This window comes from Primulina tabacum, chromosome 16, assembly GCF_025594145.1.
Source record: "Primulina tabacum isolate GXHZ01 chromosome 16, ASM2559414v2, whole genome shotgun sequence".
Taxonomy (NCBI): Eukaryota; Viridiplantae; Streptophyta; class Magnoliopsida; order Lamiales; family Gesneriaceae; genus Primulina; species Primulina tabacum.
The window spans coordinates 30706911-30778490 of record NC_134565.1 but is presented as its reverse complement, the minus strand read 5'-3'; the positions used below and the strand labels follow the sequence as shown (position 1 = coordinate 30778490).

Here is a 71580-nt window from a genome sequence, read left to right as displayed (position 1 = left end):
TAAGTTACATGAATGTGACACGAATGACGGATTATCGGAAAGACGGGCATCCATCTATATATAGGAAACGAAACATGTCGGATGAAGCAAGAAAGTCATTGTTGAGTTCTCAGGATTGCAGCCACTGGTGCCTCCCTGGGGTTCCAGACGCATGGAATGAAATCCTGTACGCCCAACTTCTGCTGAAATTAAATCACTAGAATCGGTAAATATTTAGACATGACTGTCCATACAGCGTATAGAAATTTTTTCTATTTTCGTTTTCTTCTTAAGAAAAATACATACAACATGTGTACTAACGCGTTAGCCCGGAGTTTACTCACTGCATATGAAAAAGTAACAGCCGTAGGATCCATCGTCATAAAAACCGTTTACTTGATATAAGACAGATTTATCAGTAATGATTGGGAGAAAAGAACTTCAGGAAATTAGGCGATGTTTCAAGCTGATGTTCATGTTCCTACAGGCTACAGCTTGATCTAATCTCCCTCCCCAATTGAATTTTACTCATAGGCTGCACTCAGATTACTTATGGACAGGTTAACAATAGACACCCCTTCCTTGTTCTGGAACTTCCAAAAATAATTGTTGTCAGAGGTACGTAAATCCACTAGGAAAAGTTTTACCCTCTATTCTTCCCAACAAATATGTTCCTCCCTGCTTATGCAAAGAATGTTCAAATCAAGTAAGCCCCGATTTACAAGGTGGTCTCTTTATGATTTTGATTTTTTGTGCTGCAAAATATTAATATTATTATTTGTAAATTTAGCAATTTTTCTGACTGAGGCAGATGTGGTGTTGGAGCCGATGTCACGTTAATGTATACAATGTCATATCACTCGTCTCGATAAAAAAATGACTAAATTGTCAAGATATAATAAACTCAATTTAGCAATATGATTGATCAAAATGGAAAATAAACAAACATATATATAAAGAAATAGAATTTTCCCTACCAAAGAAAAGTTTATTTTTGTAAAAAATAAATTATGTAATTAGGAACCCATGATTCACTTTTTAAATAGGTCTCTACATGCAGACACCGTTTTATTTTTAAAAAGGAAAAAGAAAACAGCATTATTTTTAAAATGTTCTCTTAAAAAAAAACCTACTTTGTCTGATAGCGTCTCTAACTACCTAGTACCTTGTACACCATTCTTATTTTTTCTTTAACGTCAACTTGTAAACTTCTCTTTGTGTATTTATCTAAAGAGCATGTTTTTTTATGAGACGGTCTCACGAATCTTTATCTATGAGACATGTCAATCCTATCGATATTCATAATAAAAAGTAATACTCTTATCATAAAAAATAATATTTTTCATGGATGACCCAAATAAGATATCCATCTCACAAAATACGACCCGTGAGACCGTCTCATACAAGTTTTGCCTTATCCAACAACATACGTTGTCATTTCTAAAATTGGTATCTTAGACGAAATGCAACTGAAATGATTTACAACATGTTAAAATTGTTCATCAAGACATTTTTTTGTTCCCAGGGAATATATAATTGAGAAAAGTGTCGATTTTTATTAAACTCAAAAAATTGTATATCAAAGATTGATTAACGATAGATCTTTAAATAGAAAAATAAAATATAACATACCAAGACCAGTGAAATGCCCCAAGTAAAATCTGACAAACATTTTGAGCATGAGCAGTAGCCCAACAAAAAAAAGCCCAGGAGAATAGCGGTTGGCCTAAGGAAAAGCACGATGCACCATTACACGACGTGAAAATCGTGGGGAGATCGTGGAATGTGGTTGAAACTCCCCCGTGGAGGGTGACAAAAGCAGAAGGAATAATCAGAAAAGCCCCCGACAACTCAAGACCAAAAGCTACAGCAAATTTTCTGCAAAATTTCTCTTATTTGCTCTGTTGTTTATTGCCATTTCCAGCAAACGCTTCTATAGATTTTAGCGATGTCCATCCAATTCTCATGTGAAAGCTTTGTTCGAATTTATAACGACATAATAAATATGATGTTGCTTATGAATTCCTCCTTTAATTTCATTATATTCCTCATTTCACGTTCTTATTTTTGGAGCTATTTCGAGGGAATTAGAATAAACGATCGAATCGAGATTCGCAACGCCTGATTAGAAGTCAGATTATTTCACAAATTCGGCACGAACACGTGCCTGGCACGCCCGCAATTTTCGTGATAAACAATTTGGCACGCCCGGTGGGACCAAATGCCTCCAAAGCGTACTGAGAAGAATGAGGGAATTCCTCCAACACAGGGGAAAGGTCATCGCTCACATGAAGAAGAAACTGATGCAGATGGAAGAACTGTTGAAAGACTTGTTCACCAGTTTGAAGAGGAGACTATGAAAGAAGGAGTTGTCGTTTCTGGTGGTGATGGACCTTCAACAAACTTCATGTTGACTATGGAAAAGAATATCCGCAGTGATCTTAGAGAAATGACCCAAGCTCTCGCTACTGTGATGATGGAATTTGTGGCAGAGGTGAAGGAATGGAGGAAGTCTGCAAAAGGAGAGGTTGTTACATCAGAAAATGATAAACTTCAAGAAGCATACCTTAAACTATTTAAAGATCAAGGCCAAGAATCGGGGATTCCTCAAGCAGGTGAAAATCGCCGCTTCGGAGAAGCACTGATTCCTGAATCTGCTAGGGCAGGAAGGTACACTCCTCCGCACAAAAGGGATGAGGAATTGGGGTTTAAATTCCAAAATTGCAGTAACAGTAAACAAATGGCTGGTAATATGTTCTCTGTGACGTCTCCTAACTTACATCCAGGGATGTATGGTGATGGGGGAATGCGTGGATATTCAGTGCCAGGTTCGGGGAATAAAATCCGGGGGGCAATCTATCTTCCGCACCAGGTACGACAAACTCCAGTGTTGGATTTTGAGACGGTACGTGATGTTATCCAAGAGTTGTATGGCCCAGGAATGAGGCCAATCAACCGACCAGAATTTTATAAACCGTATCCTGATGTTGTGGATCGTGACAACCCTTATCCAAGAGGATACCACATTTCAGACTTCACGTTATACTTCGGGGAAGATGGTCAATCTAGCGTGGAACATGTGGCCAGGTTTACAATTCAGTGTGGGCAGTTAGCAAATTTGGAGAACTTTTCCAATTACAAGCTACGTTTGTTCCCCAATTCCTTGACCAGCACTGCTTTCACGTGGTATGCAACGCTACCTCGGAACTCTATTATGACTTGGCATGATATGGAACGTCAGTTCCATACACAATTCTTCAGAACAATGCCGGAGATCAGTATAGCGGAATTCTCAAGGGTGGTTCAAAAACCCGGGGAATCTGCTAATGATTTTATTTGTAAATTCAAGAAGGTGAGAAGCAGATGCCGAGTTTTCCTCCCCGAGTTAGAATATGTGAAGATGGCACAACGAGGGCTCGATTTTGAGCTTAGAAAGAAATTCCAAGGGATGGAATTCCGTGATTTTTATGAACTTGCTGCCAAAGTTTCAGAGTATGGGGAATTGTTAAGGGAGGAGAGTCATAAAAGAAAGTCTACAGTGGGCTCTTATTTCCAGGAAATGGAGGAAGTTCCATTGGCAGAAGTAGCAAATTCCGGATCGCGTATTGTCCCTTTCTTGAAACGCAAAAGTGAATTTCCAAGAAAAACATCCCTCCAGTGAAAACGCCCTATACTTTTGATGCATCAAAGACGGAGGAAATTTTCGATCACCTAGTGAAGGAAAAGTTTATAACATTCACCTCATATCACAAGCTACCCACTAGGGAGGAGTTGAAAGGAAGAGATCACTGTAAGTATCACAATTCCTTCAACCATAATACTAATTCTTGTTGGGCCTTCAAGAATGTCTTGCAGGAAAGAATCAACAAGGGGATCCTGAAATTTCCTGAGAAAAAGGAAGCAATGATAGTGGATGAAGATCATTTTCCCCCGGTAGCCAATGTGAACATGAGCAGTACCGATTTGCATTTCTTAATCAATTAGAGGAGAAGGAATGGAGGTGAGGACATGTCCATTAGGCCAGGAGTTACTATAAGGAAGTGTTGGGTGCCTCGAAAAATGATATTTGAGGTTAAGGGGAAGAAAACAGAAATTTTTCATGAAAAAAACAGCTATTATAGTGGGAGTGGTGTGCATTATGGTGAGAAGAATATGAGGTATGATAGGGAATCTATGGCCAAAAAGCCAGAGACCCAGTACCTCAGAAGCAACTCGTCTCCTGGGTTGGTGACTAGCGAGAGAAGAAGTTACCCGCAGTTATCCCAGAAGATAATGCAGAGGCCAGCACCTCAAAAATATGAAAGAAAACCCCGTTTTGTTGTTCCTCCCAGAGCAATCCCCAACGGCGTATGGAAACGGGTAGAGCATCCAAAGTTCCCAAAACCGCATTCTCAGACCCAAAAACGACGTTTCTTAAGAGAAAAAGCTGCTGATCGCAGATCTAATATGGGGGAATCACTTAGAGAGAAGAAAAAATTTGGGAGAAATGTTACTGAAGGTAGTGAGGAAGAAGAGTTACAAATGAAAGATTTAATCTTAGCTCGGACTCAGATGAAAGATCGACAGCCGGAGACAGATGTTTTATAAAGATGGAATAGATGAGAAGTATTGTACAAAGTAGGCTGGATAGCCACTTTGGCTAATTTTGAGATATTGACTCGTAGAAAGTTTCTGTAATATGCGATGAATAAGCTTTTAAGCCATTCCATGCTGAACTTGTTTGCAAACAGTGATGGAACATCTGTGAATAAATAAAAAGAAAATTTGCTCATGGAATCTTTTGCAGCTGATGTGTTTTTAAGAGAATAATGTGTTGTCTTGATAGCCGAATTGATGACGTGTAGAGTACGTATATTACATATTTCGATACTTTGATGGTGTTTGAAAAGTATGAGTGATAATGAGCAATGGTGATAACATGTTGTGATAATATTGAAGAAAACAGGCTATTTAGCCGTTGTTTTAATTTATTTTACAGAAATCCGGGCAGAGTTTCCCCTGTAAACGTGACATCCCAGAAATACAAATACATGAAAACAAATCCCAAGCAGCATGTCTAAGGTAAACAACATGTTTCCAACAACAAAATTTAGCTTTCAAGCCACTTTCCCAAATCTACACATCATAAAAAAAACACTTGCCAAACAATGGCAAACAAGTGCAAAACGTACACCTACTGTCCCTAGCCTACGTATTTTATTTCCTCTTAATGTATTTGACACTCCGTACATGTATGTTCAGCCGCTGGCAGAGATATTCATCAAAGCTTGGTAATTTTCCGTTGAATTGTCTAGCAGCACTACCATGAATATTTTTCATCTCCATTGATCTTTAAGGTACTTTCTTGCATCGGCCTATGAGATTCTCAAATATTCGATTTCTCCAACCATGTTTCCTGAAAAATAAATGAGAACCACATGAGAAATAATGGAGTGTTGATCAACAATACTATGCTTTGTGTGCGCTATATATTGTCATATATGTGGCACTTGTCACTTCTTTATGAGATGAAATTAATGTTGCCATTTTTGAGTTTATGGCTTGCCAAGATTCCGGAAAATGGGATCTCATCCTCAGTGAATTTGGTATAGCATCACAATTCCTTATGCTGGTGCATTTTTTGTAAGCACATGGAAGATTATATAAGTTGCACAAGCTATAGACCAAGCTTTGAATATGCACACCAAGGGATCCGCTCTGTTGAGGTGCAAGCCGTGGGTGTTGCAAGGTGTTGCTTATCAAAAAACTCATTCAAACATATGCACAAACACCTTGAGTGCAGCATAAAATGTAGCAAATTCTACAATGTTTTTGTGATGGGGGATTGAAAAAATGGTGAATATACATACCTTGAGAAGATGTGGCTTGATGTAAAGGAGATTGATGATGGCAATTTTCAGAAACTTGAATGGCATAACAAAGGCGATGTAATCGGTTATTTCTATTGGAAGATCGATGAGAGTCGATGGAGATTTGGGGAAGGAAATGAGGAAGAAAGAGATAAGGATGATGTTCAGGGAATGCACACTCGGATTTAACCTGTTGGAGGAAGAACATGTGTTTCAGCTGTCAATTCTTCTTCAAGTCCGTAGAACCATTCCTTTCAACCATGTGATTATACGTTGTATCTGAATAGTTAGAAGACCGAACAAAAGCAAATATATAGCAACCTTGGGCCACTGGGCCGAATTTGTCAAATTAGCCAAATTGGGCCGAATTGGCCATTGGCCCAAATTGGCTAGGGGGCAATTGTTGTGCCTAAAATATAATCCAAGAAGCCCACTTTGAAGCCCATGAGCAGTAGCCCAACAAAAAAAATCCCAGGAGAATAGCGGTTGGCCCAAGGAAAAGCATGATGCACCATTACACGACGTGAAAATCGTGGGGAGATCGTGGAATGTGGCTGAAACTCCCCCGTGGAGGGTGACAAAAGCAGAAGGAATAATCAGAAAAGCCCCCGACAACTCAAGACCAAAAGCTACAACAACTTTTCTGCAAAATTTCTCTTATTTGCTCTGATGTTTATTGCCATTTCCAGCAAACGATTCTATAGATTTCAGCGATGTCCATCCAATTCTCATGTGAAAGCTTTGTTCGAATTTATAACGACATAATAAATATTGATGTTGCTTATGAATTCCTCATTTAATTTCATTATATTCCTCATTTCACGTTCTTATTTTTGGAGCTATTTCGAGGGAATTAGAACAAACGATCGAATCGAGATTCGCAACGCCTGATTAGAAGTCAGATTATTTCACAAATTCGGCACGAACACGTGCCTGGCACGCCCGCAATTTTCGTGATAACACACACAAAACTGACCGCGCCAAAAAAACGGTTAAGTGGAAATTTTTTCTTTCGAAATTTTCAAATTTGACTATATGAACAAGATTTGTATCATTGATACATCGGTGCAGCCTGATCGCTATCGATATTGTAATGAATTCACAATTATTTATTTAGTGAATTTATGATCCACTAATTAAATAATAATATTATTATCGATGACTATTATATGTACATGATTCTCATGAAATATTCCAGAAGACTCTAAAATTGATTAATTAATTAAGAAACTAAATAATGATTATTTAATTAATTATATATATATATATTAAAATATATTAAAATACATCTATAGATATCTTCATATATGTGTGTATATTTATGTATTATCAAAAGTTGATTTTGTATAATATATACTATATGAGAATTTTAATTAATAATAAAAAAATCCTAATGAGATTAGGATTTTGAATCCTAATAACATTAAGTTAGTATATTTTTATTAATATGTTATCAAAAGTTGATAACATGGTGACATAATCATACGGGAAAAATTTCCAAAATCTTCTCCTCCTACGCTAGCAAATTTTCGGCCCACTTGAATTTTTGAAGGAAAAATTCGGCCTCCCTCTTCCACCGCGCCTCCGCTAATCCAGACTGGTTTGGTGTCCAGCGTTAAATACACAAAGGTAAACATATCTAAATACTTTATGAATGCTTTAAATCATACGACGCCCTAAAAATGTTTTGAACGTCAAAACAAATTTTTTTAAATTTCTGCTGGGGTTTGGGTACGAGAAAATGATACTCCAACACATCGAACGCGCATGGTCTACAACGATAAAGCCACCCGCTGTAGCTTGATTTATGGCATAAACCACACTGCAAATCATAAGGAGGTTTAAGCTCTAGTTTTGAGTGTGTGGAGATGCAAGGAAGGAATTTTGAGTAAAAGAGGCAGTGCTATGCATAACATATAATAATAATGGTTGCAGTTAGTGCAGCTGTAGCAGAAGCCAGAAATATCCCTTCCACAAGCCTCACGTACATCTGCTGGTTGGTGCGGCTAAAAGGGTGAGATGATGGCTCGGGTCTGCAGGGTGAAGGACCCTTTTAGGCATTCTGTAGCATACTTTGTGAAGGAAGAATCGGCAAAGTTTGCACTGATTACAGAATTTTCCAGGCATTATGGTCAGTTTGCAGCCAGAACAAACATCATCTATATCCGGTGGTGACTCGAGATATTGTAATTGGTGTTGATGCCTAAAATGTATCGAGTCGCTCGCTGGTTCTTCCACGAAGCAATTTTCCTGTTTTTTAGTCGATAAACATAAGTACAGGTGTTTTAACAGCGATAAAACCAAGGGTAGGCCAGACAATGTTTTGACTAAACCAAGCAACAAAATATTAATGTAGATATATCTCATGCAACCAGCTGGATTAACATACAAGCAACCAGCCCAGCATTTGTGAGTTGTTACATAATCTAGTTCTGGACACAGTATATATAACATGTTGAAATATTTAATTGTGAATCTAGCTAGCTACAAAGAATACAGAATTAGAAACAAGGTTTTTTAGATCATATTAACTGATTCTTGCAGAAAAATAGGTTGATGTAAGTGCATGATTAATTGGCTTCCCTTGTGTTTGTTTTCTAAAATGCTTGGCTGAAGAAAAACAGCATGCCAACGACAATTTAAATAATCATTGTACCCCCATCCTGCACATGTTATCGTCTCGTAGATGACTAAAACGACATGATCTCAAATTTGACGCTCAGATGTACTAACTCATTCCCACCAAAAAAAAAACTAAAACGACATAGTGCAAGCAAGTGGAGGCCATTTAAAGTCAACATACGTAATGAATGTGAAGTTTCTTTCAAAGTCAATGCCTAACCACTTGCCCAAATTGTTGACTCAGTAAACTTTCGATCTGATAATATGCACAATTAATTCTCATAAACTGAATCAGAAGGTTGTTTTGAAAAGCAGGAGATCAAATGGAGTACAAGCATTTCAGCCACCAGCACGCGTTGACCCTCTACAAAGTTCAGGCGGGGCAGCAGTTTCAGTGCCACGGCTGTCATCTGCCGTGCCACGACTCTATCTTCGCCTGCTGGAGCTGCAATTTCTTCCTCCATGAGCACTGCGGGAACGCAAACCGATATGTTAAGCATCCGTCCCACCCAGAGCACCCCCTTGTTCTCTTGCCTACCCCTACCTACTGCAGCAGTTCGTATCTGTGCAACGGCTGTGGCGCACCGGGAAGCACGTTTTCCTATTGCTGTCCGATGTGCGAGGTAGATGTTCATGTCCATTGCGCGTATTTGCCTCCCAAAGTGACCCACAAAGCCCATGAGCATGAGGTATTTCTCAGCTTCAAACTACCTGATTTTAATGGCACCCCTGTACTCTGCAAGATTTGCACAAAAGAGCTGAACTCTAAGCATTGGTATTATTTTTGTGAGAAACCTGAGTGTGGTTTTAGGATCCACACCTTTTGCGCTACTCATGAGGTGAAACCAGGGCTCTATGAGGATAACGAACCAGAGAATCAAGTCCAAACTCAGATCCCAGTATGTTCTCAGCCACAGCCGACAGCGGAGGATGTTCTTGCTCACTTGTTACGGCTTCAGATGATGGAGGCGCAAATAGCTCACACGAACAATCAAGCGTCTCTCATGAATAGCTTATGACCCTTTTGATCGAAATTCAATCCTCCACGAGTCGACAAATAAGGCATTATCTACTTTCTTTGTTAAACATTTACTCTCAGTCAATGGCTATCCTCTTTCCTGTATTTGTTATCCCTTTTCAACAGCATTCGTGTCTGTAACTTTTAACTGATGAAGAAATCAAACGTGCGTCCAGTTCGTTGTTAGTTTCTGTTGAGTGCCCATTGGTGATGCCGTATCTTCTAATCTTGGCTGGACAACTTGCAACTTTTAGCCACAATAATAAATAATACAATATGATATGTTAGGATAAAACGGGGCTCAACGAACTGATTTTGGCCTCTCCAAATACACAGTAAACCAAGACGAAGACCACAAAAGTTTCCCAACCAAAACCCCGGTTACTGATAACCAACTCAACCCTAAGCAAATAGCCCCTAAGCACACAGCTCACCATACACAGTAGGCAAACTCAACCAAGGCAAGAAACGACACTGATCGAGACAGCACAAGGAAGAAGACAGCAGCTACCAATCTCACCACACTCTCTCGTATATCGCTTTAGGGGTATAGAGGAAGGAGAGAAGAGAATGGCTCACATACACAAAGCAAAGAACACTGCAAGTCGAAGAAGAATGGAACGTACAATGCACAATTTCAAGCTACTGCCTTCTATAAGAAAACTCACGCTTAGCTCTTCCCTCAAGTCGGCTGCACACGCTGATGATCGAAGAAACGTTAGGTGGCCCTCTATTAAAAAGAAAGGAAGAGAGGCTATTAAGCTCTACAGCCCAGATGTGACAAAAAGGGCCGGAGGAAAGTTGGGCCAAACCCAACATTTCTCCACCTTTTGGCCCAACACCGGTTCAACTGGTCAGGAGAGTCACCTACAGCCATCATCATTGCCCCACTTGCAGAAAACGCAAAGTTAGTACAAGTACCAATATGTAGCAAACACTAAGTAAGCTACACTACAGAATAGGAACAGAACACATCAATCAGAAGTATCAAAGTTTAAAATTTTTAGACAAGATATAAATTTTTCAGCTGATAAACACTTGGTTCCCATATCAGTAGGATTAAATTGAGAGGGAATTTTTTCAAGATAGACTATGCCTTTTGCAACCACATCACGAATGTAGTGAAATCTAACATCAATATGTTAGTTCTGTCATGAAAAACAAGATTCTTACACAGTTGTATACCAGACTGGCTGTCAGAAAATACTACAACTTCACCTTCAAGAAAACCAATTTCAGAAATAAGACCTTTCAACCAAATAGCTTCTTTTAAAGCTTCATTGACAGCAACATACTCAGATTCAGTGGTTGAAAGAGCTACAATGTGTTGTAATTGAGATTTCCAGCTAATACAAGCACCACACAATGTAAACACATAAGAAGTTGTTGATTTTCTATTGTCCATATCATTTGCATAGTTAGAATCCACATATCCAACCAATTTAACACCAACATCAGCTTTTGAAAATTTTAAACCATGCTTTACAGAACCATTCAGATATCTCAAAAGCCATTTGACAGCTTGCCAATGGTAAACACCAGGATTAGACATATACCGACTCAAACAACTCACAGAATAAGCAATATCAGGCCTTGTGCTAACCATTAAATACATGACAGAACCTATAGCATTTGAATATGGCACATTCTTCATGTTTTTAACATCAAAATCAGTTTTAGGAGATTGCTCTTTACTTAGAACAAAATGACCAGCTAAAGGCACATTGACTGGTTTTGCATTCGACATGAAAAATTTACTCATAACTTTCTTAACATAAGTATCCTGATTCAACAAAATGACAGAGCGTTTTCTATCCCTATAAATATTCATGCCAAGAATACGTTTAGCATTTCCTAGGAATTTCATATCAAATTTAGCATTCAAGCAATTTTTGACATGATCAATAGTTTTCACATAAGGACTAATCAATAGCATATCATCCACATAGATAAGCAAGAAAACAGGAACTTTAGCATTGTGTTTGAAATACAAGCAATGATCATAATTACTTCTAGTAAAATCCATATAGAGCATGCATTCATCAAACTTTTTGTTCCATTGCTTAGGAGATTGCTTCAATCCATACAAAGATTTCTTTAACAAACAAACATGATCAGGATACTTAGAATCAACAAAACCATCACGTTGCCTCATAAAAAATTTTCATCAAGTTCACCATGTAAAAATGCAGTTTTAACATCTAATTGTTTCAACTCCCAATCAAACTGAGCAACAAGGGCAAACATAATTCTCACAGTAGTAAACTTTACGACAGGAGCAAATATTTCAGTATAGTCTATCTCTTCCTTTTGAGTAAAGCCCTTAGCTACTAACCTAGCTTTAAATCTAACAGATTCACATCCATTTTTTACCTTAAATAACCACTTACAGTCCACAACAGAACAATTTTCAAGTTTAGGTACAAGAATCCAAGTGTTGTTAACATGCAGCGAATTAATTTATTCATTCATCGCATTTAACCATTGCACATAATTTTCAGATTTTAAAGCTTCTTCATATGACTTAAGTTCAACATTATCAATTGACTCAAACACACTAAATGCATGAGAAGTCATATGAAAATCATCAAAACGTTGTGGCTGCCTAATATTTTTTTTAGATCTATCCCTAGCCAATTGATAATCATTCAAATCACTAAGATCAGTTTCAGGCATATTTTCAGCAATTTCTTCATGCACATCAGCATCAACTTGATTATCAAAAATAGTTTCAGACAGATTTTCAGGTAAATTATTCACATCAGGAACATTTTGCACATTTTCATAATCATGACTTGGACCAAGTAAATGCTCCACCTTGTTTGGATTAGTGGTAGGTTCAGGAATATGTAAATGAACAGATAAACAGGAAAATTCAAACTCATTGAAAACAACATCCCTACTGATTATCACTTTAAAACCAAGTTGGTCCCTTAACCACAATCTATAACCCTTAACCCCATCAGGATAGCCAATAAAAACACATTTAGGTTCAAGTTTGTCATTTTTCTGATGCACAAAAGCAGAACAACAAAAAACTTTTAAGTTTGAAAAATTAATTTGCGTACCAGACCACACAGATTCTGGACACTAACCATTCAAAGGCACAGAAGGAGACCTATTTACCAAATAAACAGCAGTACAAACAGCTTCACCCCATACCTTTTGAAAGACCAGAACTTGCAAGCATACACCTCACCCTTTCAAGTAAAGTTATATTCATACGCTCAGCTACACCATTTTGCTGAGGCGTATAAGGGACTGTCCTATATCTTTGAATATCAGATTCAACACATAAATTGTCAAACAATCGACTACAAAATTCAAGACCATTATCAGTTCTTAGAATTTTAATTTTCTTACATGTTTGATTTTCAATCAAGTTTTTCCAGTTTTTAAACCTCTCAAACACATCAGATTTGTTTTTCATTAAAAACACCCAAACTTTTCTTGAAAAATCATCAATAACAGATAGAAAATACTGATTTTCACCATGCGTTGGCACACTAGCAGGACCCCACACATCATCATGCAAATACTCAAGTATTTCAGAAGTGAGTGTTAGGGAATATGAGAATTTGGAAACTTAACTCTGGACTGTTTACCAAGAACACAAGAATCACAAAATGGCATACAAGACAATTTATCACTACCAAAATAACCATCTTTTTGCAAAATTTCAAGACCTTTAGAACTCATGTGACCTAATCTTTTGTGCTTCAAATCAGTTTTGTCACTTAAGACAACATTCACAAAATTTTGCACACAAGATTCACATTCAGCATAACAAAAATACAAGTTTCTCTTTTTGGCAGCTTTGAAAACCATTAAAAACCCTTTCATAATTTTCATTACCCCATTTCCCCATCTACCCTGTAAACCATCATCTCCTAATGCAGCACATGAAATCAAATTATGACATAAATCGAGAACATGCCTCACATTTTTCAAAGTTAACACATAACCAGAATCAAATTTCAGCGATACATCACCAAGACCAGCAACTTGACACAATTTTTCATTTGCCATAGAAACAGACTCATGCTTCACTTCTTTATAATTAGGAAACAGATTTTTAAATGGGGACATGTGGAAAGTGCACGCAAGATCAAATAGCCATTCATTCTCACACAAAGAACTTGAATGAACAGAATTCACCACACACATATCACATACCTCAGTCACAATAAAAACATCACCCATGTTTTCACTACCAGAAGCCATATTAGCAAGGTCATTATGCTGATTTGAAATCTTGATTTTGGTTTTGTTGGGCATAGAACACTCTCTAATGTAATGACCAGTTTCACCACAATTATAACATTTTCTATTCTTGGGTCTCGACTTGGTCCTTGCTATAAAATCCAGGATTTCGATTTTATCATGATAATACTTGAAATTTTAGATTGAATAATTCTATCATGTACAACATTTTTTAACTCAAGAATTTAAAATAATATCGTGTATATTTTTGAACTTTGAGCATATAAGGATCTAAGATTTCGAGATGATATTGAGATACCGAGATAAAAATCGAGCCATGGATAATGCAACCCCTAGAATTCGAATTCAATGGTGTATTTATTAGATAATTTCGAAATTTATAGAGATGAAAGATTTAGATATCACCCAAGATCATGGATAGATCACGATTCTAAATGAAGATTTGATTCAAGTTTAAACGCGCGGATAATACACGATCGGATAGCAGCCAACCCCTATAAATAGGAGGGCCTAGTATCTCGAAATTCACACCTCAAACTCCTCCAAATGTTCGAGTTTCCTCTCCCTAGTTCCCCTAGGTATTTTCGAGATTTGCTCAGCCGAGTAGCGAAGCGCTGCCGTCCAGCCGCCGAAGAAGGAAATTCGAAATTTCCTGTGCAAGCAATCCTAGCCTTTCACGTTTTTCTCGAAGAATTTCAAGTAAGTGGGCTTGTTTTAAATTGTGTATTTTGGTGCATGAATTTTTCGTTTTTTTAAAAGATTCGGTCGAGTACAGTCCTTCTTCTACCACCTTCTGGTTACGATTTTTGGCATGAGTTATGTTTTGACACTGTGAGGATTCAACCCGATATGGGTAGGAATTACAACCATGATATGACCCTCATACGGTGGGGATATAACCGATTCGGCCTCGCCCCTTTAGAGGAGTAAAAATTAGGGACTGATATCAGTAAACCATATAAAGTTGAGGAATCTCAGTGTAACGCCCCGAAAATTTTAAGGTCCACGCAAACCACATGCAAGCAATTATTAAATTCTTTTTTATTTTAATTAAATGTTTTAATTGCATTAATTAATTATGTTGTGGATAATTGCATGTTTAAAATATACTTTTCTACATGATTGCATTAAAATATATTTTTAAAAGGTTATTCGAGTTGCGATTGAGGAACGGAGACCGAGGGCTGAAAATAGAAAATATTTTTATTGGTTAATTGTTTTTAATTATTTAAATTAAGGGTGATGATTTTTCTTATTTTTGAAAATAAGGGGGTTTGAGATGATTTTATACGCCGGGACGTAAATTTTATCGGTGTTGGTTTTTCAACTAAAATACGAGCTTTTTGGCAACCCGGCTAATAAATTCACATATTTAATTAAAGAAAACTTTGTTAATATTTTAATTATGTCCTAAATAGACTAATGGGCCTAATTATATGCTTAATGGGCCTAAGCCTAATTAGTAATTAATTAACTATAAAATATATTAAAAACCCTCCCCAAACCTCATACTTTGACACGCCTCTTTTCTGAAATTGCACCCACCAAAACACACGGCACACACACACAATTGAAAGGGGATTTTCGGAAAAAGCTCAAGAGAAATTCAAGCCAAGGTTCTTGTTCGTTCTTCGCAAATCGTCAACGATTTTTCGTGCGTTAAAAACGCAAAGACACGCCATACATCTTCTTTTCTCGTTCATCACATCATATTATTGTTTAAATTATATTTGAATGAAAAGCATGAGATTTTTATGAATATTTTTGAAATATTGCATATACATGAGGTAAACCTGTGAATTGTTGTTCCAAAAACATGAATATTATGTTAAAAAGGGGCTGCCATGATTAGGTAAGGTTTAAGGGTGGTTTCTAAATGTTTTAAAGAGTCCTAATCACATAAATAGGCTGCACATGAAAACAATCAGAAGCTGGAACGTGGGACGAAGAACAAAGAACCGTGCGTGTGTGTTGTGGTTCAAGGGGATCGAGAGTTGTGCATGGGGCTTGGGGGCTGGCCAGGGCTTGTTGGGACTTGTCCAGGGTTAGGTTCGAAGGCTAGGTAGGGTCCTAGAGCGGCTAGGGTAGAAGGAGGTGGCTGGGGAAGAGTCCACGTGAGGTGGGACTCTCCCCCATGCGCTGTGCTCTGCTGGGTTTCGGGAGGGGGCTGCAGCGGGGTTAAGGGCGAGCCGGGTAGGTCCATCAGGGTCCAAGGGTCATGGTCAGGGGTCGGGCAAGGGACTGGAGTGGCTGGGTCGCTGCTGGCTCGAGGAAACAATGGAAGCTGTGAGGAAGAGCTTGAACGCGCAGCTGCTGGTGTGGCTTCGTGCAGAGCTTTGCTGCTTGGTTCACGTAAGCTTAAATAATTATTTGGGACATTTTAGAGTCATGAAATCAAGAAAAAAGTCGAAAACGTAAAATATCGAGTCCAGGGGTAAAACGGTCTTTTTACACCGGGAAATTAGTAAAGGTCATGGCAGTGCCCTAAATGCTGTTTTTATGATATTATGATTATTTTTAAATGTTTATGATTAAATTATGATTTTTAGATGTCTAAGGGATTTTTATGATTTAAGAAGATATTTAAAATACGTGTTGCATGCTTGGTTTCAAAAATGAAAAATGTAAATATTACTCATGATTTTTCTAAGTGATGTGAATGTAAAATGTTGAAGGATGTGAAGTGATTGTGAATAATTCGTTAATGTTGGCGACGTCGTGAGGGTTATGGTCCCAGTGGGAGCTCGACAATCGTGTTTCCATTATTACGAATATGAGGTTATGAGGTTTGAGGTAAGAATGAGAATATCGTGAGGGGAGAAGGCCCCAGAGGGAGCCCATTTGTGGGAGAAGGCCCCAGAGGGAGCCCCGACGATCGTATTTCTATTCGATCATGATAGGCCAGGGCCCAGTTGACCGGTGAGAGTGTTGCTGGTGTCCCCCGCCGCCCAGTACTGAGGTTTCACGTAGATGAATCCATCATCATGTCATGTCATGTTGAGGAAAGTCACAATTAACGATCTGAATTCAACAAAGGAAAAGAAAAAGGAAAATGTTTATGATCATGTTAAAGGTTTTATGTCATGTTGAGGAAAAAGGAAAAAGATTAAGGTTTATTTATGCATATCATGAAAATGTTTATGTTTAAAGTTGATGCATCATTAAGAAGATATTTTTATTTAAAGTTTATGCATCATGAAAAAAGTATTTTACGAAAATGTTCATGTTTGAAGTTTATGCATCTTCATGAAAACGATATTTTAAGTACACGTATTTTTCACCGTTATATGTTGACTGTATTACGTATTACTCGTTATCAAGATTATGGTGTGTTGAGTCTTTAGATTCACTAGGTGTGATGGATGCAGGTGGTATTGAGGGAGGACTTGATGAGTGATTTGACTGGGCTGAAGGCGCACACAACCCGAGGACCAGCGCTTCTACTTTTTCCGCACTATGACTTTTGACTCATGTTTTATGATTAAAGATTTTTAAGTTTATTTATTTATGCATTCGAGAGATTTTTGAGAGGTTTAGTATGTGCTATTCTTTTCAAATTATTGCTTTTTAGGTTTGGTAAAACAGTAGACGATGTTAAAAAAAAAATTCTAGTACATTTTAAGAAAACGAATAAGCAGACGTTTCAGTCCGGAAAAATGTTATGCATGTGATGTGAATGTTGTACAAGTTATTGTGTTTTCGAAATTTGCATGTTGTTATTTTGTACTCGAACGGCCCCCGCTTGCTGAGTATTTCCCAAAATACTCGCCCCTTACTCTACCCTCCCAGATAAATCCAAAGAACAGGTCGAAGAGGAAGAATCTGAACAATTCTGGGGCTGGTGAATTGCTTAAAATATCGAGAATTGTAGTATCTTAAATTTCGAAATTTCGTAATTTCAGTTGTAAGACGTTTCCGCAATTTATTTCTTTCCGTTGTAAAGACATTGGTATTTGTTTGAGATTTATGAAATAAACTGGTTTCAGTTTATACTGTGCTACGAGGCTGGTTGTTTTCGATTGTGTGATTGATAAACAACGCCGATGTCGACTAACCCCGGTCTCGGGGCGTGGCACTTGCTTTACTCTTATCTCTATTTTTAATAGAAGATTGGTTGTGGTTGTTTGAAGGTTTTTGAGTCTGAAATCTGTTTTTAGACCTTCCTCTAACAAACATAACCTCACCGGAATTATTACCACCCTTAATAGTTTTTAAATCTATCTCTTTGCTTTTCAGGCCGTTCACGACAGTTTCTAAACTTACCTGATCTCTACCATACTTAATAGCATATTTAACATCACTGTAAGAATCAGGTATGACATTTAAAAGAACAATAGGGGTGTAATCATCAATATTTTTATCTCCTGTTTGCTTAATATCTTGAATTAATTTGGTAAACACATCAAGGTTTTCATCAATATCCTTGTTTAAATCAAGTTTGAACCGGAAAAATTTCTCAAGCAAAAACAATTTACTGGGCAACGAAGTTTCAGTATAAAGTTCTTCTAATTTTCCCAAAGTTCCTTAACTGATTTCAGTTTACCAACTTTTCTTAACACAGAGTCCGACAAGTTCAGAATTATAAACGAATAAGCAAACTCATCCATTTCAGCCCTTTTTTCAGGAGTTTCAACAGCAGGATATGACAAGTCTATCGCTTTAAAAACTCTTTGTTGTACCAAAATACATTTCATTTTCTGCTGCCATATTGAAAAATCTGTTTTTCCATTAAAAGGTTCAAGATTATATCCAGTTATAGCCATTTTAAAAAAACACGACAGTTAACAAAAAAAAACAAATTTTCACACAGAAAAAATTTAAATCACACAAGATCAAAACGAACACAGCGGAAGCAACTTTTAGCCACGGAAATGAAAACACAACAGTAAACAACAAGCATATAAAACCTAGTGTTCTACCAGCAGCAAATCCCAGCACATAAATCCGCGGCAAGCAATTACACTACGAAAACAGTAAAAAGAGGTTCCAGCCAATTTACCAGAGCGAAACCCTAAGTAAGGATTTCAGATTCCAATGAACCAAAAAATGAAGACACGGCAGATAAGGCTTTGATACCACTGTTGAGTGCCCATCGGTGATGCCGTATCTTCTAATCTTGGTTGGACAACCTACAACTTTTAGCCACAACAATAAACAATACAATATGATATGTTAGGATAAAACGGGGCTCAAACGAACTGATTTTGACCTCTCCAAATACACAGTAAACCAAGGCGAAGACCACAAAGATTTCCCGATCAAAACCCCCGTTACTGATAACCAACTCAACCCTAAGCAAGTAGCCCCTAAGCACACAACTCACCACACACAGTAGGCAAACTCAACCAAGGCGAGAAACGACACTGATCGAGACAGCACAAGGAAGAAGACAGCAGCTACCAATCTCACCACACTCTCTCGTATATCGCTTTAGGGGTATAGAGGAAGGAGAGAAAAGAATGGCTCACATACACAAAGCAAAGAACACTGCACGCCGAAGAAAAATGGAACGTACATCGCACAATTTCAAGCTACTGCCTTTTATCAGAAAACTCACGCTTAGCTCTTCTCTCAAGTCGGCTGCACACGCTGATGATCGAAGAAACATTAGGCGGCCCTCTATTAAAAAGAAAGGAAGAGAGGCTATTAAACCCTACAGCCCAGATGTGACAAAAAGGGCTATGGTAATGGGCCGGAGGAAAGTTGGGCCAAACCCAACAGTTTCTAAGTTGATATAGCTAACCTTGCTCATTTATATACCTCAAATGGCAATTAAATCAAACGCGAAATTGATCGAATCAAACTTCCTGTCATTGCATATTGTGCCCAAATGTGGGCTAGTGAGGGGTTATTGCTCGAATTAATGCGAAGCAACAAAATGATGAGCAGATCATAAGCTCCGGAAGAAACAAGAAAATGTGCGCGCCATACACAACCATAAGTTTTGAGAGCTGGAAGTCCAATATTCTTTTCTCATGATTCTCCTTTCCATTTGCCTAACTCATATGAATCAATGAACTTGCTCATGATAATGCACTCGACTTGCCTAGCTAGTAGTCTTCTTGAGAACCAATTGGATATTTAACTTCACTAGAATAACCAGTTAATTCACCAAATCAGTAAATCGAAACTACCCGAAAATCAGGAAACTTATAAAAAATAATTTTCACTTTTCATCCTTCTCCTTTTCATTAATATTCTCTTCTCTTCTCTGTTCTACCTGTGAGGGCCCGTTATCCTAATCACGATTTAACATTTGCATTCCTGGCAAAAGTATGATTCAATGATATAATATCTGGGAACTCGCAACAACAATCCAACTACTGGGCGCCGCTATCTGACGCTCCACCAGACGCGTCAAATCAATCCTCTTGGATAATCTGCTATGGCATCAAAAGGAAAATTTTTAATCGCTTTCGTTGTTTACATTAACGAATCCTGGTTGATTGGTCATTAAACGTTAATCAGGAGCACAGGCCCCCACACTACCTGTATTCCTTCATCTTTAAACCTCTTCCTGTTCATTCTCTCAATTTTTCCTTGTGTGCTGTTTTAGTCCCGTAAGTACATCCCCAGGCATTTACTTTCTGGTGAATATTCATTCAGCACTCGAGGGACTGAATTTGGCTCCCAAGTAAACTGAGGGATTGGATAAAAACATGTGACTCTCATGTGTTTGATCCGTCAAGTATAGATGGGAAGGTTAACGTCAGGGACGTGAACGAGCAACTTGGCATTCTTGGGCATTGTTTCGTGACATTAAATGATTATACATATTTGTTTTCATCCAAAGTTTTGATCAAATCCCATAAATAATCAGAGTAATATATCGTTATGTTAACCATATATATAGTCTTGAGGGACCAAATTAGAACACAAGCAAATTGAGAGACTAAATTAGAAACATATTTAAACTAGATGGATGGTTTTATGTATTATCCCGGAGAAAACCAGCTAAAGTTTTTGAGGGAAAAAAGGAATCGGAAACAAAAAGATTTCATTCATTTCTCAAGTTTATTTAAAAACATTGGTTTTGGACCATCATCAGGTTCAAGGCAAAAAATTGTGTAAGATTGTCTCACACAGGGGCGGAGCCACCCCATATTTAAATTTTTGTAAAGTCCATTAGTAATCCAAATAATTATTGTTCCTTCAAGCCGTTGATCTTTTGACTGTCGCTTCCAATTTCTTCTGATCAAGTTGTTGGAGTACTTGTACTTTTATTCTATTGAGAGCAGAAGGTTATGATATTCTTCTAACGATCGTGCAATCAGTTTATGAAAATAATGGCATTGAGATACCAGATATGAATGCTTGTTATAGATCTGTTACAGGACGTTCATGCCATGAAAGAAATTCGATTACATTTGAGCACCATTATCGTTTTGATGTATTTCATGCTGTAATAGATTTTCAAGTTGAAGAACTCAATAACAAATTCAATGATGGGGCTGTAGAACTTCTTAGACTTAGCTCTGCTTTGGAACCTCGAGACAACTTTAAGTTGTTTAATATTGATGATATTTACAATCTTGCAGAGAAATTTTATCACAGTGATTTCAATGGACAAGAACTACATTATTTGAGAAGTTAGTTGGAGCATTATCAATTTGATATAATTCATCATGAAAGGTTTCAGAATATCACTACCATTTCCGAATTATGTCGACGATTAGTAAAAAATGAAAAGGCACAACATTATCATTTAATTTACAGATTGATTCGTCTTGTTTTAACTCTTCATGTTTCTATTGCAACAACAGAACGATCATTCTCAGCTACGAAACTTCTTAAAACTTCTCTTCGAAATACAATGGAAAAAGAGTTCTTGGCAGATTCTATGATTATCTACATTGAAAGAGAATTTACTGCAAAGATTGACAGTGATTCAATAATTGATGAATTCTATTATATGAAAAACCGCAGAACATAACTTCAGTAGTCTATATCTTGTTCGTGTCACTATGTAATATTTCCATTTACCATTAAATATTTGATAAGTGTTTTTTTTTATTATAAATTATTAGTTTACCATATTTTAAATTTTTTAATATTTAATTTACACTATTTTATTTATTTTTATCAATCATATAGCCCAGGATAAAATTTTCTGGCTACGCCCCTGGTCTCACATGTCGTATTCTATAAGACGGATATCTTATTTGGGTCATCCATGAAAACGTATTACTTTTTATGCTAAAAGTATTTTTTTTGTGAATATCGGTAGGATTAACTCGTCTCACAGATAAAAATTCGTGAGATCGTCTCACAATAGACCTATTTTCATTTCAAAATCGTTCCCTTTTATTATAATATGTGCCCAATTAAGATATTTCGGCCTATGAACGGGAAGCCCAAATTCGTGGTGGGTGTGTTTATATTGATTTTATTTATAAAATTTGTTACATTTTATAATTATTTAAAAGTTATTTTTTACATAAAGATAATGTAATTATATTAAATATATAATTTGATAATAGATAAAATATTAATTTTTAAAATTTTAAATTGAATTAGGTATTGTAGATATTATAAATTATATGAACAACTTTATTCATCTGAATTGATAGGATATTTTTGTAAAAATTAATTAGTGTTATAAAGTCATATTTATTAATATTTATTAATTAAATATGTCAAATATATATATATATATAATTATTTTTTTACGATTGAATTTAATTAATGTGAAAAAATAAAGATAGAACTACAATGGAGGACCTCTCCCCGATTTCTTTTGTTCCTTCTACCGTTCCTTTCTCGTTCTCCATGGCTGTGTTTGTGTTACACGCAATTCATATTTGCATTTAGATTAGCTATCGCAGTGCGATCGGAAATTGCAAGAGGTGGATTACAAAGCCCATTTCTTGTTTAATTTAGGTTCATAATCGTATCTTCCCCATGGATTTCGGGTCTTTATGATTTTTTTGATCGAGTATAAGTGTTGTTCATATATCCGTGTTCCCTTCTGTTATTTTCAGTTCTTTGTTATTTAGAAGAGCTAATTTTCAGCTTCAATTTATGATACTATGACGTTTCTTTTATTCAATAAAGAAACTTGTTTTGCAAGTGTGTTGAAATTTTGCGGCAAATGTACGTTGACAGAATCTGGTTGTTGTTTTGGTTCGAAATTGGTTATAATTGTATTGAAATAAGTTGAGTACAAGGTAGATTCTGCCTTATTTATATTTACATGATGTATGTCGATGCTTGCTTTTTCACTTTTAGAAATTAGTGATTTATATTTGCGTTTCTCGTCTAGTTTTTGTGACTAGGTGTTATTAATTTGTATTATATAATCAATACAATCAATTGTACTGCTCCAGTAAATGTAACTGGTGTCACATTTTTAAGAATATTGGACATAAACAGTGAGCAAGGTTCCTCTTAAGTGCTGTGCACTGCCATATCTTCTTTCACTTCACCATTAGTTTATCTGTTTTGCTCTTTATGTTTTTGTTTAGTTCTTTTATACTGCATACTTTTATCTTTCATTCCTTTCCAGATAAATGTGCTAACTAGTGTTGTAAACTCATGTGGGTAGATTATCAAAATACCAATTTCTGATTACGTCTAAAAATTGCCATGATTAGATTCATTTGCTATGCTAAAATATTGAAAGTGTGGTGTGGTGTTTTGTGTGGATTCCTTGGTTTGTGCAGAGGGGAAGGCTCTATTCTCTCTTTTGCAAGGTTTGTCATTTTTTAAATTTTACATAAATTCCGGAGCCTGTCATCTTCCTATTGCAGGTGTAAACCAAGATGAAACCTGTCTGTCCTTTTATTAAAGCTTCACCGCCTGATGATGCGCCTATTAAAAAACCTGCTGAAAACCAACATAAACAGCAATCGACCAATGATACCACACCTCAGAAAGATTCAACAATTACTCCCAAGTGCCCCTACGGATACGATTCTCAGACATTTAAGTTAGGCCCTCTCAGCTGCATGATATGTCAAGCACTTCTTTTTGAATGTAACAAGTGTGTGCCTTGTTCCCATGTATACTGCAAGTAAGTGAAATGCGCCAAATGTTACCCATCAGTTAGTTTCCTCGTGTGTTTTCTATATGAATGTTCTTGATGACTTCTTTTCACGAAATTAGAGCTTGTGTATCACGCTTCAAGGATTGTCCTTTATGTGGTGCTGACATTGTGAAGATTGAAGATGATCCTAATCTTCAGGCTGTAGTTGATCGCTTTATTGATGGTCATGCAAGGATCAAGAGGTCTCAAGTTGATACTGACAAGGAAGAAAAGGAAGGTGGAAAGAAAAATGTGATATATGAGGATGTGTCCCTTGAGAGAGGTGCTTTCTTGGTGCAGCAGGCCATGAGGGTAATTTTTTAAATTTCTGTCATTTGTTTATTGTTGATGCCAATAGGGGCTATGTAAACACTGGCTACATTCAATTGTTTCATTTTCACTCTATTCTTTTATAAAACTGCACCATATTTGCTAACATGTTCTGATTTATATATCCATTCATAACTTTTATCTTTCTCATTTATAGGCACTTCGTGCTAATAACATAGGAAGTGCAAAATCAAGGCTTAGCATATGTGTGGAAGATGTTAGAGAACAACTGGAAAGAATTGGAGACACTCCTGAGTTATGCTCTCAGTTGGGTGCAGTTTTAGGTATGCTCGGCGATTGCTGGTATGCCCATCATCTTTGTCTTTTTCTTTGTCTGAATTTAGAAAATGTGTTTTTAGTAGTCAAAATTATGTTTGCATTTTGATCTTTAAAATTTAGGATATATGATATGGCATTTGTTTTTGAACAAAAAATAACACTAATTGTTTCAGTCGAGCAACTGGAGATGCTAGTGCTGCAATATCATACTTTGAGGAGAGTGTCAGTTTCCTTACAAAAGTACCGAAGGATGATTTGGAGGTATAAGTTTGTATTACGCCAGTTAACTACCATTTTTCCGCAAATCAAGCTTTATACAACTTGTATTTGGACCTGTGCAGATAACACATACACATTCTGTTTCTCTCAATAAAATTGGGGACCTGAAGTTCTACGAGGGGGATTTACAGGCTGCAAGATCCTATTATTTCAAGGCTTTGGAAGTTCGCCGTAATGCAATCAAGTACCATGCAAACGTTTCGTCGCTGGTGAGCAATTGATAAAACGTAGGTTCTGTTTCTAGTGTTTCCAAACCGCTCCTGTTAACGATTGGCTCGAGGATGTAATATATGCGACTGTGATCAATAATATTTTCCTTTGTTAATGTGTTTATTATAAGCTGAGAACTTGGTCTTGGTATTAGCCCCTCTCTAGTCTCTGCTTTTTCTCTTCTAATTATCTCTTTATTTCAAATCATAAACTCAGGTTATAGATGTAGCTACATCGCTGGCAAAAGTGGCTGATGTTGATAGAAACCTTGCTAACGAGGACACAGCTATCGCTGGCTTTCAGGAAGGCATTAAATTGTTGGAATCTCTATCAATAAGAGCTGAGGAAGTTGGTCTTGAACAACGGGTATGAATTGTCCATAATTTCTCTTCTAAATCTACGTTAAGTTGATCAGGTTATCATTACCTTTTGTTTTGTTTTTTTTTTTAAATCTTGTATTTGATTTGGACATTTCTTGCACGCAGCGTCTTTCGGTGCTGGAGTTCCTCAACAGCCAACTTGCAAAATGATGACCACCCTATGCAAGAATGATTGTTCTGTAATAAAATGTAGTGTCTAGACGTTAGATAAATAAGTGATATGAACTACAGGTGTATAGCTTTGTTAAAATAATTTCACTTCCTCAAACAAGAATCAGAATAAAAATTCCCCAATTCACTGTTGTTAGATCCAAATCTCTCCTCCTTTTGATTCTTGTTAGAGCCCATGTTTCTTGGGTTCATAGCTTTTTTTTTTTCCGGTTTCACGTGACAAGAAACAAAAAGGGACAACAAGTGTTTCCATCAAACGCAGTGACTTCCTCAATCATAAACAGTGATTTTTTCATTTGTCTTTTCATTTTTTGATATTATTTTACTTTTTAGCTCTGTTTTTTGTACTTTTTGATCGACTGTTTATATGGTCATTCATCTTGTGTTGTACGATACTAACATGTTTATTGACTTCAACTTTCTCTTGTCCATGATTTGGTTTATGAGTTTATGGTATGTGTTTGGACCTCAGGCCCAGCAGTCTAGGAGGTCCCCAAAGTTAGTGCTTTTATTTATAAAGGCCCAAATAATGTGGTCCATTTTTATATACATAATGAATGGACCTTTCATTTTTATATTTTTTAATTTGTTCTTGTTTTAGTGTACAATTTATTTTTTAAAAATAATATAGATTTTATTTAATGGGATTGAGTTGTAGACTTGAAGAGGAATAGGGAGATTTTTAAAAAAAAAAAAAAAATTGACATCTACAAACCCCCATTTTTTAAAAGCCTGCCCTATTGATAAAAATGATTCATAGGAAGAAAATTAATTGAAATAATAATTACTATAATATTTGTAACAAAAGGAGGAGTAAAAAAACAAAAAAATATATAAAAAAGTACGTGAAAATACTGAAAGTTATATTATTATGTAGGTTTGATTTTTTACCTAATTATTCGTATTTTCCTTCTAATGATGTTTTAAAGCATTAATTTTTATATATCATTATATTTGTCACTATATATATCTTTTATATTTCAAGATATATATTAGTTTAAATAGTAATATTATAATCAAAGTAATATTTAAAATATTAATTCTTTATTTATAAAATTAATTTAGATGTTGAATGCACAATTTATGGTTTGATATAATAATTTAAAAAAATATCAATGTATTCTAATATATTTTTAACATTTAAGCGACTATTGAGAGAATTTTAGCTATGTTATTTTATACTGTTGCACATATTTTTCACGTTGTATTTCATTTGATGTTTTATTTTTTATTTTATTTTATTTTTTGTCCTTAGTTCAATTTTGGATTTTGATAATAAGTTTTCAAACTTTCTTTTGATACACGAACTTTTTATTCTCGATTACTTTGTTCAAATAGCTGACACTACAGCAAATATAAGTAACTAATTTTCGATGTCACGTCAACATTTTCTGATGTCATATCAGCATTTTCCGGTGTCAATTTTGTATCAAAATCAAATTTTGAAAACTTAATGAATCAACACCCGAAATCGAACAAGTCAGTAGACCCAAAAAAAAAAAGATACATAATTATGACATAATAGTATCATATTACGTCGATTGGCATATGGAAGCAGATGTATATATTAGTGGATCATACTTAACGGATATCAGATGATATATTATTTTATAACCACTTCTCTGTATTAGAATGATCATCAACGTCAAAAGTATTTGACTTGATATTTTCGTAATGTGTCTTGATTCTATTGTTATAGAAGTGAACACGTAAATATGCGTTGTCTTGAATCGTAGATAGGATTGAGCTCAAACAAGAAATCAAGATTTGCTCAGCGCCAAATGATTTAGAAGTGAATCTATCTATTCGCAGTGATGAAATCATTTTACAAAATATATTTTTAAATTTGAAAGATGTGTCTTTCTTGGTTTCTCAGAAAACATTGCTTCTGAAATGGAAATCGGGGTTGCTTATTTTATGTAGATTTCCTGGAAGACTAGAAGACCCTTTTCCCACAAGAATCGGCGTATATAAAAATTTTGCAACGTTTCCCAGACTGATTAATTTAACTGTTTAGCTAGTTAATGCAGTAGCAATCACTGGGACAGTAATCTTAAGTTTGCAAGTGAAAAAGTCGATGACAATGGAATTTAATTTACTAGCATACGATGAAATGCAAGAAACATACAATAAAAACAATATAAATGAAGACACCCATCCCGCAATCAAGACGGAAGGATATGTCTGAAGTAACACAAACACAGATTACGAAGCATGCATTGAATGAGTTTAAAGGTCGCTTGTATCTCATCAGGTTGCAGTTCTAGAACTTAGCTTGGAGCTGATCCACGACACTCTTATCCACTTGGAATGCCTTGGCAAGAATGTCATTGCTAAATCCAGCAATTGCAACAGCATGTCCAGTTACCACATTGCGTTGGAAGTGGACGAGTCCCACCGGGAACACGAAAACATCACCTTTCTGAAGGGTTTTCGTGAATAGAGTATTACCAGGGTTCGAGGTTACGAACCCCACCTGGAGGGAACCCTCGATGACTGTCAGGATTTCAGTGGCTCTAGGGTGAGTATGTGGAGGGTTGATGCCCCATGGTGCGTAATCGATACGAACCATCGAGATTCCAAGAGTATTGAGGCCTGGTACTTGAGCTACACTCACTGGGCTAACCTTGGAGCCATTAGGATTTGATGTGTTGCCTGCTAAGTGAAGTCCACTGAAGGAGAAGTCACTGGCTTGAACCAATGCAGGGTTCTTGCAGGCCAACCCATTCACTTTAGCTGCTAACACAACCAGTGAAAGTTATTATATTTATAACTACTTGTTAACAATGAAATTTATGCTAATTACCACAAGCATAAAAATGATAACGGTATCTGATTTGCACAAGAAAATGCTGATGGTGTGTGAAGGAGTGTTGATCACCTGAGCTACTGGGATGGGCAACGCAGAAATATTGCAACGGACTCGGCTCGAAAGCGAATGCAAGGAAGCCAAAAGACATGGCTTACGAGGCTCAACAAGATAATGAGCTTTGCCATGTGAATCTTGCTACAATTAAGTTGATTACAGAATAATAATGTAATCTGAGATTTTGAGTGATATATTTCTGCTAAGCAGAGCTCATTATTTATAGTCATAGAGATGTGTTTCTAGTGAATAATATTCCTGAAGGCCGTCCTTGCACCAATACTTCGTTTTTTATTATCCCATGCCGTCTTATTTAATAACTAGCATGAAGCACGTGCGATACACGTAAATAACAATTATATGATAAAAATAAAAAATTTGATTTTCTTAAAAAATAATATATTTGAATCATTTTGTTATTTAGTAGAATTTAATATCTTGTTATATTAGACGAATAAATTAATTAAGAACTTATATAATTTACTTTCGAACTGTTTGCCAAATTCAAATTCAAATTGTTAATTTTATGTTTATTATATATTATGTATTTGTATGTGTTTAGTACTCATATATTATGTACATTGAACATTTCAAACTACTTGTTTTTTATGATCCAATTTTTAACATCAAATAGGTCGTAGTATTGAACATTGAAATCATTTGTTTTTGAGTTTAAGAGTTGTACCATAGTCAAATAATGTCCAATAATTTTGTCACCTACTTGAATGTAGATTTTTTTTAAAAAAATTTCATAAATAAATAAAAAACATATATATAAATTAAAAATTATAAATAAAAAATCGCATACCGCCAAATTTTGTGTATTGAATTTATAAATTTGTCTGACATATAATTTTTTTAAAAAAAATTGCTATTATAATCAATTTATAAATATTAAATAAAATAGTTATACAATATGTGAGATAGTGAAATTAATTGTTTAACAGTTATGTCTTAAATTTATATATTATGAGAGTTAATTTTGGAACTAAAGTTAAGAAAATTAGTTATGATTTTGGTTTCAGTGTTCCTGAAAACCGTGGTCGAGTTTACATTTAGACTCTTATTATCTAAATATTAAACATTATTAGTAGATATTTCAAATGCTACCAAATTTTTGTTTATTGAATGTATAAATTTATTTGATATATAATTTTTTTTTAAAGTGTTACTAAAATCTTTAAATTTCTTATTATAGCTAAACTATTTTAATTCTTCTAAAATATTCATATTTTATTTTTTTAATATATTAACATTCATAATTATTGATAAAAAATTCTCCTAAATAATTTATTAAACTCTTTATTTTCAATTTTTAGCTAAAAAACCAAAAAATATGTTAGTATTAAACTTCAAATTATTATATACTTATCATGTTATTCTACTTATTGCATATATAATTAATTTTTTCATATTTCTTCTTCTGATACTATAATTTGTTACTTAATTATAAAATGCACTAAAAATATAATTACAAATTTTCATTAAAACAATAAAATATGATGTAGAGAGAAAATTAAAAAAAATAAAACATTTAAAGGTAGTATAAAGATGAATTATTTGAGAAAATTAATTAGGAGTTACATTTTATTCATGAAATGATATAAATTACTACAATTCATTATCAATTTTCTAGAATTTTACATATATATCTTTATTGAGTTCTTGGATTTTTATTAATAAAGATGTCATTTGTGTCTTTTCACAATTGGATTGGATTAGAAAATAAATCAATGATCCACATTTTTTAAAAACCTATATATTTTATAATGAGTCATTTCATTATGAATACAACTCAACTTTATTTTTCTCACGCTCGTCTATAATTAGAAAAATCCACACATTTATGTATATAATGAAATATTATTTGTTTAAAATGAAATAGAATGAAATATGACATAATTAAATATTATAACAAAAAAAAGATAAGGGTAGAAAGTCAAAAACACAAAACCATAGACATAAAATGTGGTTAATTAGTATTAATTATTAATTAATAGACTATGTGTTAAATTACCATATATGTTAGTTGATAATAAAATAAGAAAATATGTGAAGGATAATTATGTCCGTTCACAATTGAAAAACTTTTAAAGTATCCACACTTTTATATATATAATATAATATAATATAATATAATGTAATATAATATATATAGATTTGCGAAGACATGGTCAAATTTGGACGTCATACCTCCAACGGGTCCAATTCAAAAATTGGGCCAGTTAAAAAAAAACTGATTTAAATATTGCTGACCCAGTTCGAAACTGGGCTATATTTAAATATGTTGGGCCAGTTCGAAACTGGTCTAGATTTAAACATGTGCTGACCCAATTCGAAACTAGACTATATTTAAATATGTTGGGCCAATCCGAAACTGGTCTAGATTTAAATATGTGCTGGCCCAATTCAAAACTGGGCCAATGTTAAATCAATTGCCATTTCATAAATGAGTCACTCAGAAATTTTTATTTTTTTTTTAATTGTTTGGCCAACTTAAAAAAATTGGGCTATGAAATATCGTAGCCCAATCAAACAAAAACGCCTCCCTTCCTTCTCCTTCTTCTTCCTAAAGGAGGAGTCTGCCATGGAAGAAAGGCTTGTGAGTCGTGGCTAACTTATTGTGACAGTCACAATATTCTCTATCTTTCCCGTCGCCGGAGTGTGCCTCTTCTAGTGAGAAATTTCGCTCGTGTAACCCGTACGCGAGTAAAATCTTCTCGATCCAGCGGCCGTGAGTGGAGGTCGCACAGTCCACTGCAACGCACCGCTGCTTCACCGCGACGGAAGCTCCACCGTAGGTGTGGATCGGGAATGATCAGGAACAATTTCCGATCAAGACTGGAAAAATAATTGTTAGCTAAATCAACTTTTGATAAAAATACTTCTTCATCTCTTGAAGTGTACGGTGGATTTCACAAATCCAACAATTTAAGGACACGGCCGAAAATTATTTTATTTTTAATATGACGTACAGTGGCCAAAAAAAAAAAAAATTACAATACACAAAATTAACTTTCAACAATTAATTCACTCCCAAAAATTTAAATTCACATAATTTATATTCATACGAAAAAACAATGGCTTTGATACCATTTCTTGGAAATTATATAGCCTTCGGAACAATTCCGGCTAAGAAAATTATTTTCGATCAAATCGAAACACAGCGGAAGCGATTACATAATTTCATAAATTATAATCGAACATATGAATATAAATTAACTATGAATTTAAATAAAAAGAATTTACTAGAAAACTAACCTCTTGTAGATTTTCTCTTCAATGTAAATCCAATGTGCGTAGAAACCACAGCCTTCCAATACGATCCTTTCTATCAACGGGAGTGTGTGGGCACTCAAAAACGCAAATGCTAGAAATCCAAATTTTTATTTTGTTCTCTACTTTATTTTCAACTCATGAAAAGGTAGAGAAAAAGTTGTTTTTAAAATAAAACCTAAGATCCTATTTATAATAATTCAAAACCAAGAGTCCAAATCTTATTTCAATTGGGACTCTCGATCAAATCATCTAGGATATGCCTAGATTTGATTTTTTTGAATATTATATTTTATATCCTTTTAAAACTATTTTAAAAGTCATAAGATTTCTAAAATCTTATTAAAATAAATTAGAATCTTATTCTAACTTATTTAGATGTTAAATAATATCTAAATTTTATTTACAATAAATTAAAGATATTAAATAGGATTTCTAGGATATTATCAAGATACATTAGAATCTTATTCTAATTTATTTAGATATAATATCTAAATTTTATTCACAATAAATTAAAGATATTAAATAGGATTTCTAGGATCTTATCAAAATAAATTAGAATCTTATTCTAACTTATTTTCAGATAGCAAATAATATCTATAATTTATTCATAATAAATTAAAGATATTATAATCAACTTTTGAATATTACCATAATAATCCAAATATATAATTATCTCATAATTATTATTTAATATAATTAATATCTCATTATCAATTATATTTATCTCCAAACTTTTGGAGTTATGGAAACATTTTTTCATATCCATACATGATTTCTAAATTGCATTTTTAATCCGTCATTAATTTGAAAGGCGTACCGGTGACCATTGACTCATAATTAGAAGCTCCAATAAATTAAATAAATAATTAAACTCTTTAATTAATTTATCTAATTTATTAATTCCATAATTACTCCACTAAAAATATGGAATTGCACTCTTCTTCATTATGAAATATCTTACTCTACAAAATTGAGCAGTCCATTGATATAATCATTACATATTGATTAATCCTCCATAGACAATTCGTAATTGAAGCCAGGAATTTTCCGTTTACCTCTTCAATTACTTCTTATCCTCATTTACCATTAATTCACTAGTGAGTGGTTCAATTTATAACTTAATTATAAATTAGTTGGGCCCAACACTCAGTTCTAGAATTAACAAATGAGGAAATCGTCTTTCTACTTCTCGCAAGAAGGAATGGATTCCATGTCTGCGAATTCATATTCCCAGTCATTCATTTCAAATATAAATCTAAAATGCAAGTATTAAGAATGCACAATCGCAAACTTTAAACAAGCAAATTAAGAATCATATTAAAATGAATAGGAGTTTATAATCACTTCAGGATTGAGATTTGTCCATATATGATCATCTTTGTGATTTAATTTGAATTTCATAGTAACAACGGAATTTATTATGAAATGACTAATTAAATCGGTCCAAGTCGTACATAATCACATTATATATAAATGCCCCCATCTAGATGTCCCAACATCGACGATCCGGATAAGATGATCACATTCATAATGTTCATGGGCCGCATTATTAATGCTTTAATCAAAGATCCATACTTTAATTAATTCATCACCGACTTAATTTAAGTTTATTATCCATAATTTTAATCATCTTGTATATACAACTCTTATATATACTAAAGTTATGGTTATATCTAATAAACTATGGATTTTGCTATGATATTCATGACAATAATATTTTCATGCAAACATGCTCAATAATAAATGTCGTTTTCAAAAAATTAGCTTATTACAATGCTTTAAGGGCACTATCCTAACAAAAAGGAGCCTCCGTCAAGAGAACTGGGTGCTCCTCGGGAGCCACATGAAGTTCGTCATAGAAAGTATGGTGCCATATCTTTTCCATGTCATCCTCCCAATTGCCGACAATTCCATGCTCAATTGGATACTTCATCGACAAGACACCTCTCAATGTTTGTCTCATAACCTACATACACATCTTTTTTGGCAGTGCTCGTGAAACATCACTCCAGTGTGACGAGGGTGTCCCACTATGCTAGGGAAAACTGCCTTTCGAGCATCATCTCCAGCACATCCAGCCTGAAAGTTGGGAGCGCAGATTAAACAATAAGTTTCTGACATGGTTAAAGATCTACCTACCACCTTTTTTTTAACTTCAGATTGGAACTACAAATTTATGCAAGTTTCAGCATTGGCACCATCAAATGATAAGTTTAAGGTATTGAATGCTAAACACACCTTGACCATTCTATTTCCATTGTCACAACTAAAAGGCCTATCTGCCATCTCGAAGGTGACATGAAAAAACAGCGAAATGGACCATTTTACGGTTTCATGAAACATAAATATAAATGTCGCTCTCAAAGCAAGTCTTGGCAAATGAAATCAAAATGCAAAACTAAAATCCGATCATGAGATTGCCTCTGAATATTCGATGGTGATATCACATAGTGTGACAATTCCAGTTAAGCTTTTGTAAAGTTACAAATTTAAAAGACGTTATACCACATCGAATCATATCGCAAACAAGACATTACATAAATGTCCAGACTAGACAAGGCAGTATCAAAATATAAAGGCACATCTCAAGCAGTTGTAGCAATATATTGCAAAAAGTAGCCTCAATAATGCTGAGGTTTTGCCAATCAAGCAAATTTAATTTCATAATGCCCCCGAATCTCAATATTGATTTTCAGAATGAAAAACCTTTGGAATAAAGAAATTCAACCAGGACTGATACAGATACAATGTCAATAAATTTTATAAGGTGTCTTATGCGTACTTTCTTTAGAATTGGTTTAATCATTTCTATTACGGGATATTTTATACTATCATGTATCTGTAAATTTTGTAATATAGAAGAAAATTATCACATTAGTAATACGTAATAACTAAAATTTTGTACAAATAGAAGAATAATATTTTTTATATGTAATAACTAAAATTTTGTACAAATAGAAGAAAATTATCAGATTAGTAATACGTAACAACTAAAATCACATCTCTGGTGGCACACCCATTGACTCAAATTGTTCTGCATACCAATATTCCAAGCCTTTTAGGCGCCTATGGATGCCACGACATCGGTTCCCGTGTATTCTCAGTATACATAATCATAGACAAAAATGATTTGAGATCGAGCCGATAGTAAACATTGAACACCCGTATGCTCAAAATTCAAACTACGAACTAAGCAGCAGAAAACACAAACAGGTGTAATTTAAGTGCATCATCGTATACATATTTTAACCAAGAACTTGTAAAGATTTCAAGAAAAAATCTGATTTCACAAGCTATCTTGAGGATCCATACGCATGCGAATTCCTAAAAGATACAACTTCGACCAATATGCATGGGATAGATCACGTATAACATTCAGTAAATAGCTAACATCCAATCACACATTATCACTAACATTCTAAAAATTTAGAGTTAATATTAAATACCCTTTAGAATCCATAAATTAACAATAGGATTCATTGAAAGCAAAAACACAGATTTACAACGAATCCGCAACATGAAACGAATTTTTTCTCCTCGATGCGGATAAAAATGGAATCTTGGATTGAGAAAGTATGATTTAAAGAGGAAAATTTGAACCTGATTTAAAGAAAAAAATTGCAACTTTTAAGCCTTTGCTTGAATTAAGAACTTTGCTCAAGACTCGCTGCGATTATTTTTATTGCTAAATGACAATAATACTTTCGTTTTGATAAATAAAATAACTTTCAAATGAAAATACTACCATCATCCCAAGAATAAATTATATCATCACTGCATTTCAGCAGACCCATTATACTTATTTCTGAAGTTAGGATCTACCGAATTTGGAAATATAGTCTTCATTGACTTAACAAATATATAATGTCTACTGAATTATATTATCGGCAATATGGTACCGAATTTGTTTTCTTTAACTGATGACTAAGTATCATCAACAAACTCGAATACAAGATAATGTTCAGAATATACAAGATATAAATGTTATGTCCGTTGAATGTCGAGTGTCACATGCATTTATACTATTTTTGGAATACGACCAATGACATATGAAATCTTGTACTATTTCGGTCATGAGTTTGGTAGGATTGAGTTATAACCGTTAAAACCTAAATATTACATATTTTTTATAAAAGGTAATCTGAAGTTTCAACACATGATCTCTGAAGTGGCACAGCGGAATAAATTTTGAAATAGGAATTCAAGTGATGCATACACTTGATTATATTTTTTGATTAGAAAATATGGAGATTACATAAGCAATTTATAGACTTAATCTCACATTTTTCAAGACTTATTAACTCCACACATTAACTAGCTATTTAAACTTCCTAGATGGCTTTCAAAGTACTAGTACATATTCTAGAAAGTGACTCTAGAAATTACAAATTATTTTAACACTCCCCTTAATTTGTAATTTTCAATTGCTGCTTGAACTTCTCGAATTTCTCCACGGTAACTGCTTTGGTTAAGAAATCTGCAACTTGATCATCTGTGTTAATGAACTCCATTTGAATATGCTCTTTGCTTACCAATTTTCTCGAACAAAGTGATGTCGAAGTTCAATATGCTTTGAACGAGCATGAAACACTGGATTCTTTGTCATTGCCATACCTGACATGTTATCACAATAAATTTTTGTTGGCTGACTTTAAACTTGCCGCAAGTCACCAAGAATTCTCCTTAACCAAGTTGCTTCACATGATGCTTCTGTTGTTGCAATATACTCAGCTTCAGCTGAAGATAGAGCAATTGTCTTTTGCTTCTTTGAGCTCCAAGCAATCACTTTTGAGCCAAGACAGAATATGTATCCAGAAGTGCTCTTCCTGTCATCTTGACATCCTGCCCAATCGCTATCAGTAAACCCAACCAATTTGTTGTCTTGATCTTTGACATAATGCAATCCCAGCTTCTTTGTTCCTTGCAAATACCTCGGGATTCTTTTAGCTGCAGAGAAATGAACTTTGGAAGGATCATGCATAAATCTTGAAACAACACCAACTGCAAATGAAATATCAGGTCTCGTATGAGTAACAAAAATAAGTGATCCAACCAAACTTCGATAGATTTTTGGATCCACTTTTCCAGACCCATCATTGAGCTGCAACTTCTCACTCGGAGTCATTGGAGTGCTAACATGTTTGCAATTTGCCATGCGGAATTTTTTGAGCAAATCCTCTACGTACTTTTCTTGTGAGAGAAAAATTTCTCCATTAGCTTGTCTTATTTGAATACCAAAGAAATACTTCATCATTCCAAGGTCAGTCATTTCGAAATATGCCATCATTTTCTCCTTGAACTCCTTCAAAAAAATCGTGTTAGTTCCAAAGTAAATCAAATCATCAACATATAAACATACCACCATGAAATCATTCCCATCATTTTTCACATATAGAGCTGGTTCATTCTTGCTTCTCTCAAAACCATTCTTGAGAAAATACCCATCAATTTTGCAATTCCAAGCTCTAGGGGCTTGCTTCAAACCATACAAGGTCTTTCGTAGTCTGTAAACTTTATCTTCTTTTCCTTCAATTATGAAACCATGTGGCTGGATAACATAAACTTCCTCTTCAAGTTCCCCATTCAAAAAAGCTGATTTAACATCTAACTGAAACACATTGAGCTCTAATTGAGCTGCAATTGCAAGAGCTGATCTTATTGTCTCCATTCGAACCACAGGAGCAAAAGTTTCATTGAAATCCACTCCAGACTGTTGAGCATAACCCTTGGCTACGAGACGAGCCTTGTGCTTTCTTATTGACCCATCTTCACCATATTTGGTCTTGTAAATCCACTTTAGACCAATCACATCTTTTCCTTTAGGCAAATCCACTAAATCTCACGTTCTATTTTTCTCAATAACTGCAATCTCTTCTTTCATTGCTTGAATCCAAACATCATTATGTTTTGCTTCATCATAGTACTGTGGTTCACTAGAGAATAAAGCAAGATTGCAAGAATCATAAATTTCCTGCAAGGATCGTACCTTCCTTACTGGAGAATCTGGATCCGAGGTTTCAGAATCTGACTCCACCGTAGTAGGTTTTGGACTTTGCTGAGAAGTGCTTGGATGTGACTCACGATTGTGAAAAAATGGTGGTTCTACGAAATCGTGAATTGGTGGACTTTGACAAACATCTTCATTCCATTGCCATGCAGCCATCTCATCAAACACAACATCTCCAGACACAACAAGCTGATTCTTTATTGGATTCCACAATCGATAACCTTTTGATTCATCACTATAACCAATGAAAATCATTTTTTCACCTTTCTTATCAAACTTATCTTTGCTAGGGGACTGATTTAATGCATAAGAAATGCACCCAAAAATTTTCAAGTGCTCGACTTGTGGTTTTCTCTTACTCCATGCCTCAATTGGTGTTTTATTCAAAACCGCCTTCGTAGGTGAACGATTAAGAATATACACTACTGTATTAACAGTTTCTGCCCAGAATTTTTTTGGCAAACCTTTTTGTTCAAACATGCTTCGAGCCATTTCAGCAATTGTTCGATTTTTCCTTTCTGCGACGCCGTTCTGCTGTGGAATGTATTTCACTGTGAGCTGCCTTTGAATTCCATTCTCCTTACAGTGATTCATGAATGCATTGTATATAAATTCTCCACCACGATCTGTCCTTAGAGTCTTTATTAAATAACCACTTTGACGTTCAACAAGAGCCTTAAACTGAAGGAAAACTGAGAATGCCTCTAATTTTTCACTCAAGAAATATATCCACATCATCCGAGTAAAATCATCGACAAACAATAAGAAATACCTCTTGTTGCTTACTGAACTAGTCCGAGTAGGACCAAAAATATCAGCATGTACCAATTCTAATGGAGCTTTTGCACGCCAAGCAGATTTGGGAAATGGAAACCTGTGCAATTTCCCATATATACACCCTTCACAGATTTTATTGTCTTTCTCAACACTCGGAATTCCAACAACCATATTTTTTGACTTTAGCAAATGTAGTCCCTTGTAACTCAAGTGTCCATATCTCAAATGCCACAAATAAGAATCATGACATGTTTCATGCTTAAGTGCAAAACTTTTATCAAAAGACATGATGAGACGAAAAACTTTGTTGCTAGCCATGTCAATCTTAGCAACAGTCAAATTTTGCTTCTTATCAATAATCATGCATGCATCGTCACCAAAATGAACCAAATAACCCTTTTGAATAAGTTGACCAACACTTAGCAGATTCTGAGCTAGATTTTGCACATAAAGAACATCTGAGATGTGTTTTTTGTTACCTTGCTTGGAGTAAACCTCAATGGTGCCTTTCCCATCCACCTTTTGTATCTTGCCATCTCCAAGCTTTACTTCAGAAGAAAAATTTCTGTCAAGTTCCACAAAGCTGTCAAGCTTACTCGTCATGTGGTTACTACAACCATTGTCAATATACCAAACATTTTGATTTTCAGATTCAGCACTCATGCAAGTGTAGAACATGAGATCTTCTTTTTCTTCCTTCGAAATGTCGGCATGCTCTTTTCTTTGTTTCTTTTGATGCCAACAATCTCTTTGAGAATGATTAGGAATCCGGCATCTTGTACACTTGAAACGACAATCTTTCGAATTGTGATTATCCTTCTTACATATGATGCAATAAGGACCATCATGAGAATTTTTTCGCGCCTCACTTCTTTGTTCATCTTTTCGTCAATCATTTCTCTCCCACTTTCCTTTGCTACTTTGATTTTTATTCTGCCATGAATTCTTTGAAGTCCCAAAATTATTTGGTTTCTTATCAAAAAATCCAACTTTGGATTGAAATGCCTGCTCCAAATGTTGTTTTGATGACCGATTAATTCTTTCTTCATGTGCTTGAAGAGAGCTCATTAATTCAAACATCGACAAGTTGGAAAGATCTTTCGATTCTTCGATTGCTGCAACACAATGATCGAACTTTGGTGGTAAAATTCGCAAGATTTTCTCGATCACTCGTTTGTCTTGAATATTATCTCCAAGGCTTTGAATATTATTCACAATTTCTGCAACTCTGGAGAAAAAACTTCTGATATTTTCGTTTTCCTTCATCAAGAGATTATCGAAATCTCTCCATAGAGATTGAAGCTTGATAGACACAACTTTATCATTTCCATGAAATTCTTTTTGCAAGACTTCCCATGCTTCTTTTGTTTTTCTTTTGTTGAATATTCTATGGTAGATAGATTTACTAACCCCTTGCTTTAAATACCGAAGTGCAGTAGCATCTTTCTTCTGATCTTGTTTGTCTTTATTTTGTTGATCTTGACTCCAATCTGCACCATCTTCGGTAGGTGGTTCTGGATAATCATTTTCAATTATATCCCATAAATCTTCGGAGATGAAGAAATCCATCATTTCGGTGCTCCAATAATCATAATGATCTCCTTCAAATATGGGTACCTCCGTCGAAGAATATTTAAACATTGTGATCTGCAAATTTCCAGCCATTGCAATGTACCGTATTGCTACTGTAAAGAAAGAGAACAAAGTGGTGGACTTATAATTTCTTCTATGCGGGACCCGTGTAATGAGGCAACCAATTGCAAGCAAATTGTTGGAATTTGCTTACGTGAGCACAAACAAGTAGTTTGAAGAAGTAGGTAACTTCTGAAAAATTGTTGCCATTTATTACGGCAAAAGAAATACTAACAAGGCTTATTTTTGAAAGCTCTGATACCAAATTTGAAGGGGCACAGCGGAATAAATTTTGAAATAGGAATTCAAGTGATGCAATACACTTGATTATATTTTTTGGATTAGAAAATATGAAGATTACATAAGCAATTTATAGACCTAGTCTCACATTTTTCAAGGCTTATTAACTCCACACATTAACTAGCTATTTAAACTTCTTAGATGGCTTTCAAAGTACTAGTACATATTCTAGTAAGTGACTCTAGAAATTACAAATTATTTTAACAATCTCGACCATCTTATCTGAGATTCAAAATTTTTGTGGAAAACATTCAAAGCATCAAGACATATCCAATCTATTTCATATATCATCTGTGCTGAACTTTACTCACGAGTGTTTCAATTTCATATTGTATTTTGCGTGAGCTTGTAACTTACAGAAATATTATTTCTGTTCAGAATTTTTATTAGTCGTGAAAATTGATAAAAGAGTTTCAGTTGGCATTATATAAGTCATATTGAAGTGTGTGTTTACAAGTGTTGTAAAACCAGAATATTTTAGTGAAAATCTTCTGAAAACAGAAGAAAACGAGACGTAGAAGGTATTTATATTTCGAACTTCCATAAACAACATTTGTGCTATTTACTTTCAGTATCATTCTTTTGATGATTTACTTTTAAGTGGTTTACTTGATTTTACTCTAGCTCATTAAGTTCGGCTGGATTTTTCTCACGTTAAATTTTTAGTTGTCTAGTAAACTTCGAAGATCAAGATCCTATTTCAGCCGCTAACAACAGTTGAGATCACCATAATTCAGAAAATAAAAAAAAATTACTGTTGTTTATTCACCTTCTATAAACACTTCTAACAACAGCTTTTATATTCAAACTATACATAAGATCCGAAGAAATATTCAGTTGGGCCTTCCTTGTTCCAATATTTTTGGATAAATAAAATATTTAATAATTTTTTATTTTAGATTTTGGTCAACTAACTTTTTAGTTTTTGTTTTTGGTACAACTTTTATTTTTTTTGTTTTCGTTGTTATTTAGTTGGATTGTTGATGTGATATTAAAAAATTTTGATATAGTCTCGAAAAATGATGACATGACATTGAAAAATTATGACATCGAAAATTACTAACTTGTCAAATATTATATCAATATTTGAACCAAAATAGTCGGGAATTAAAATTTAATATATCAAAACCAAACATTGAAAACTTAATAGATCAAATATAAAATTAGACAAATCAACACACACAAATATATATATATATATATATATATATATATATATATATATATATATATATATTATATTACTAATATAAATATATGAGTTGAATTGTGAATTTACATCTATGTCCCTATCTTAATTAATACATGTCTCTTTGGTTGTTTTGTTTTCATTTATTAATTATTGATTCTATTACTCTATTACCACTATAAATATAGGAGTTGAATATTCATTAATACATGTCTAAATGGTTGTTTTGTTTCATTTATTAATTAAGAATCTAAATTAAATTGAAGAAAAACAAAATTTTTCATCCATTTTTTGTGATGAAATTTGCAATCCATTTTAAAAAAAAATACTTATATATATAATGAATTTCAAAATGATAAAAATAATAAATATATGTTTTTGTTTGTTTTTTCATGGCTATTAAATGATTTCTAACATAAATTGAAGAAAAATGAAATTTAGCTCCTCCCATTTTTTTAGATGAAAAATTTAGCTACCATTTTTTAGAGTGTCATTTAAATTTATCTTTCATTTTTTGGAACGTTTTTTCATAGCTATTAATGACTTCTAAAATAAATTGAAGAAAAATGAAATTTAGCTAACCATTTTTTAAAAAGAAAAATTTAGCTATCATGTCACGGTCCAGCCCACTTGTGATATTGTCTGCTTTGGCCCGAAGGCCTCACGGCTTTAAACGCGTCACAAGGAGTTGCTACTCGCTCATTTAAATTCCCAGCATCTCTCCCGTTATTTAGCGATGTGGAATTTCGCGTAGGGGCCTTCTCACCCCCCCCTTTCGGGACTCAGCGTCCTCGCTGAGGTTTGCCCCACCATCCCAAACCCACGTGGAGTCGCTCTAATACCAAATGTCACGGCCCAGTCCACTTGTGATATTGTCCGTTTTGGTCCGAGGGCCTCACGGCTTTAAGACGCGTCACAAGAGGTTGCTACTCGCTCATTTAAATGTCCAACATCTCTCCCGTTGTTTAGCGATGTTGGATTTCGCCTATAGTTTTTATAGTGTCATTTGAACTTATCTTCCATTTTTTGGAACGACATTTGTACTCAATTTTTAAAAAATATATATCTTTAATAAAATTTTAAATAATAGTAATAATCCAATTTTTAAAAAAACTTATATATTTAATGAAATTTAAAATGATAATAATAAATATATTTTTTTGTTTGTTTTTTCCTAGCTGCTACTATTATTATTATTACGACTCTAAATATATGACTTTAAATTGTGAATTTACATCTATGTTCTTATGTTCATGAAATTACATTCATATGTCATTGTATTTGTTTTTTCATCTATTAATTAATAAAATCTAAATTAAATTGAAGAAAAATAAAATTTAACCTCCATTTTTTGTGATGAAATTTTCACTCCATTTTTTTAAAAAAATTATATCTTTAATGAAATTCACAATGATAACAATAATAAATATATGTTTTTTGTTTGTTTTTTCTTAGTCATTAATGACTTCTAAAATAAATTGAATAAAAATGAATTTTAACTATCTTTTTTAGAATGAAAATTTAGCTATCATTTTTTAGAATGAAATTTAAATTTACCTTCCATTTTTTGGAATGAAATTTGCACTCAATTTTTTTTAAATATATATATATATATGTATATATATATATCTTTAATAAAATTTAAAATAATAGTAATAATATATACATTTTTTGGTTTGTTCTCACATCTATTAGTGAATTCTAAAATAAATTGAAGAAAAATAAATTTCAGTCACCACGTGTTAGAATGAAATTTACACTCTATGTTTTTTCTTTTAAAAAAATATATATGTAATGAAATTTAAAATAAATAGAAAAAAATAAAATTTACGTTCCATTTTTTTAAAAAATGAATTATATTCTTATTTTTAAAATATTTATTTTTGTTTTATTTATCTCTTTTTTTTTTTTTGGTGAACTCTATCTTTATTTTTTAGGATGTCCTTTTGTTTGATTTATATTTTTTCATTAATTAATAAATTTTAAAATAAATAGAATAAAAATGAAGTTTATGTTTTTGTTCAAAATTTTATAGTTATCCAATTTTTGAGTAAATCTTCTATAAGGACGGTATCAAGTTGATATATCTTTAAGACGAGTCGACATTTTTTATCAACTAATGTTAATGCATTTTAAAATAAATCGAAGAAAGATGAATTTTACACTATTCTTCAAAATTTTATAGTTCTTCAATTTTTGAGTAGGTTTTCTGTGAGACGGTTTCATTGATATATATCCGAATACGGGTCGACCCAATCATTCCAGAGTGAAAAATAATATTTTTTTCATGATTCAGGTCGGATTGGAGACATATTTTACAAAATTGACCCACGAAACAGCTCCATATGAGTTTCTGTGACAATTTTATTTTTAACTTTAGTGAATTAACATTCATGAATAATGTAAATTGTTTGAGTTTACATGTATGTCCTTATTTTCGTTAAATAGTATTAATAAATATTTTTTTTTTGTTTTTCAGTCATTGATGAATTTTAAAATCAATTAAAAAAAACTGAAATTTTATTTTGGAATAAGATTTATAGTATTTTTTAAAAAATAATTATATTTTTAATGAATTTAAAATAAACAACACAATGTTAGCAATACGCACAAGAACTTCCTAAGACTTCATCCATCTTAGTACTACTCTCACTCGTGCATGCTTAACCCAACAAAACTAAATAACAATGAAAGATTAATATTTTAGTTCAAACATTTCTTGATATTCAGGTCAAATGTTATATTTATTACCCAAGACAAGACTTTTATTTCTTATAATTGTGATATACCGTGCAAAGCCATATACAAAGCTAATTGCAAACATAATGAGAATTGCACTGACTTGAATGTCAATAGGCCAAACCGTAAAACTGTATGCATGACAGACCCAAATAATTATTTGGTGCCATGAGAGAACACTTCAAAAGAATTTAAATGAGCTTAAATTGATTTTATCTGTAATAATTACTTTTATATACATCAAAGTGATAGAAAATGATCAGAAATAAGAATGAATTCAAATCCTTTTTATGTGAAACAAATTATTCTTACATCTATAATTACTTAAAATGATTTATAAGATTTTACTTATGTTTTTTAGATATTTTTTTTTGCTCGAAAAATAATTTTTTTAAAATATTACAATTATCTTCATGTTTTATGTCCTGTCAAATTTCTTTCGATAAATACTTGTAGAACTTGTAGCTAATTTTTCAATGACGCGATTTATATATAGATCTTTATAATTTCAAATATATAATGAGAAATTTAGAAATTACGGTTGTTGTATGTTCCACACGTGCAATGCACGTACATGTCTTCTAGTATATATATATATATATATATATATATATATATATATATATGACCTTTTACTTTTGAATCTGAAAACCGAGGCGAAACCCAAATGCTCCGGTTCACAAAAATCAGCAGACCTCCCATAAGCCACTTCATTCTCCGTCTTCCATCTTTTGCCACCACCGCCGAGGACGCTGCTTCTCCTCCTCCGACTCGAAGTTTGGTAGCGTCAGTGAATGAATCTCACCTGATCAAGGTGTGCACTGTCCTCTATCAGCAGCAAAATTCTCCCAACACTAAGCTCCAGGCCAGCCTCTCCAAAATCCCTTTCAATCTCAACCACGAGTTCTTCCTTCAAGTGTGCCTTAGATTCCCATATTCATGGTGCCCAGTATACAAATTCTACCGATTCTCAATTTCCCAACCTCATTTCACCCACACCTCCACCACCTTCAACAAGATGCTTGATGTTGTGGCAAAGTCGAGAAATATTGAGATCTTATGGGATCTCTGTCAAGAAACTGGAAAACTCCATTTAGTGAACATCAAGACATATATAATTGCATTGAGAACTCTAGCTGCTGCAAGGGAGTTAAAGAAATGTGTGGAGTTTTTTCATATGATGAATGGATTTGGTTATGAATATAAAGTTGAAACCTTTAACAAGGTAGTGGAAGTTTTGTGCAGAAATAAGCTTGTTCTGGAGGCCAAGCATCTTGTGTTGAAGTTGAAGGGTGTTATTAAGCCTGATGGTGAGACTTATAGATGGTTGGTATATGGTTTTTGTGATGTTGGTGATTTGATTGAGGCCTCAAAGGTGTGGAATTTGATGGTGGATGAAGGTTTTAAACCAGATGTTAATTCTGTCAACGTTATGTTGGAAACCCTTTTCAAGAGCAACAGTTTTAATGAGGCATTGAAGCTCTTTCAATCAATGAGAGTGAAAAGAATGGACGATTTGGGAGTTTCGACTTATGGGCTAGTGATCAAGTGGCTCTGTAAAAGAGGCAAGATTGGGGACAGTTATGCAATACTTGAGGAGATGAAGATGAGGGGACTGAATCTTGATAATAAGATATTGGGATCAATAATCTATGGGGCCATGAGTAGAGGAAGGGTTGTGGAGGGTTACAAGATCTTTCAAGGGGTTGAAATGCCAGATATAAGTGTGTACAACGGGATGATTAAGGGGCTTTTGAGATTAAAGAAGGCAGGCGAAGCAACACAAGTATTTCGGGAGATGATCGGGCAAGGGTGTGAGCCTACTATGCATACGTATATCATGTTATTGCAAGGACATCTGGGGAATAGAGGAAGGAAAGGAGATGATCCATTGATTAATTTCGACACCATTTTTGTTGGAGGTTTGGTGAAAGCAGGGAAATCACTGCAAGCAACAAAATATGTGGAGAGGGTGATGGATAGAAAAGTTGAGGTGCCAAGATTTGACTACAACAAGTTTTTGCATTATTTTTCAAATGAGGAAGGTGTGATTATGTTTGAGGCAATGGCTGAGAAGTTCAGAGAAGTTGGATTGTTCGATTTAGCGGATATATTTGCAAGGTACGGTCAGAAAATGGCGACTAGAGATCGAAGGAGAAACATAACAATTGACGACATAAGTTGCAGTAGCAATTGCCGTGAGACTTGAGCAATATTTTATTCTTGTTGAAAGGCCTTTTAGCATTTTGCACCCTAAAAATAGGGCACTATTACATTTACTTTTTGGCATGTTCTACCATCTGGAGATCAAAAGCATTGCATATTGAGCCGTTCCAACCATTTGTGCACAATCTGTAGCCAGAGTCCTAATTTCTAGAGTTTGTCCTGAGTAGTTGTGTCCATTAATGCTAAAATGGAAGGACAGTCATTTATCCAGACGCGGCTTCTCCAAATTCTACATTGTTTAGGAGAGGAATGAGGTAACCTGCATTTCATTCTGCAAGGAACCGTCCCTTTTCTTGTACTAATTACTAAAATAAAGTTCTCTTCCAATGGAAAATCACGAGAATTCAAGATGAATTGATGACAAATGATTGTCGCTCACTTGAATGGTTAAGTATCAAATATCAATGCACTTGGGTATTTTGCAGGGAAGTTCAAGTAATTACAATAATAGTTTCATTATTATCTCAGCAATTGTATTTCAACCACAATTCCACAAAAAACTCACGAAGAAGCTATATTCATAGAGAATCATGATTTCTGTATCAGAAAAGTTCTCTGAGCTTTACTTATTTCACCAGATGCTCTGCTACCAATGTGCCATTATGCTGGCCTTTTCAGAATTGGATCCACAGCCTGCTTTTGCTTCATCCCAGAGTTTCTTTCGCTCGTATCCATTTTTTGTGTTTCCCTTGTAAGTGTTTTGTGGACATTCGAGTTCATTATTTCCTTCCTGCAAATACAGTTTGTGATTCAAGGTTTTAAATTTATCCTGTATCTATCAAAAAACGACTTCAATAGTATAATGTACTAAAGCGCCTTATTTCAAAGTGCCATAAAAGAACCCCACCAACTTTCACGGCTTGAAAAAACGAATGGAAACCTTCTCTTTTGACAAATCATTTTCTCTCTCTTCCAGTAAAAATCCATGGCCTGCTCGATTTCAGTTCAGGGACCTTCGGTCACTTGGTTGAAAAATATGCAGAGACTCGCTTCTTGCTGTATTGTTTTATTTTTGTGGGCCTTTTTGTGAAAAGTTTTTAGTTTTCTGGGTTATTAGTAGTGTTGTTTAAGGAAATTGGTAATGGGTCTGATGTGCACAGGCTTGTTGCTGCATGTTAGTTAAGGTTTTGATCGTTATATTGCTTTATTTGTGTATTCGGGAGGTTGTTTTTATTTCATATATTGGTGAAGAGATTCCAGTGAGTAGCATTATTGTCCTTCAAGAATTTGAACTCTTCTCTTTGGTGCAAATGATGCACATGTATCAAATCTAGTTGATGCACTAAATTTCTCGTGAAAAAGGGGATAGATTCTGAGAAGCAATCTTCTGTATATTCTTTTCTACATTTCAATGAATGAATGAACTGAACATGACTGACTTCAAATTTATTCATTTGTTTTGTGCTCCTCCTGTTGTTGCCTGAAACAATTATGGTTAGTTTGATTCTTGATCATAATTGATGCATCTCATCTCATATACATTGGTTCTCCATCTTAATGCAGATAAGTGAACTGCTGGAGTACCTGGAGTTCTCAAAAGACTAGAGCCATGTGCCTTCACAAGTTGTTGAGCTGATAACTGAATACAGAAGTTGAAGGCACACATCTAACCATCGATTTTGACTCCTCGGATGATGAACTGGTAAATGGGCAAATGGCTTTCTTGGTTTAGTGATGCAAGTCTGAATTAATTAGAAAAGGAACAATGTGGTAAGTGGTAACTAGTAAAGGACGAGTTATTATCGAAGTCATGTTCACGTTTGTTTCTTTAATCAGAATTTGACCGAGGTTATTGCGATCATAGAAAGTTTTGAGAGTGTGAACACCTGGATCAAGCGTGTTTTACTACATTTGAATCGGGCTGTTATCCTGCTGTTCACATATGTTCAACACCATAAAGACAAGACTGTGGGGGTCTATGTTTATTTCACCTAGTTTACGATATTTATTTGTATATAGCGATTGTTTACTATATTTAATGCAACTCTAACATATGTATATTAATAAAGAAATGGTGCTAGTTGTCTTTTCTTGTACAACTTGTTTTAAACTGGAGATAATAATAGCACGAGTAATTCTTTACTATCAAGTCACGTTTAGACTTTGCTGTTCCAAGTCAATGTTGTTGCACGCGTGATCTTTGCTCAAATTTGGGTTCCCATGATTGAATTTTCTACTTATTCAGTCTGTTTTTTCTTTTTCTGAATATTACACTGCCAGTTTTGGAAAGGCCGTCGGGACAAATTAGAAAATCGAATAGGGAGTACACATTGTTGTCCGAGATGATGGAATGAGTAAACATTTAATCAATGGTCATAAGTTTGATTTATCCTCACCAACATTTTCTCAGACGACGTATAGGATTTGTATAATGCAGTTTACATGATTAGCACAATTTGCTTGGTATTGTGTTAGCACAAAGTTTACTCAGTGCACATCGAATGACACATCGGCTGATGGTTCCATTTAAGGAAAAAAAATATTTCCCATTTTGACTTGGGTATAAAGAATTAGTAACCACTATCAGTTCCTTTATCAAATCATATTGACTTTAATTGTGGACCAAAGCCATGAAAATGTTACCTAATGATACTACTCAAATGAATAAAAGACGCAATTTACACCGTTACGACAAGGTAGATATGTCTGAATGACATTCACGTAGGCCTAAATTAGCACATCAAAATCTTGGTTTAGCAACAATTAGTACTAATACTAAACCTCAAATGAGGGAAAAAATAATCCAACTGTAAACTCATTAATAGATGGAATCATAAAAACAGAAAAGAACTCCAAAATGGGTATGCAATTTTCCTTTCAAAAAAGTGTAAAGCACTGATTTCAAGCTAAAAAATATAAGTAACTATGTATGTTTTAGAATATCACTGCCAAGTATCCTGACCGCAAGTTATAGCTTATATCAGGAATTTAGTTCAAGATAAAAAAAATACATGACACGAAGTACAAAGCCGATAAACTCTGGAGAATATTGATAAGGTAATCATTAGACTGAGTCTTTAATTTATAAACACCAAAGAAGAAGTAATTTGACTAATTGATTAACTGATAGCTAGGCATGCATCCCGTTTGAACAAGAGCTTAATATTCTTCCACAATTGGAAACTGATTAAATATATCTTGCATGAATATATCAGTCTCTGCAGAGAATCCGCTGCTTGAATTTGCACCTCTACGGATCTCTTCTTCTCCTTTTATCCTCATGCAGCAACCTACGTCCATTCTCTTGTTGTGTTTCTTGGACATGTTATCTTCTGTGGGCTTTCCAGTGAGTCTTTGCACCACTTCTCTAAAGTTTTCAGCATTTGTCTTGATAATCTCTGGTGCAAATATGTGAATTATTCGGATTCTCGGCTTCACTTTGGCTATAATATGTGTTTTCTTGTGCATCAATAGAGCTGATGGAGTGGTGTAATCCGGAGAGCAAACTTGTTTCTCAATCAACCTTTTCATTGTAAAAATGAGTTACCAGTTAGAAACACTCTATGAAAAATTATTTGGTCATATGCATAGGGAGAGTAGGTGTTCGTGTTGGCAAAAAGAATAAGAGGATGTTGTTATATAAAGCAAATTAAATAACTTTTGCTTAACCACAGGGGGAAAAGTCCAATGCTACAATAAATCAGAATTTTAATAACCAAAACGTATTTTGTGACCAATTCTTTGGAGCACTAAAGGTCCAAGTACACTTAAAAGAGGAAAAAATATATTTTAAAGCTGAGGCAAGGATTGCATGAATATCTTCTTTTCATCACATATTGAAATGGACAGAGTCCTAAGAAAATATAGTAACTTTAAAGGTCCCCCCAAGCCCAATCCCTCACATCATGATCATATATTTCTATGTTTGAGCATACATGCATTTCATGTCTATCTACCTCAAATGACCTGAGTAATCTTTAAATATTCTTTAATCAAAGATTGTGACAAAAGTCACAAAACAATTATATAACATCATATATACTAAATTAACCCTATTCGATTAGAGCTACATAACTTTTTTCTGCTAACTTTTCATTATATTTTCTCGATCTATCTTTCCCACAAAATTTTTGGCCAAAATGAGGTGTAACATACAGCTTTCACCATTTGTAACTCTCCCTTTCATTTTATTATTTTTTTCTATTTGCCTAATCTTTTGACTCAACTCGGACATATTGTGAACAGTTCTAGACTTCTAGTCCATATTTACATACCACAAGTATTGTATATTGGAAGATATGATATTTGCATCCAATAATCAATTCATTTATCTTAGCAAACGTCAAAAAGATTTTGAATTTGTTCCAAAGAATTAAATGCATTTTAAAGTAGTACTCGTTTAAACACAACTCCGTAGTTTTTGATAAAGGGGAGAGATATAGTGCGAAGGACAACGAGACAATAATTGGAGGCGACTTATAATTGTGTATGGAATAATTAGATAGCTAAAAACAATAATGCGGAAGGATTTCTTGATCTCGCTGACCATTAATGGAGGCTGTGTTTGAAAACTTTTGATTTGGAGTTGTTACCAACTCAAGGAATAGGAAATTAGGCCTCCATCAAATTGTTTGGTTTGCAAGGAGAGTAGATAGATACAAAGTTAAATATCATTTTGTAACTTTGGACCAGACAGGTAGATCGACAACAATAAGAAGATACATTATATAGTCGAGTCCCGAGTCCATAGATATTTACACAAAGCAGATGATAAACCAAACATGCATCCACTAAAATTGGAATCATTAATATATAATCACAATTTAAAAAAAAAAAAAACCCAATTTCTGAACCACTTTTACAGGAGCGAATTTCTTGCATATTAGCCACGTTATATGTTTAATCTTCACAGCAGCACTATGCTACGTCGACATAGAGTCTGGCACACTTGTTTACAATGATATAGTCTAAGATTTAATCAAGTCGAGTATAAACTGAACTAATATAAAAGAACAGGGGAAATTTACGGATTTCTCAACTAATTAATTCAAAATAAACGGTAAGTGCTGAACATGACAATTGAAGTTCAGCTAACAAGCAGTCTACACGTATAGTATACTAAACCATGAAATTCAGACAATACATTTCTGGAGTGCACGAAACCTTCAGAGGTTAAACGCCAACTCCTCATCTCAGGCCAAATGCACAAGCCATACAGAAAACATGACAATATTACTCAGTTGTCATCAATAAAAATCTCAATCATATAACGGATCCTTAACCAAAAGATTCATCTTTTCCTGCAGAAATTCAAATACATCATTTCTCCCTTCTTTCAAAAGTAGTTGCCTCAGCTTCCCAAATGTATGCCTACCGGGTCGGAGTCCTCTTTCTATCATTTCCTCCATTAAAACACATGCTCTAGAGACATCTGCCTTGTTGATGAAGCCGTTAACGAGTGCAGAAAATGTGTGCATGCCTGGAGCAAACTGCTTGTTTTTCATATATCTCCACACCCTGAGAGCCATCTCAAATTCTTCCCTCTCACAAAACATCTTTATCATCATAGTGTAAGTGTCGGCATCTGGTTCACAGATTTTGGACAACTTACAGAATACCTTAATAGCCTGATCAGATTCCCCGCGATACATCAAACCACTCATGAGAATATTACAAGTCCTTGAATTAGGCCTCACCCCATTATCATCCATCTCAGCCACAACCTTATAAGCATTCTGGAATTTATTTGCTTTACAAAAAGCACTAATTAAGGCATTATATACTGCCACATCAGGTTTAATTCTATTTTTTTCCATTTGGAAAAAGGTATTTACGGCGTCCTCAATTCTATTTTCAATCCCGTATGTATGAATTAAAACACTATAAATAAAAGATGTCAGCTGACAACCACCAAATTCCATCTCTTTAACAACTTGAACTGCTTCATCAGTCCTTCCTGCCTTGCAAAGAATATCAACCATGATTCCGTAGGTCACAATATCCGGAGGGCAATGAGTATCAACCATTTCCCTGAAAATTTCCCTAGCTTTAGGCAAATTTGGAGCCCTCCCCCACCCTTCAAGCAAAATGCTGTAAGTTTTTGAGTCAGGAACAAATTGATTTTTCATGCCATCAAAAATCTCCTGAGCCTTCCTAACATTCTTCGACTTGCACAAGGCACTCAGCAAACCATTAAATGCAGCCAAATTTGGAGGAACATTGTACTTCTTCATTATGTTAAATGTATAAATAGCCTCATCCACTTTTTGGGCCCTTGCATACTTCCTCATAATAATACAAAAGGTTTCAATGTTCAGCATTCCCTTGCTGTTCATGCAGTTTACAAGATCCCACACTATCTCATACTGCCTTATTTTTGCTAAAGACTCTATCATAATATGGTAAGCTCTAACACTATGATTATAATTTCGTTGCTTGCCAGCCCACTCAAAGAATCGATGAGCCAGCATGCCAGCATTTTCAAACTTTTCAAGGACCTTTTCGACAATATCTTCAGAAACACGGATGCCACTCTGGTTGAGTGAAGTATCAAGCCCTGATTTGGAGCTGGACAAGATAATTTTGCAGACACTCTTTGTTATATCAGCTGAATCTTGCTGTACTTCTGTCGAACTATACATTCTGCTAACTACAAGTCCTTCCATGCAACATCTATATCGACAGTGACTTAGCTTGATCATGACAGAATGGTTGATAACACTTTAGGGAGTCACCAGCTGAACAATGTGAAGCACCTGATGAATAAAACATGAGCACATTATATTCTACTACAAGATTAAAAACGGTGAATTGGATAATCAAGCAATCTCTTTTTATTTGTTCTTTCTTTTTTTGGGATTATGTTTTTTTGTGGGAAACATCGTGTAAGCATTTCAACAAGCTCATGGCACACAAAATACATATGGGCATCTCTGTTCTAATTTCCGAGATTCCTGTACGAGATAAACATTCTTATAAATACATAAGTTCGAACATGTGTTAACGAAAAAAAATTGACACTATCTCGGCCAATTTAATCAGTAAATTACCATTCACGCGAGTTCAGAGGTTATCAAGAAAATCAAATTCCTGATTCTACTTACATAAAACACAAACATAAGAATGTGCGGCTGAAACACAGAAACATTGAAAAGGTACCGATTGAACGAACGCCGAGAAATGATGTCGGATCTCGTGCTTAGTCACGTGCACTCGCGATCGGCCTCACTATATATGCGTCCTAAAAATTGGTCCCATCCGATTAAAAATTTAATATGATAAAAAAATTAAAAATTAATAAATCATTAAATTTATTTTCCAAACTTATTTTAATAATAAAAAAATATTATCAAAAAATTCAACTCATAATAAAATAAATATTATAATTTTATAATTTAATTTTAAACACATCGTTATAAAATAAATTATTTCAATTCTAAAATATTGTGAGTTAAAATTGGAGTTCAAGGTATACATCTTTCAATAAATAAAAAAATATAAATATATTCTTGATAATATATATATATATATACACTTATATATTTATTTACTATTATTATGAGTAGGTCTCTTGTGAAACGGCCTCACGAATCTTTATATGAGAGACGGGTCAATCCTAGCGATATTCACAATAAAAAGAAATACTCTTAGCATAAAAAATAATATTTTTTCATGGATGATCCAAATAAGAAATCTGTCTCACAAAATACGACTCGTGAAACGGTCTCACACAAGTTACGTCTCACACAAATTTTTGTCATTATTATATATATAAATATATAGTGGCGGGACAGGTACGAGACGAGTTCATCAAATCTCAAAACCTCTCTCGAACCCATTTGACTAGGGGCGAATTTAATACAAAATCTAGTTTAAACCCAATCTATTGTCATCTACACAAACAATTACCATTATAAATAAATAAATATCTTGAATATTACCCAATTATTCAGACTTAGATATACAGAGTCGGTGGTTTACACCAAGCTAATGATTTGTTGGTCATCGCATGAGAACAACTTGGTCTCGAATCAAATTTGGGACTCTTTCCTATAGATATTCTCCGAAGTGAATGAATTCTTTTGATTAAAAAAGAAAATCAATGAATTCTAGTTTAATCGTACCAGAATCCATTGACATGCACTGGGTTGTCTGGAATAATAGATTTATGCAAATTCGAAATGGGGCTGTCTGAAAAAAATACTTACTTTTTCTTGATTTATTTTAAAATCCATAAGCTTCATATTCTCAAACAGATCAAACACATACAGATAAACATACTTGGGAAAATGGAGGATATCATATTTTGAAGTGAAATTTCCTGAAGCATCCTAATATAATCGTTGTGAACCTAACAAGACGGATTTCTCTCTCTCTTGGTTAATGGGTTCGTATAAATTCCATGGACACTGAAAATACATAAAATAACATATCACAAATATATATATATATACACACACACACACACACACACACACTCTTTTCTTGGGAAAATGGAAATAATTTTCTGCATGCAGATAGATAATGTGCCAAGCCCCAAGCATTCAATAATCGAAAATTTTAATAGAAATGTGCCCCAAAATTGCAAGCACCCTTCCACCACCTGCAAGAACATTATTAAACCTAAAACCTACATGTGATCATTTTATATCCCCCCTTCCTAATCTTCAATGTCTAATACAATATATGTATGTATATCCACCGAAGCACCCCCTGCTCTCTCGCCATTTGAAAAGGTAAAAGTCCCGGGGTGTAAAAACCACTGGGAGCTTGGAACAAAACAGCCACTGATCCACATCAAATGAGGCCATTTTCAGCGATTAAATCTCCGACAGCACAGCGCAATCCTCCCAAGCCTCGGGTATTGAATACTTTCATTGGCAGGGAACGGCAGGAGCATCTCCATCATGAGATTGAGCCCTTCCAATACAACATGGCTACTTCGTGACCAGAACTGACTTCTGTTTTGCATCATCTAATCTTTTATCCAATATCAGTAAATTCAGGTAACAATGACCAATCATCCAGTTCAGATGTCAAATCCGGCCAAATTTGGAGTGAATCTATTCCCAACGTGCTGCCTAAAGAAGCAATTTCGTTATCCGTACCAAGCAGATATTTATTGTCGCATTCAAGTCCTCCATCATGGAAAAAAGATGAAAATTCATCAAAATTCGGACTAGAGTCACTGACTGTCAATGGCAGAGGTTGGAACACTTGACTGGCGTTAAGACAATGCAAATCAGCACTCTCAATACCAGTTCTTTTTAACTTCGATTTAGAAGGCTTTACCGACTCAGAAACAAGGAGCTTCTGTCTCCCAATGGGAAATCCTAACAATTCCTCACCAAATAACCCTTCAACACATTGGGGTCGGGGGATTCTGCAAATATGAAATAACATCGTTCAGGGATGTTAATAGGAGCAATATGGGTATTTACTGTTGGAAAGCTGACAACAAATCAAAAACTAGTTGTGATGCAAATAGAGCATACTATATCTCCAAAATTTATAATCCTCCTAGTCAAGAGCATGCAAAATTTTGGTCACGAACATTAGTAGAAAGGGTTTTAAGGTGGAGTCGAAGTGGTAGGATGGAGGTGCCAAATAGTCAGCCTTTCAATCAAAGGATCCAATTGCGTATATAGGAGACAATGATGACTTGACAAGAGGTTGACTTATTTGAATTTAACATGACCAATGTCCATACAAGATTGCACAAATCTAAAATCAAAATATGAAAGAAGTTATACCTGAATTGGTTTTCAACCAGACTCCAGGAAGATTTGAAATTACCATCTTCACTAGCATGCATCTTCAAGGATGGGGGAGGGTCTGGGCCAAGAATTGAAAGATCAACAGTAGAGGGAAGGGGAGTTATTTCATCCCTCCCTCCTTGAAGTGCAAGAGTAATATCCAATCGCTCTTTTGCAACCAAAACTTCATTGCTTTGGTTCACAATGCTTGACACTTCATCAGTATGATGACTGGAGTCACCATCTAGGGCGGCTGCGACTAAGACCCCACACTGATATAAATTTGTAAATTCCAGCATTTCTGATGATTTCCTCAAGGAATTCTGATGGTTGACCGAATCACCAAATTGTGAAGAAGAATAAAATCCATTTTGAGCAGATAAAGAGCTTTTTCTAAGGCTGGGTCGTGATAACCTCCAAGCAGCAGAAAGTGCAGCGAAGTAATGCTTTTGTAGAAGCAGTTCATGATCTGGTAGTCCAGAAGTGATGCTAAGCAGCACCCGTATATTATCCTAATGCAGGAAACACTGCATGAATGAATTGAAATGTACAAAATTGCCGAGCTAATATAACTGCAAATCAAGCCACAGCGAATAAAAGAAACACGTGTTGAATGATGAAAACAACAGAAGAAAATGTGAGCAGAGAATCAGCGATACTTGAAGGTCGTGGTCATCTGTTGGGATGTGTTGGAACTAGCTAGGAAAACAACACAAGTAATGAAACCATTACTGAAGAATATATCAGCTATTATATGTCCTGAATGATCTTTGATAAGAAACAGTAGCCAAGCAAGCATGCGCAAATAAATTGCAGAAGGTACAATCACTGAAATGAGAATAATTTTTAAAAACCAGAAGGTTTATCCTGCATATGAAATTATTTACAATGACATAAAGCCAACAAAAAGAGTATCAATCCTATGACCAATAGAATGCATATGTACAACTACTTTTACATGGTGTCATTGCTTTATTAACAAGACACTTTAGCAAATAACTCTAATACTCCACAAATTTGGAAATTAGGGATGTCCAATTCAGTCATACCCTTCTTTTTTGGGCATAAACACCTGAAAAGTGGGGAAGGATTAGGCTAGAATCCTACCGTTACACAAAATTGATCACAATCTCGGAAGGAAACATCTCCAGGCGAAAGGGAAGTAATGTGAAGAAAGAAAGGATATACTACAGTATGGAAGATACAGGGCGGACTAAACATAACTTATATAAAACCAAAATCCCAAGTTTATCAGTTCAGTAACGACATTTTTAAAAAGGATGAAGTGGAGTCCAACTCCAAGACACCTGGTGACCTAGAGTGCTGCATTCACTATTCATGTGCACCAATTTGCTTCTTTATTTATACAGAAGTTACGTGAAACACTCATAATGATAACAAATTTCTTATTCCAAATAGTATGCCACATCTGCCATGGCCCACATTCTTAGTTTTCAAGGAGGTGTTGGCAGTATGAGCTTCTCATTACATTCATATTCAAGTTAATCCAGGTCACTCCTTCAGTTATTCTAATAAGGGTTACTTTTTATCAGGAAGCCCTCTTAAACATCCTTCAGTTATTTAAATTTTACTGGAAGCAAATGATATACAGGGCAAACTATAATCTTGGTAGTGCAGACACCTATGCAGCATATTTACCTCAAATAGTGTAAATGGATAAAACATGCTTTTTGCTTCATTTAATGATATAATACCACCCAAGTTATACAAACTGTTAAGTTCAGCAATATCTTGAAACTCGTCGAACATTAACCAACACATTCAAATAGTTTTTTTTTATCTCATTATATGATCTAAATTCTTAAAACTAGATATTGCAATTTGTCTAAGTCTGTCTTCTATTCAGTAGCTTAAGGAACAATTGCTTGAGCAAACATACCTCGGTTACTTTAAGAAGACCCTTCCCAGAAACATTATTAACTGCTTTGTCAGTATTGGTAGCATCACCACCAGACACAACATATCTTTGAATTAGTTCCCTAAATCTCTCACAGCAATGGACAGGATGGCGAATTCTGCCACGATAAAATCCGCCAGCAGTCATTCCATACAATATATCACAAGCCAAGTTCCAATTTGGGCCATACTCATGAACCACGGCACACAATACAGCATCTTCACGTGTTGACCAAAGGTCAGGTGAAGGAAAATCCTTAGACCAAATGTTACTTTTCTTCTTCAACTTTTCTGGTTTTATGGTGAAAACCCGTTTCAGAGGCATAACAGAAATAGATAGTTTCCCCTGTGTTTTGCCCCTACTTAATTGCTTACTCTCAAGATCAACAAAACCGTTATCCAAAATTTTCAACTCTTTATGATTGTTATAGTACTTGCTGGAAGATTTGGAATGGAGAATGTCTTCTTTTTTAGACTTCTTTTTGCTCATCAGATCGTCATCATCTAAGGCAGGTTTACGCTTCTTCTCCCGGGTTGAGCTTGGAGATAAAGCATCTGATGATGTGATCATCTCATCATACATCGAATCATCTATGGACATTGGTTCAGTGGAAGACTCTGCTTTGACAGATACAGATTTAGAAACTAGAGCCCCTTTCTTCAAAGATTTGAACTTGGCCTTTTTGTTTCGTTTCTTTGACTTGTGTTTAGGAGCCGAAGACACATCATTCCTGCTTTGAGAAAAAAGAATATTGATGCAAAAACAGAAAGAGATCATTTGTACGAATCAAAATTAAAGAGATAATATCTCAAATAATAATTTGCTCCTACAAGAAAACCTAAATTTCTACATGTCAACAAATTAACAAGCATGCAATATCCCATCCTAGTATGACTTAATGTAATCATTTTCATGCTGGCAATCTAGGAAGCAAAATCCTCAAACTGAGATATTATATTAAAGGACATGTTATTCACAGGACTCGGAATTTCATTCTACAACTAAGCACCCCAGTAAGATGTCTGGTAAGTTCGCAGGCTTGGGATATCTTCCACAAAATCAACATTATTACAAACCAGATTAGTAAATGCATTAAATGAATGGAAAATTTCAGGATGTTATTAATTGTCAAGATAACCCGAGCCATATTTGAAACTTATAATTCTTCATAATCAAATGATTATGCAGAAGCTTCGACCCAAATTGTTCAGTTCAATATTCATTTCATGCATTGACCTAGAAAAGTATCTCGCAAGTTCCGATGCAAAATCGCAGGCACCACAAGAAGAGATTTACAAGCCAAAAAAACTACAAGTCAAATCGCATTAACTATGTCAAGAACGTTGCTCTGAAAAATATAAAATGTGTTGTAAAACAGCAACTTACCTGACATAATCTGAATTTCTATATTCTAAAGCATCCTTCTCCTTGGCTTCACGTTCTAGATCTTCCATTAACTATGAAACGTTATTAATACCAGATCACATCAGTAAAGCGGCAATGTAGAAATGTAAAGCCGGGGATATATCTCTCATTTAAACAAGAAACAGATACACGGTCCAACAAAAATACAATATTTCTTTATAAAAGTTTAAAGTTCATGCCAAACCTGATGTTGAGCTAGAGCTTCAACTTGTTGCCTGTATACTTCTGTTGCGAAATCGGAATCCCATCCTGAAAAATATATGATTGAAAACATTAAGTTATTTCTGTACAACGCTTGAAAAAACAGAGTTTAAATAAAAAATGTGAAGTAAATAACAATTATTCGCTTACATTAATATAAGTACCACACTAAGCACTCAACGCATTCAACGAAAGAAGATTAGATATTTGCAACAAACATGAAAAACCAAGATTAGATATTTGCAACAAACATGAAAAATCAAATTAAGGATATTCGTACTTTCATAGACTAAAGGCTCTTCATCATCATCGATCTCGGCTTCCATATCATCCTTTAACTTCTCAATGTGTTCCAACTCCCATTCAGCTTCCTCAATCTGAACATGTGATTCCACTGCTGCCTTATCTATAATTGGGTCCCATAATTCTAGAAAACGTACAGCATACTGGTCAATTGGGCGTAGCTGATCCTCAAAAGACAGGATTGTTTGTCCTGCTGCAGCTGCTGCCGCAGCCATCTGTTTCACATCACCCAACATATCAACATCATCTTCTTCACCAGTTAAAACAAGAGGATTCACCTCAAGTGGATGACTTCTGTTAATGAAACCTTCATCTGATTTTGTTTTAAACCCACCATGCTCAGCAGTATCATCTGGTCTTATGTCCTCTTCATTAACTAGTTCATCGTCTTCCAGTTTTCCAATGGCTTCCTCTGTGAATTCCTGATTATCCACAGCCTCTTCTTCTTCAACTTTCTTCAATGCCATATAGTCTGCCTCATCTTCAGCATTTTTTAAAGCAGCCTCCAGATCCGCACTAGATAAATTGATCTCTCCACCATTATTGACAGTCTTATCTGTGTGTGCATCTTCTATGGGAATTGTTCGGTTGCCTGAAAACAATTCCATCGGATCTAGTTTCTTGAAAAATTCAGTGTTATAGCTTCCACCTTGTATAACCAAACTGTCAAGAGCACGCTTCTGATTAGCCTTCTTCAGAATGTTCTCTTCAATGGTGCTCTCACTGATTAGCCTATAGATGTGGACTTCACGTGTCTGCCCTATCCTGTGACATCTATCTTGGGCCTGTTGATCCATGGCTGGATTCCAGTCACTATCATAAAAGATAACAGTATCTGCCCCAACTAGATTAATGCCAACACCACCACTGCGTGTTGACAAAATGAAAAGAAAAAATTTTGCGTTTGTGTTAAACCGCTGCATAAGTGTTTGCCTCTCTTCAGGCGGAGTAGAGCCATCAAGACGCATGTAAGTATAGCCATACAAGTTAATGAAGGCCTCCAAAATGTCAAGCATCTTTGTCATTTGGGTGAATATCAGCGCACGGTGACCCTCTGATTTCAATTTTCTAAGGAGCACTGCAAGCTCCTGCAGCTTACCACAGTCGAACTGAATAAGTCTCCTATCTGGAAAATAGACTTGCCTCCGAATTATAGCAGGTCGAAATGGGTTCAGAAGCGGGAAAAGAGCTTCAGAACATTTATCCTTGTAATTTTGGTTAAACAAAGATGATCCACCATTACTGCACCAGCAAACTGGGGGAGGGGCACGTGCAGCAGGTATTGCAAACATGAAACTTTCAATTTGATCAACCATCTTTGCAAATCTTTCAGCTGGTGAAAGCACAATGTCAACCACTTTGGATGAATATACATAAGACAGAGGATTGTACTTCTGACTATGAATATCATGGACTGGGTGCTTCACAGTAACAAGCTCTCGTAAGTCAGTGGCATATATTGGTTTTTTCTTACACCTCAAAGCATTCCACCATGCTACAGCTGCTGCTCTCTCATTCAGTTCTCTCAATCTTTCATTCAAGAGTGCCTTTTGGATCTCCACGAAAATATTTGTTGCATTTAGCTTTTTCTTATGGTTAGCTAAGCTTGGAGTTCCTTCCAAAATGTTTGCACGACGCTCAATTAAACTTGAAGGAGTAGCAATAGCTTGAATTTCTTCACCCTCCCAAGAAGTCATGATGAAATCCAAATGTGTAAACACAAAACCCAAGCCTTGGAGATCAACATGTGACAAAGCGACAGGCGCGAGCATTGAGCAAACAGAAGAACTCAGTTGCATATCAATACCACTCATATCAAATGAACTAATGATGGGACGGCCTTCAAACAAATCAGGATGATTGCAGACTTTACGAAGTTGCATAATAATACTTATCATTCCAAAGAAATTAGCACTAGATAGAGTTGCTTGCGTCTCAGAGCTAGCTATGAAATCCTCGTATAAATTACGCTGTCTTCGTGAAAGTCTACAATTAATAACATGTTCATGTTTCATTGGAAGCTGCTTCTCAACATCCCTTTTCAATCGACGAAGAATAAAAGGACGGAGAACATTATGCAGCCGATCTACTACTTCTTTATTTACCTTCTCTTGTCCCTCTACCATCCCAGATATAGGATTACTGAACCAGTCTTTAAATTCTTGGTGAGATTGAAAAATATGTGGCATCAAGAAATGCATAAGAGACCAGAGTTCCATTAGATCATTCTGCAATGGTGTACCTGTTAGAAGAATACGCCTTTTTGAGTTAAAATTAAGAAGTGTTTGCCACCTTTGTGACTTCCAATTCTTTATCAAATGAGCTTCATCCAGAATAAGGTACTTCCATTTCTTCCTCTTGAAAACTTTAGAGTCCTGTATGACAAGCCTGTAAGTAGTTATGCAAACATGAAAATAATTAGGCTTCATCCATCCTTGTCTCTTAATTCTCCGCTCTTTAGCACTTCCAAAGTACGTCAATATTTTGAAAGCTGGACACCATTTAAGAAACTCTGTTTCCCAATTGAGCATGACACTAGTTGGGACAACAATAAGATGTGGACCCCATATTCCTTTTTCACAAGCTAAGTGAGCAAGCAATGCTATTGTCATAATTGTCTTCCCCAAACCCATCTCATCGGCAAGAATTCCATTCAATCTTTTTTCATACATGGTCACAAGCCAATCCAAGCCAATATGTTGATACTCCCGCAACGGATACTTGATAAGGAAAGGAAACTTTGTACGCACTTTTGTTGTCGAGAATGTGTTACCCGTCGGTTGTGCTGACCTGGCTGCAGCTGCTGCATCTGCAATTATATCTTCACTTTGAATATCTTCTCCAGATTTTCCCAGAAGTTCAGCCTCATCATCTTGTAGATGAGGGTATATCTCACGCTCCAAGCCAGTAGATTCATCACCAGGTTGCTTAAGTTCAGAGCATCCATGTGCTGATAAATCCAGAAACTCCTCAGAACCAGAAGCATGCGAGGACTCAGAGTCAACCCCCACATCTTCACCAGAGTCAAGTCCTGCATCTTCATCAGAGTCAACTCGCGCATCTTCACCAGAGTCACAACCCTGAACGGTGACAGGAGAATCAATATCTCATGTGCACAATTAGTGAAAAAATGAAGACAGGTCAACATACCTTTTTATACCTTGCAATCAGCTCCTCCACAGGAACTTCGCTTTCCTTCTGCAGAAGTGCAACCTGGAAATGTGTGTGATTATTACAAAAATCAAATTAAGATCGTACAGCACATGTGTGTACAATTATAATTACCCAAAATTAAGGATATAAATATAATAGTATCAAAATTGAGTACAGAAGATACAGATACACGATTTCATGTTTTCACCTCGTCAACAGTATTGCCTGATTCGGCTTCTGCTAATTCTTCCTCCTCCAAGAGGGTTGTTTCGTCATCCTGGAAGTCAAGGTAGGTGTGAATAGGAAAAAGTATTTTAATGACAATTTTGAAGCATTCCAGGCTACTACCAAATAAAGTGCCAACATATTTCAAGTTATGGCAGGGTACTTCTTGAAAAGGAATACTTGGAGCTAGAGAAGGGATGAAGAGACAGTAAATGTGTTTGATGGTTAAGGAATAGTATGGCTCGGGTTCAGATATCGCTTACAGGATCGCCATTTAGCAATATTGAAATTCTAGAAATCATTGCAAATGAAATGGAAGTGATTGGCCACGCAAGAAAATGAAACCTCTAACCATCACTAAGATAATATACATACCATGTCATTCTCCTTTTCTTCTCCGGATGAAAGTATAAAATCATCATCTTCCTATAAAAAGCAAATTATCATGTGAATTCACCAAAATTTAACATTTATAATTTATAATCACGTAAGTAGATGAGAACATTAAACAGCTACACATGGTTATACAAATCTCAAAGGGTTATTCCAGTATGAGATATATAAGCAAAATAACAGCATAACAAGATTCAATTAAACAAAACCACATTGCCACTCTGAGGCAAGGGACATTATTTCCAAATCAAGTAACAATATACAGATTTTGCCAGGTTGACCATACATCACTTGTGGTGCTAATTAGAACTACTTGGGATATGACATCTTACAGACCAGTCATGTTCCAATGGTCGGACAAGTCAGCCATAAAACTATTTGGGATATGACACCTTAAAGACCAATCGTGTTCCAATGGCCAATGGTCGGACAAGTCAGCCATAAGCGTTAAAGATGCTAAGAACATCCCCAATATTAACCACAAAAAACATTCTCAAGCACGTTTGTCAAAAGTGAATCAGGTAGGAACCACAACAAGACACTTCAATGAAGCACAGGCCATAAAAGCTCAAGAAGTGCTTTTAAACATGCCTAGCATGAGTCAAAATTTCCAAGTGAGAGGACTTCAAACATCTTTTTCATGGGAATTCCATTGAAAATCTAGATAGGAAAGAAAACTATTACTCGTCACGCCTCATTTCACTCATGGTTTGGACAGGCACCAGGGTGCCTTGGTGCGTTTATTGAAGGTTAAATGCAATTTCCCAGTACATAATCTTACATGTTCATCATTGAAATTCTGCAACAGTAATATTTTTTCAGACTCGAGAAGTTTCTTCGAAGAATTTCTCCTCTTGTATGTCTCAACCTCTGAGTAATGGTTTTCGGACAAAGACAAGACACCGTTACTTTTAACCTGTGTAAGTCAACCAAGAAATGTTAATATAAAAATTGGACTCACATGACAATTTATGACGGAATACATAAACACATACAACTTACACCACGACAACCATGCCTCGCTGGTGAGCCGGTTCCCTCTAACTCAGCGTCACATTCCATATCTTCTTTACCTGATTAAAATTGGACAAAAGGTGAGATAACTGAACAAGTTAAATACATAGTGAACAGATACTAAACATACATACTGTCATGATTACTTATATCAGTTGTTCCAGATGCATTATCAATCTTGCCAGGACTCTTGTCTTGGCTAGCTGAGAAACAATCAAATGAATAATTAATAAAATTTAACCATATAAACATAGCAGATAGAGAAACAATCAATATATACATCCACATCTAAATTTCAGCGGGCTTATGGAACTGTGGCTACAAAAATTATTTTTTAGACTTCTTTACCGGTACATAGATGAAATACGTGTTATGAGAGGAGAAGGACCTATCATCTTTAATCAAACAAATGAGAAGACAAGGACATTTTAAGTATTCTCCTAGAAGAAAATAGGACATCTATATTGCCAACCTTGTTCACATTGTGTGTTAGAAATGTGCATGACAACTGGTTTACGACAAGATAAGGACAAAGACCCATCTTCTCTTATAAAAAAGGGCAAGGACTTTCGATGTAGTCCCCTGAAAGAAAATAGGACATCAGCATTTCAACCTTGTCCACTTTGGTGTGCTAGAAATGTGTCTGACATGGTTTACCACAAGAGAAATAATAAGCCCTGTCAGTGGGCTCCTCTAATATAGTATTCCTGCACTGAATGATGCATGTCCGACAATTTTGTAAAACACAATTAAGGGGGAGATTACAATTTAAAGCCAAAATGAACTTATCAATTTATTCATCCATTGTATAATAATCAAGGCAGTTATGCCATTTCCAGTAAAGTTTTCTTCATAACCGTAAAGTGATTTATTCCCTTGAAAGGAACAAGTCCCCTTCTTCGAATACATGACCACCCTTCTCATCCCTAAGAACTAGAAGATACATAACCAAACAATAACTATCAATTATCATTATCATTATCATTATCAATTAATTAAAATGAGAGCTTGGGTATCTATTTAAATAGCTAAGAATGACAAAAAAATCATTTTACGGACTATAACGTCAAAAATCCATAGGGCCTTATATTTGTCACAATGACCAAAACAAATGAGGCACCTTCTTGAGCAACATAACGTTTGAGTATCTCTTCAAGAGGCAGATCAATTTCACTTCGCAAAGCTGCCAGCTCTTCTTCCCTCTCTTCATTGGTTATCAGAGCTTCGTCTTCGTCAATAGTATGTTCATCATCTACCTAAAGTCAGAAGGGGTACTTATGCAAGTGAAAATAAAACCCTAAACATAAAAGGTTTCATCACAAAATCAGGGTATTAGACGAGGTCACAGCATGCAGTTGTCACAAATACACTCAGAACACAAAATCATCCATTTCAAGACACAGCATTACACGGTCAAGATGATGCATATTTGCATATAATGAAATTCACAAGTGACAGAAGCCATAAATGCAGCACGGTCACAACAATAAAAGCAATACAAAGAAAGTAATGAACTATGGTACACATGATACCCAGTGAGTAGCATCCCAATTTACTCAATTGGAAGCCCATGTGCCGATTTTTTTCTAAGCATTGAAACTGAAGAGGAAAAAGCGAAATCCCAGTTAACTACTGATCAAGTACCATTACCATAGAAACTAGAAATCAAGTGAAAAACTTAATTCAAGAAAAAGAAATCCACAGAGGATGCCACAGTTTTCAGGGAACTGTAATCCCAGAGTAGCACATGGACAAGTACTCAAAGCACATATATTTTAAGAAAGTTAACTTAGAAAAGCAGCACAACTTACTGATTCATCTTCAGACAGTATGTCATAGTCCTCGTCCAAACCGGGGGCATTTGACTGGGATCCTAGCATTATCAGTTTGAATGAGAAACAGACGCGATTACGTAAACAAATGAGATTTATGAAAGAAATATCAATTGGCCAAAAATTACCACTCACCAGCATCTGATTCAGATTTTGTTCTATCGAAATCATCTCCTTTCCGTGGAATATTTGGTTTCTCTTGAACGGTATAAAGGTGAGATGATTTGCAAGGAGTTGGCGAGTTCACAAGGTTCTCTGCTAGCATCGTCGAGTACCTAAACAATTTGCATGGTATTGTAATCATTTCAGACGTCGATTAACAAGGACAAACATTGTTTTTAAGCAGGAAAAATAATAAATGCGAATCTGCATATACCAGCTCTTTCTAATGACAGAAATATGCGACAATTTTAGGTTTACGAGATAGTTTCACAAGGAAGACACCAAAATGTTGTCAGAAGCATATTTTACCTTTCTGTTTGCCCTAGAAGAAACTCAAGCTGCTTATCAAGTGCTTTTTTCTTCTTCTCATCTAGCTCTAGCTGATGCTTGTACGCCACCTGAATAAGCCATAATAAGAAGCAGCTTCCATTACTGAAGTGTGAAGTTGGTGATAACTAAAGAAAATATAATAATGTACAAGAAATAATGACTTGCCAGCTTCTCAATTTTCATCCAGAATTTCTTTACGTCCTTTGAAATATTCAGCGCTACTTTTTTTAACCTTTGTTCCTCTTCCTGAACAAGTTTATAACTCGGCATCAAAAAATTATTGCATGATGATAAATTAAGTCTGCGCGTAGGACATTGAAGTTGTATAAAACTTTACAAGCAATGTATAAAACTAAACCTTCACTCTCTTCTCCCCTCTTGTGGCTTGATCCAGCATGCCCTTGCTGGCTCTCATTGCAACTTTCTTCGCCTGAGCAAGTTTCCATTTCCTCTCTGACTCGAAGTCCTGGAGCACTATGATCATTAGCATAAAAAAACTCCAAACATTCAAAACAATGACACCAGATACGAGCAAGGTTAAATAATATACACTTGGTTACCTTTGATAACCAGATCATCTCTTCCAAGACATGATCCCAATGAGTTTTAGGACGTTTTGGTTCTTTTGGGGCTTCAAGCACCTAGAATAAAAATAGTCACCTTTTTTTGTGAGGAAAAACAGTCACCTTTAAATCATGTAAATAAAACAACAGGAGATTTCGAACACATCCTAGACAAAATTTGTAACATCAGGCCATTATAGGATCATCTACATCTCCATTCCTACCATCTGCTACTTCACACAGAACGAAAATTCATGCCTTTTGACTTTATCCCCACAGAAGAAGTGTTCAGCATATACTGTCTGTCTGATGTTCAAATCAATCCACAGGGTCGAGAAATAGTATATACAAAATGCACTGCATTGGAAGATTACAAAATTGTGGAAGGTTTTTCAGATTCGATTCCACAATTTAGCTCTCTCATTGGTGCGAATAAAAAAAATTCATCAGGGAAACTAAATATAGTTACAGAAACTGTTGCATAGACCAACTAACTTACTGGTACAGTAGTTGGTTTCTAATGAGACGTGACAATGCCATGCACATTAAAAAACTAAAACTGAAAGAATAATCCAGTGCATCAGGGATACAAATAAAGGCACTACTAACAAGCATGAATCCATACATATGTATAAGAAGCATCGGCAATTATTAAACACATAGACCAACCAACTAACTTAGTAGTACAGTAATTGGTTCTAATGGGTCATGACAATGCCAGGGATTGGAACCATTCCGAGCGCATGCACATTAAAAAACGAAAATTGAAAGAATTGTTCAGTCATCCAGTGCATCAAGGATACAAATAAAGACACTACTAACATATGTATAAGAAGCATCGGCAAGTCTTAAACGCACAGACCAACCAACTAGTAGTGGCAGAGCACTTGGTTTCTTATGAATCATGGCATCATCAAAGGTTTGAAATTGGAACTACTCAAAGTACACAAGTATTAAAAAAAATTCAATGCATCAAGGATACAACAAAGGCACTTCTAAATGCACGAAGATATACATATTTATAAAATATATATATACAAGCAAAGCATGTGAAATCAAATTCATGATACTTCAATTCCACTTTAGCTCAAAGACAAGACTTTCATCCCCAAATTTTCAATCAGCATGGAATTTTGAATAAAAAAACATCAAGATCTAGTTTCTTAAAATATTCACTAATGGCTTCAACTGAGATAAAAGAACTTGTATGCTACCATAGCCCAAGTCTGCACTTAAAGTATCTTATGCCAGTTGATAAATGTATCAAATACATCCATATCTTCTTAAAGTACAAATACACAAAAGATAACTGAGCATTGTCACCTTCTGTCGCCGAGCCCGCGATTCATGGTCAAGTTTAGACCTTGGACCTTTGGAGGCCATAATTAGCTCACAATGTCGATCCCATAATAAGAACTATAAAAAAAGGGGGAAAACAATAATAAGTCATAAATAAAAGTTAAATTGTCTGCATTTATATTCCATGAATGTCAACCAATGTCAATATTAAGAGAAACCGGACTTAAACAAAATACAGCAGACAGAGGCTAAAATGCAGCAGGAAAACAAAATAATTTCTAGAATTGCTAAAAAAATTAGTACTGAATTGTATTCATATGAAGAGAATTTCAAAAGCAAATCATCAAGCTCCATGCAACCTAATAAAAGAGAATGCGAACAAACATTTTCATTAGTTTATTCAAGTCACAACCATTCAAATGAAACATGAATTTTATTTTACTCCCACAAACTAAACAACTCTCTAAATCATCATACTTGATCCACTGCAAGCAATTATTTTTATTATCAGGTACATTATATTTGACATCAAGTCTAGACATGCGACCATGTGAAGAGTAGTGCTCCATAATTATGCATCCACAAAACCTTCAAGATTAACAACTCAATCCCACTGTCTACACAATAATCTTTAAAGATGCTTTGGTGGCTACTTGCAAACTCAATCTTTTCAGCAAAATTATTGAACATTCAACTGCCAAAGGCTTATACAGCCATATGATCATGAGACTACCTCTACATCATGAATAACTATCAGTGATATGTGAACATATGCAGCACGGTGAGTCCAATTTAACAGCTAGTCACAGAGCCAAGGAAAGATTTCCTTGCCCCAGACAATTAGATTCAATCGGATATGCTCGCATCAAACTACCCAAAGTTGCCATCCAAAAGTTTTCATCATATCCCAAAATTAAAAGCCATGAATTATGTGAATCCCACCACATTCGCAATAGTTTACCATCATTATGCATCTATTTTGCTTATCCACCAAAACTCCCTTATCAGATGTCTTCCCTTCGTGATTTATCCAATAAATCACTGGCCTCATAGGTGCAAAGACTTATGCTGTCTCTCTGCTAGATTTCTTAACCCTTCCCTATTGAAATTTACAGCCCCCAAAATTAGATGAAGCTAATCTGTATAATAACATAGTGATGCTTATAAAACAAACACTCGCATTTGAACATGGACTGATACAAAAGAAGAAACCAAACAATAAAACTAATACAAGACGCAGGCAAGATCTGTCGAGGAAAATGGGAAAAATAGAATTGCAATATGCGCTAATATTTGTCATCATATTGATGTTAAAAATTTTGCAATATGCGCTAATATTTGTCATCATATTGATGTTAAAAATTTACTGAACCCCACTCTCAAAAAAAAGAAGAAAAAAAAAATAATGAAGCACACTGAGCACTACAACTCGATAGGAAGGGTTACCAGCCAAATTTAGTTTCGTACCAGCCAAATTTAGTTTCGTGTTCCATCGCCAAAAAAAGAAAAGAAGACTCCTCCAAAAAAATCGTCACGTGCAATGCAAAGTTCTTAACTTCATGCAAGCATTTCACCAACGAAAAATAAAAACAATAACTCTACAGGTGAGCACCCTTGAATTTTGATAACACGCCAAACACAAATTCACAAAATAAAAAGCAGAATAGGCATGAAGCCTCAAACAGAGAAACTAAATATTCGGGTTTTCCATCAAAACAAAAACCCAAGAAGCACAAAACTACTAGCACATACGCAAATAAAGAACCCATTTATTTATTCGCAAGAATGCAAGCAAACAATAAAATATCCCGAAAAATACTCACCTGTCGAGAGTTCGTTCATACGTGAACCCCCAGAAAAACAAAAGCAGATACTCTCCTCCACTGTATAAACGAACAAAACTGGGTACATACACGAACCGAAAGATCTAGACCGTGAAAGACGGTAGAAAAAGGACCCGCCGGGATCGTTTTAGGGCTTTCATATGCCAAGCTGGAAAGCGCTCGGGTTTAAGCACCGGCGAGCTCCGACGAGTCTCAGATCCAGAAAAATAAGTATACGACCGAGTGTATTATCGATCCGTATCCGTAAATCCGGTCAAAACAAGTTATTTTTTACATTAAAAAATGGGAATTTTCTCCTTTTTCCCGATTTAATTATTATTAACTAATAGTAATAAAACGAAAGGAAGGTGTGTGTGTGTGTCGGTGTGGAGGGGGAGTTTAGTTTAGTACTGTTGCGGTGGTGATATGTAGGCGATAGGTTTAACATGCGAGTGTCGGATTGAAATGATGGGCGGAACAGACGGCTGAGATTGGTTCATGGAAGGTACCACAATATAGCAACTCCTTGCACTTAACTTCCTATTCACTGGAACACTTTGAACTCCAACTGGACCGTATCAATGGGCCCAAAGCCCTCTGCGAGATATTTCGATTCTACCCTTGTATCTTAAAAATGTCACCCATGAATGAAAACTAGTACACGATAATAATATGTTACACACGATGATCGATCTTACAATATCACGGAGTATTTTTTCACGTCACCTCAAGACTCACAAACTTGCATGCTCTTATATCATTCATATATCTAACGAGTAAGGGCCCAAATGCATTGACTTCAAAATGGGTGTCTAGATTGACGGAGTAGTCGAACGTTTGATCAAAGATCAGTATTTCGATTTC

General features: G+C 35.0%; 7 protein-coding genes across 16 annotated transcripts in view; 3 read left to right on the top strand and 4 right to left on the bottom strand.

Moving 5' to 3' along the window:
* The window catches only part of LOC142529559 (protein trichome birefringence-like), a 1783-nt gene extending 1553 nt beyond the window's left edge, over nucleotides 1–230 (top strand). The window contains exon 5 of the mRNA XM_075635111.1: nucleotides 1–230. This exon is cut by the window's left edge and continues 134 nt beyond it. Coding sequence (XP_075491226.1) covers nucleotides 1–200 — 200 coding nt within the window. The 3' untranslated portion in view covers nucleotides 201–230.
* Nucleotides 231–22366: 22136 nt separating this feature from the next.
* Nucleotides 22367–25501, top strand: LOC142529726 (protein NCA1-like). 3 transcript variants are annotated; one of them, XM_075635339.1, is made up of 8 exons: nucleotides 22367–22538; nucleotides 23442–23704; nucleotides 23797–24028; nucleotides 24204–24349; nucleotides 24499–24586; nucleotides 24667–24813; nucleotides 25031–25180; nucleotides 25300–25501. In XM_075635339.1, the coding sequence occupies exons 2-8, from the start codon at nucleotides 23454–23456 to the stop codon at nucleotides 25342–25344; spliced, it is 1059 nt and encodes a 352-aa protein (XP_075491454.1). In that variant the 5' UTR covers nucleotides 22367–22538; nucleotides 23442–23453; the 3' UTR covers nucleotides 25345–25501. The 3 variants fall into 3 exon arrangements, with proteins under 3 accessions (XP_075491454.1, XP_075491455.1, XP_075491456.1); XM_075635340.1 differs by having other exon boundaries at nucleotides 23286–23704; XM_075635341.1 differs by having other exon boundaries at nucleotides 22367–22572.
* A 1930-nt stretch (nucleotides 25502–27431) lies between these two features.
* On the bottom strand, nucleotides 27432–28550 carry LOC142529200 (putative germin-like protein 2-1). The gene is made up of 2 exons (XM_075634659.1): nucleotides 28247–28550; nucleotides 27432–28101 (listed from the first exon to the last, which is right to left on the bottom strand). Exons 1-2 carry the CDS (start codon nucleotides 28323–28325, stop codon nucleotides 27629–27631), a joined length of 552 nt encoding a protein of 183 aa, XP_075490774.1. The 5' UTR covers nucleotides 28326–28550; the 3' UTR covers nucleotides 27432–27628.
* A 4752-nt stretch (nucleotides 28551–33302) lies between these two features.
* On the bottom strand, nucleotides 33303–33796 carry LOC142528489 (actin-like). Its single transcript, XM_075633535.1, has 3 exons — nucleotides 33749–33796; nucleotides 33518–33589; nucleotides 33303–33476 (listed from the first exon to the last, which is right to left on the bottom strand). Exons 1-3 carry the CDS (start codon nucleotides 33794–33796, stop codon nucleotides 33303–33305), a joined length of 294 nt encoding a protein of 97 aa, XP_075489650.1.
* Nucleotides 33797–44790: 10994 nt separating this feature from the next.
* Nucleotides 44791–48469, top strand: LOC142528654 (putative pentatricopeptide repeat-containing protein At1g26500). 4 transcript variants are annotated; one of them, XM_075633743.1, is made up of 3 exons: nucleotides 44791–46634; nucleotides 46959–47071; nucleotides 47884–48469. In XM_075633743.1, the coding sequence occupies exon 1, from the start codon at nucleotides 44822–44824 to the stop codon at nucleotides 46361–46363; it is 1542 nt and encodes a 513-aa protein (XP_075489858.1). In that variant the 5' UTR covers nucleotides 44791–44821; the 3' UTR covers nucleotides 46364–46634; nucleotides 46959–47071; nucleotides 47884–48469. The 4 variants fall into 4 exon arrangements, with proteins under 4 accessions (XP_075489858.1, XP_075489857.1, XP_075489856.1 ...); XM_075633742.1 differs by having other exon boundaries at nucleotides 46849–47071; XM_075633741.1 differs by having other exon boundaries at nucleotides 46806–47071.
* Nucleotides 48470–49736: 1267 nt separating this feature from the next.
* LOC142528655 (pentatricopeptide repeat-containing protein At1g77360, mitochondrial) lies at nucleotides 49737–53593 on the bottom strand. Of its 3 annotated transcripts, XR_012815703.1 has the most exons (3): nucleotides 53479–53593; nucleotides 51484–53075; nucleotides 49737–49843 (listed from the first exon to the last, which is right to left on the bottom strand). XR_012815703.1 is itself a non-coding variant. In XM_075633746.1 (2 exons), the coding sequence occupies exon 2, from the start codon at nucleotides 53019–53021 to the stop codon at nucleotides 51579–51581; it is 1443 nt and encodes a 480-aa protein (XP_075489861.1). In that variant the 5' UTR covers nucleotides 53022–53075; nucleotides 53424–53542; the 3' UTR covers nucleotides 51195–51578. The 3 variants fall into 3 exon arrangements, 2 of the variants coding, with proteins under 2 accessions (XP_075489861.1, XP_075489862.1); XM_075633746.1 differs by lacking the exon at nucleotides 49737–49843 and having other exon boundaries at nucleotides 51195–53075; nucleotides 53424–53542; XM_075633747.1 differs by lacking the exon at nucleotides 49737–49843 and having other exon boundaries at nucleotides 51195–53057; nucleotides 53424–53506.
* Nucleotides 53594–54839: 1246 nt separating this feature from the next.
* On the bottom strand, nucleotides 54840–71211 carry LOC142528801 (protein PHOTOPERIOD-INDEPENDENT EARLY FLOWERING 1-like). 3 transcript variants are annotated; one of them, XM_075633979.1, is made up of 21 exons: nucleotides 70717–71207; nucleotides 68918–69010; nucleotides 67592–67672; nucleotides 67390–67497; nucleotides 67197–67277; nucleotides 67011–67099; nucleotides 66675–66814; nucleotides 66519–66580; nucleotides 65828–65963; nucleotides 64842–64910; nucleotides 64696–64766; nucleotides 64475–64609; nucleotides 63676–63726; nucleotides 63284–63352; nucleotides 63073–63135; nucleotides 59900–63002; nucleotides 59603–59667; nucleotides 59380–59450; nucleotides 57976–58723; nucleotides 56073–56587; nucleotides 54840–55702 (listed from the first exon to the last, which is right to left on the bottom strand). In XM_075633979.1, the coding sequence occupies exons 2-21, from the start codon at nucleotides 68975–68977 to the stop codon at nucleotides 55303–55305; spliced, it is 6117 nt and encodes a 2038-aa protein (XP_075490094.1). In that variant the 5' UTR covers nucleotides 68978–69010; nucleotides 70717–71207; the 3' UTR covers nucleotides 54840–55302. The 3 variants fall into 3 exon arrangements, with proteins under 3 accessions (XP_075490094.1, XP_075490095.1, XP_075490096.1); XM_075633980.1 differs by having other exon boundaries at nucleotides 64854–64910; XM_075633981.1 differs by lacking the exon at nucleotides 54840–55702 and having other exon boundaries at nucleotides 56301–56602; nucleotides 70717–71211.
* Nucleotides 71212–71580: the final 369 nt, after the last annotated feature.

Coding starts and splice junctions, on each gene's coding strand:
- LOC142529726 (XM_075635339.1), top strand. CDS start 23,454: ATGAAACCTGTCTGTCCTTTTATTAAAGCTTCACCGCCTGATGATGCG. Junction 24,350..24,498: donor GGTATGCTCGGCGATTGCTG/GTATGCCCATCA, acceptor TAATTGTTTCAG/TCGAGCAACTGGAGATGCTA. Junction 25,181..25,299: donor AAGTTGGTCTTGAACAACGG/GTATGAATTGTC, acceptor TCTTGCACGCAG/CGTCTTTCGGTGCTGGAGTT.
- LOC142529200 (XM_075634659.1), bottom strand. CDS start 28,325: ATGTCTTTTGGCTTCCTTGCATTCGCTTTCGAGCCGAGTCCGTTGCAA. Junction 28,102..28,246: donor TGCCCATCCCAGTAGCTCAG/GTGATCAACACT, acceptor TTGTGTTAGCAG/CTAAAGTGAATGGGTTGGCC.
- LOC142528489 (XM_075633535.1), bottom strand. CDS start 33,796: ATGGCAGATAGGCCTTTTAGTTGTGACAATGGAAATAGAATGGTCAAG. Junction 33,590..33,748: donor ATGGAAATAGAATGGTCAAG/GTGTGTTTAGCA, acceptor CCCAACTTTCAG/GCTGGATGTGCTGGAGATGA. Junction 33,477..33,517: donor GACACCCTCGTCACACTGGA/GTGATGTTTCAC, acceptor ATGTGTATGTAG/GTTATGAGACAAACATTGAG.
- LOC142528654 (XM_075633745.1), top strand. CDS start 44,822: ATGCTCCGGTTCACAAAAATCAGCAGACCTCCCATAAGCCACTTCATT.
- LOC142528655 (XM_075633746.1), bottom strand. CDS start 53,021: ATGATCAAGCTAAGTCACTGTCGATATAGATGTTGCATGGAAGGACTT.
- LOC142528801 (XM_075633979.1), bottom strand. CDS start 68,977: ATGGCCTCCAAAGGTCCAAGGTCTAAACTTGACCATGAATCGCGGGCT. Junction 66,815..67,010: donor CTTCTAGGGCAAACAGAAAG/GTAAAATATGCT, acceptor CAAATTGTTTAG/GTACTCGACGATGCTAGCAG. Junction 65,964..66,518: donor TACTGTCTGAAGATGAATCA/GTAAGTTGTGCT, acceptor TTCTGACTTTAG/GTAGATGATGAACATACTAT.